The following is a 72089-nucleotide window of genomic DNA, read 5'->3' as shown; positions in this document are numbered from 1 at the left end:
TTAAAACTAGAAAAAATATACCTGAAATATAGACATCTCCTGATCTGGTAAGAGGAGGAAATGGAGACTGGAAATGGAAAGCAAGTAGGAACTCTGTAACTTTGCCGGTACTCCAAGCCCCATCACAGCTCTTCCTACAGGCAGAGGAATCAAAGGGGACACCTGACATCCAAGTGTCCCTGAAGCTGTTGATAGGAGGCCAGAGTCAGTGGAGAACTAGGCCAACGAAGGCTAATCAGTGTCACAGATGAGTACAATACCGCAGTGCCAGTGGGTTCCCACCAAGATCTGGGCTCCCAGGGAATTAGGCAACCCTACAGCCTAGGACACTGTTTGTTTGGGGGAGGAGAAGTATCGAAAAGATCCTATAAGCATCCCAAACCCTCTCCTTGCAGCAGGCATAAACTGTTGCATGTGGAAGCAGAACCAAGTGTGTTTGCCATCCTGGGCTCACTCCTGGGTGCTCTGTGGACACAGAGCTCTGCTCTGGGCTGCACTGTCCAGCCAGCCTTGCCATGCACAAGAGTGGGAAAAGGAAAAAGAAAGCACTGATATGGCCAGCTAGAAAGTGGAAGTAAACTTTTGCCCAAGAGGTTAGGAATAACCTCAGCTTCAGCAGCTGGTTATCCAGCACTGGGAGGAACAGGAGCAAACAATGAGACTACACCATACAAATCCCTGCCAGTCTTTGCTCATTCTCAGGGTCAGCAAGGAAAGGGCTTCACCAGTCCCTGCTGCTGGCTCTGCTTCAGAGCTATTCACACTGCCATGGGTACCCTTTGGCCTAGGTGTGGGGACAAGAGCAGGGTCCTTTGCTGGGTACCCTGATACCAGGCACTTCACATCAGCCTTCCCACTGGTTGATGGTGCAGAGAAGCCAGGAGGCAAAATGGATATGGGGGCAGAGCAGCCCTCACATAGTAATTTTCCCTAAAGGGCAAGGTTGGGCGAATAGTGCTGTGGGAAGAAACTGCACTCTTACTGCCTCTAGCGCCAGTTGTTTCACCCTACCTTTATATTTTCAGCGCTGTCCCTTTCCTGGGTGATGGATTTATGTGTCTTCATCCTGTTTCACTGTATCAGGACAACTGCACTGACTTCAACAGATTCACTCCTTATTCATACTGCTATAATCCAGAGGAGAGGCATGTCTCCATGTTATTGTTCCTGGGAATGAATGCTAAAGGCCTCTTCTGAGCTGTGCAACAGCTACAGGGAAATTTGTGGTGGCAATTGTCCCATTACTGCTCTTTGTCCATATGACTCAACTTGATCCTGCTGTTACCCACTACTAATGTAATTCCTAAGAAATATACTTTTTTGGCTTTAGTCTGCCAGTTTTAGCTCCACCTCCTTCCTATGTGCAAGTTTTCCTCTAATTCCTGTTGGTGCTGCCCTGCCTGGCACAGTTGAACCATTTCCCCTTTCTCACACAAGCAAATCCTTGCAGCCCTGTGAAGTGGGTATCAAATACCCACTGGTCATACTGTAGCGAGAAACTCTGTTCAGAGGCCCCCAACTGAACAAGAGCTGTAGCACAGCTCCAAGTCTAGCTAATGTATGTGATTCTTTTTTGGCCCTTTTCCTCCCCTGGAGGAAGAGCAAAACCTGGAGTTAAATATGGCTGTGGTCACTGTGGCTGCGTGGCACAGAAGTTAATGGAATGCCATGGTGTCAGTCCAGTCCAGTCCCCGTGATGGCACTTTTCAGGACTACAGCTGCCTTTACCTTTTTCTCCCACCCTCAGGGACAGTCCAGCTACCCCTGTTGCCTTCCAAGCACAGCAGCAGTTCTGCTTTCACCTTACCCACAGATTTGCTCACACATGTGCATACACGAGTGTTATCGACACCAGCACTCATGTTCTGTCTTTCCCTCTCTCTCTTCATCTTCAAATGTCAGTCTCACGGAGGCACTGAGGCTGACTCACTCCAAGGTTACATGCTTTGGCCTCCTCATGACCTACACGGCTGAGCAATCCTCCTAGGCCAACTCTATCCCAGAGCTTGGCTACAGGCAGAAATTACGTGTCAGGCGAGAAAGCACAACTCCTTTGTCATTGACAGGGAGGCTGCTGGGTCTCATTTGACTTAATGTTGTTGGTGAGACAGGCTGATGCCACAAAACACAGTAGTGGGAAGAACTCAGAGATCAAGGAAATGCCAGCCTGCAATTTCAGGTCTTCTATAAGGAGAGAATGACCATTTGCCTCTATTTGGATCCCAGTTCAGGCTTGAAATTTTAACCCTGAAAACCCAGCAGGGCAGCTGAATCCAAGATCTGGAATTCGGTTTCTCCCTAGTCTTCTCAGATGAGTGCTTCAGGATTTTTCCATGAGACCCCACACTGCCCAAAGATGACCATTACAGCCTCATCCCATATAGCTGTAGGTGCTCTTATTGTGTCGTAATGACCCCCTCTCGACCTGGTCACCTTAGAAAGACCTTTTCTAAAGCAAAATGTATTTTCAAGGCAAAATAGGCTAAGAAAAAAAAAATCATTCTGTGTAGCAGCCTATTAGCAGCTTAGAAAAATCTGGCCCATCTAGACTTCTGCCATTTCTACATCAAGTTCCACAATACTTTGGCCCCACAGATGTCACTAGGAACTTTGCTCTTGATTTCTGTGGGGCCAAGGTTTATTTTAAGGGCATTTCATCTCATCAAAAAACTAAATTACTTCATACAGTCTGTGCACATAGGCCTTACCTACCCATTCAGGGAAATGCTATCTCTGTGGGATGACCATGGGCTGACAAGACATCCACATGCATACAAAATCACCATGTCAAGGCCCTAATTTTTCTGAAAATTTTTGCCTCCAAGAACTGTGCAAATTAAGCAGTTCACCTTCCCTTCCCTCTACTGGAAAATAGGCTGAATCAAGAACAGAATTACAAACAGGACTTGACATAATTTTTCAGGACAATTAGGGCCACAGCATGGGATAGGAGCTGTGCCTAACATCCACTTGAGAAGTTTGCCACTGCCCTACAAACAAGAAATGGCTGAAGCACTTGAAGTATGCAAAGGCCAAACAAAAAATGAACTGTCTCACAAGACAGCTCTTTAACTCTTACGCCAAACCTCTTTCCTTTGAGCCAGTCTGATGCCAAGATGATATTGCCATACCTTTGGCAGGAAGTCACACCCAAAGAAAGGAGGGGAGAAGTGAAGCAGTGAAGCTACACATTACAGCATAACCATATTTATGCAGGTTAAGTGCAAGCTCCTTTCCCTTCCTACTCTCAACAAATCCTGCTACCTCTGCAATAGAGTTCTCTTTGCAAACAAACAACAGGGGCGAGGTTTAGACAAGGGGAAAACCAAATTGCCTTCCTGCATATGAAATGCAGAATGCAAAACGCATCAGCCTGAAGAGTCCAGCAATCCATTAACACACGCTTAACATGAGCCACATTTTCCATGTTTCTAAAACACAACCCAAGTAGCTAACATCTCTTACGTGGCGGGAATCCAGAGAAAGAGGCAAGCCAAAGGAAGACTGGGCAGTCCTCCAGCAGAGTGGTTTAGCTTCAAAAGCTGAAGTGCACTTAAAACTTTAAGGGGGAACAAGAGGCCAACTTTAGACACTGTTTCACCAACCATACACGGATTTCCAACCTGATGAGAAGTTCCTCTTTCCAGGTTAATGCTCCACCATTAGACCATATAGTTTAATACACATGAATTACACCATTTAAGCAATTGGGACAAGTTTCATCATTCCATCAGTTAGCATAGCTGACATTGGCCATTTCCAGTAGACTCTGCTCTGCATACAGGCCAAATTTTCCCCCAACAAAGTAATACCTCTACTTATTTAGCAGCAGTCCAGGGCAGAAAGTAGGGAGGATTGCTTTTGCAAATGAAGAGTGCTTGGGAAATTCTGCGTGAGGCAGAATGTTACTAGCATCTAGTAAGAAGTGGTACAGACATGTATGGATGAGTAATCACATGTTTAGAATAAGGCTGTGACAGCCTCTACTCTTGCAGAAAATAGCGTAGCAGGGAGCTCATTTTTGTCCCACCTGAAAGCTACCATTTCCACCAGTACCAGAGTATCTAACATAAAGCTACTTTGTATTGGCTGAATCCCTTGATAATCTCCCATCCATGTTGTTACTCCAATCACTGATGCTGTTCTTGGGTAGAGCTAATTGAAACATGGTGCAAAGTCAGATCAGCTGGTAGCCAGCTTATCAGCATGGGGCTGCTCTTTCTTATACCTGTTTTGCCTTGCCTTATTCATACAGATAACTGGTCACATAAATCAAGTGAAAAGAAAATCAGATCTCTAAAATCAAGAGTTTTTCCTCTGAGCACACTCAGATGAAAGACACAGTTTCAGAGATCTTGCGGTTCTTTTAGGAGAGAGAGAGGAGTTGAAGTCATTTTAGGGAAAATATGTACAGCCAAGTAATCTCAGCCTTAGGGATCTGCAGTGTGCATGTTGCATTCAGCAGGGGAAAGGGGGAAAGGGCTACAAACCTGCTTATATTAACCCAGTGCATAGAGAAGAGCTACCCACAACACAAAAACACTGTCATGACACATAACTTCTCTGCTGACAGCCCTAGTGAAGGGAGCAAGAACTGATTCAGTTTGGAGACTGAACTCCTACCTCTATCCAGGAGTGAATGTGAAGGAGTAGAAACATGGGAAAAGAGTAGAGGAGTGGAAAAGAAAAAAAAATATTCTCTTACTGAAATTGGCAGACAGCTTCCCTAGTGTCCTTGCATTGGCAAAGAGCCTCCCCTCCTCCTTAGCAGCTGCCCCTTGTTTCAATGTACTAAAAACAAGACAACGAATCTATCCAGAAAAGGCATTTAGATAGTGCCTAAAATGCAAAGAGTGCCCACATCAATAGAAATCAGAATTTTGAATTGGCTCTTCTTACTTCACAGAATACATCGCCCAGAGCTTTTTTGAAATAATCACATGCAGAAGTTATGTTATTTTTGGGGAACAGTAAAAAAAAACCTCCAACCCAAAGAACCCACTCATCAAACTCTAAACACTTCCCTTTATCCAGCTGCACCACACATAGATGATTGTCTTCTTGGGGGCACTGCAGGGCAAACACTGAAGATTTCATCCAGGAAGCATTTGGGGGTGGTTTTTTTTCAGTGTGGGAATAACAGAAAGAAAATCTGTATTAGAAATCTCTGTTGAAATACAGGCTGGGAAAAGATGGCCCTCAGCCCCACATAGTACTGCAAACAGCCATATGACAGATACTGGGTCCAGAAGGGCCCAGGGAACTGTTCTCCAAATCTATGCACACTGCAGGCTCCACAACATTTCAGAATGACCTATTTATAATACTAAGCCTATAACACAAAGTTAAATGCCAGCACTATGATGGGCTACAGGAAAAAAGCAGGAGAGATGAGAATTACTGCCAGTGTCCAAGGTCCCTGAAATAGCTGGGAGTTTGCTATGGAAAGTTCTAGCTGTTAGCATGTAAAAGAGAAGCAACACTAGCAGCATGTGAGTGCTGTATGATGTAAACATACATGAAAGGAGTGGTTGGGAATCAGATCCAGATTCACAGATTTGGAAAACAAACCCTGCTTTTAGGTGCAAGACCTGCTGAAAGAGAGGATAAGACAGTGGCAAAATGGTAGAAGGAAAAGAAGAAAGGAGAGAGATTAGGCATAAGGGAAGGGAATGGCTACAAACAGTGGGTGAAATTGTGGTGACCTGTTTTCTTTAATTGCCGGTTATGCTATAAACTCAGAGCATGACCTTGATGACAAGTAAACCTTTACCATGCTTTTCCTCAGTTTCCCACGTCTGTAAATTAGATGCAACATTTCTGTACCTCATAGATATAAATGCCTCAGGATCCTTAAATGGATAGTGCTAGAAAGCTATAAAATATTGCAGTGTAAAAAAGCATCAGATAGGCATAAAAGAAAAAAGCCAGCTCAGAAAATAATCACTGATATCCATGCAAAAATGTCATTTTGGGTGCCATAAAGAGCTAAGCCATTTATATTCTTAAGAGGAGGCATAGCTGAGAAAAATGGTGCTCTATCCTTACTACCACTATGGCTCCCAGCAGGGCTTTCTGCTGAAAGAACGGTGTAACCAAATAAATGCTGATGTGATGGTGACAGTGATTGATGAAGGAAGCTCAGGATCCCATTGTGTTCAGCACTGTGAACCCTTAATGACCCTTACTCAAGAGTCCCATATTTAGACTGTAAGCAAGAGACAGCAACGGACAGAGTAAGCTGGTAAGAGATGTACACACTGCCATGAAACTGCTTTTTCTAATTGTGTTTCATCTTGGTGAAATCCTAAGAGATCCCATCATCCCAGCCTTATGTTTATGGGAATCTGGATCTGTCCATTGTGTATGAAGGCAGCCAGCAATTCTCTGCTGTGGAGGGCAGAGGCTGTATCAGGCAATTCATAGAGCAATAACTATATGCAAATTACTTTCTCTGCAGTGGATGACAGCAAAGAAGGAATTTTTGGCAACATCCTCTCCAGGTTTTTCACTGTTCCCCAGGGAATGTCTGTCTAAGTGAAGGGCACTTAAAAGGTACATTATTTCCTTATTCCTGCAGCTTGGGCATTATTTTGCCTGCAGCTCTGCAGGGATCTTAGCATGCAGCTTTGGACTTTCCCAGTCAGCTCACTGGAGTACTGAAGCAAAGCAACGAAGGCAATGCAGCAAAAATGCTGATTGTACTACAGTCCAGGAGAAGTGCTATTCATATTCAACTCACGGCAAAGCCTGTTACAACGTCATAAATCCTCCGCAGCAGCAAGAGCAGGACAAGGGAGAAAAGCCTGCTGTCTCTGCTTTTCTTCCACAGCCTATTCTCAGTGCTGTGCGTCATGCTCTCCTTCATTGCCCTCCTTCACTTCTGCACAGTTCAGGCAGACTCTGAGATCCAGGTTTGCAGAGTTATGAGTTAGCAAAGGCCTTTTCCACCGTGACCCAAAGGCCACAAAAGCCAGAGAGTTTCTTGCTGTCAATCCACATTTGTGCTCTGAGTAAATCTGACATAAGAAATATGGAGCCCCCATGGTGCCAATATTAACAGCACTTTAAGTAGGAAAAAAGAGACAAGGCTCTTGGAAGAAATAAAAGCAGCTGTAAATGTCAAATTCATTTAATGTCAGGAAATTATGTATCTAGAGAGAAAGGCTCATAGTAGTTCTAACTGCTGGGTAAGAATTTTTTGTTTTCTGTTGAGTAGTTGGAAGATTTTTTCCTCATCTTCTTTCACATTAGGACAAGATAGAGACTCTTGTGAGTTTTCCTGTGAAAAGGCAGAGAGCAAGAAGCAAGAAACAAACTGTTAATAGCTGGGGAATATGGGTGTTTGCTTGGGGTTGCAAGATACCAATTGTCAAATCCATAGTAAGAGACAGTAACTTAAAACTGAGCTTACAGTATCAAGCCAGAAAGACAAAAAATGAGCAGAAGGCCAAACAGGAACATGAAGAAGCAAAGTAATTTGCTGAAGGATATAGAACTGCCTAGTGGCAGAGCCAGCTTGAGCTGTGACTAAACCCAGAGTGTCAGGGTTTATTAACCCAGGACTCCAGGATTTACTAAACCAGCACCTGCTGCTGAACTGCTGCTGTTCTGAAGCTTAGGTTCAAATAGACAAAAATAGTTTTGGAAGAAGGATATAAAAAGCATTTCAAGCAATTAGCACAGTTCTTTTATTGGGCGCAAGGTTGCCAGGGCATCTGGAGAGTTGTAGCACTACTGGGCTAGGGGCAGTGATAGCTCCCCAGGCAACTGGTCTAACCTATTGCTGACAAAAAAGAACATTGATGCACTCTTTTTAGCTGCTGGGGTTTGCATCCTTCATAAAAATAACCAGGTGAGAGCTGGCAAATGTGCCTAATATAGGCTCAGAAACAGTCTTTGACTTTCACTGCATGTGCAGCATGCATCTGTGCTGCTAAATATTCTAAGGTCACAGAGGCAGGACATGCCTCCTAAAGTGAGAAATACACTGTTTTCAGTATAACATTTTGAAAGGGATAGTTATAAAGACAGCTGCAGAGCAGAAAAGCACACAAGTAGCAGCTTTGATTCTGTTACCGAGTTCCTTTTGGTCACAAAGACTGTCACATTGCCATGCACTGTAACTTAGACTTTCTGTTTGCAGGTGGAAAAATGAAGGGTTGTGCATTCTCCACCCTTGGAGGTTTCCAAGACTGCTTAAAGCTGTGAGCAACCTGGTCAGATCTTCAGCCAACCCTGATTTGAACAAGAGGTGGAACTGGAACCAGAAACCTCCAGAGGTGCCTTTCAACCTGAACTATGCTGTGCCTATTGCAACATGAGGAAGGTGAGGCATTGCTGCCCATGGTTAGTAGAACAGTGACTTCTGGCCCTTATTGCCTTCAGCTGGTGCCAAGTATTTGATGGCTACTGAAGACAAACCCTTTCATTTTCCATGCTTCATCAGAAAGCATCACTGGGTACAGCTACAGAGGCAGCTTAAGGTAGTAGTGCAAGACTTATCCAGACACATTTCTAGTTAGCTTAAATCATGATCTCCAGAACCAATGGGTGCTGACACTTTGCACTGTGCTGTGTGGACATAAAATTTAGCCAGGCATTTAAGTAATGAGCAGAAATTTATCTTAATCATGTCATATTCCCTTGAAGGCAGTCACAAAATACAAGCACAAACTATTCCACTAGTGTCTGTCATCCCTGCGCCTGCTTTTTGAGTGCCTTTGCTTTATGAACAACCCAAACACATAACTTTGTTCCCAGGCATTTTTTAGAGTTCTGCTGACTCTTCTTCATTCTTTCCATGTCTATCTTTACATTTACTGGCAACTATTTTCATTTATCCACGTAAAGCAAATAATAACATCAAGGTTATGTACTTTCAAAGCTACTCTTCCACAGACCTACAAAGTTCTCTGATGATGAGCATTGGCTGTAAATATGCTAAAGGTGAGAAGAGAAACAGGGAGTCTGCTGCCCTAATAAAGCTGTTGGAGCTCTCAATGCAGTAAACTAACCTAGAGCATAGCACAAAGAAAAGGAAAGGATGCATTCTGTGGATGTAGTTGATGAGCCATCAGACTGATGTGATTAGAAGAGTTAAATGCAGTACTAGCTATGTAGGCATTTCCCTGCTTCTTGGTGAACACCATTACCGCTGGGATCTAGCACGGTGTCAGGCATAACCAACAAAATCCAGGGGTGCTCTTACAAAAATGGCCTGCCTTATGGATGGGCATAAGGCATGACAAACTTTGTGGTGCAAAGGCAAATCTGCATGTTTGAAAGCTCACAGCAGGCTCAGGAGCTTCATGGCTTGAGCATGTGAAGTCCAGATACTGAAATCATGTTTCAGGGGCTCTTGGTTACGCTGCTTGTGGTGATGAGGAGGAGCTGATCTGCCCCAGCCCCACAGAGAAGCTGAACTAAGAAACAGGAGTCTGTAGCAATACTGATCATTGTAGCTGCTTGCAACAGCCACGTGGGTAGTGGGGGAAGCACACCATGGATCAGAATGATGGCAGTGTTGAACTACTGCAAAAAAGGGTATGGCCTTATCCTAAAGGACTAGAAGTATACCAGGTTCTATGAACTTGGGAGTAAAAAAGGCCTGTACCTATATAGGAGGGTATAGAATAGGTCAAGCAAATATATTTTTTGTTTTAATGTGAACTCTATCAGAATGGCATCTGAGTCAAGGCAGTGTCAAACCTGTTTGTCACACGCACTGAAATAGTTCCTCACCCAGTTGAACTACAGCGCTATCAGGATCTTTGTTACCTGACTGTGCTCTATTTGTTTGAACAAACAGAATGACTACAGAGACTGGGTGTCGGATATTGTTGCACTCTCCATATTCCAATTTTTTGTTCAAAACTCCAGAGATTTCCCAGGGGAAGGCAACATTCCTTTGAGCTGTCACTGTGCTGTCACCTCCATGCAGCAGGTGAGCAGGAACTGCTCCTAATTAGCTGATCAGAGTAGCAACAAGGGCGACCTCCAGCCATGCCCTGCTTACAAGATAATGAAGGAAAATTTGTAAATGCCATGTAATGAGGCCTTGACAACAGTAGTTACCAGTCACACTTGGAGAAAGTCTATAGTCACGTTACATAGGCGAGGAACGTAGCACAAGGAAGCAGATCTGACCTAGCTTTCTTCCACCTGGCTGAGGAAGCAGATCTGACCTAGCTTTCATCCACCTGGCTGAGGTATCCACAGCAGCAAAGATGGTGGGTCTGAACCAACGGCCACATAAACGGGCAGGGAGGGACCCAGGTGGTTTTGTACTCTGCGGTACTTGCACAGAAGGAGAAGCCCCAGGTAGAGGGGAAGGAAGAGAGATGGGTGCAGAGCAGCAGGGCCTTTTCTGAGGCTAGGCAGACAGACCTCATTCGGCACAGCCACAGAAAGCCACATTTATCATCTAATCACATGGACTCTGGGACTGTTGGTTTGAGCAGTCTCATTAGCAGCTTCACTTCTCATAGCCAGCAAAGAGGGGTAGCATGTGGTGGGGAAGGAGGGTGAAGCAGAGCTGGGAGCACACAAGGAGAACAAAGCAGAGTGAGACAACAGAGCTGGATTACAACAGCAGGAGCATGGGATTGTCTCAGTTAGAGCACCAAGGAGCTACTTCTGGAGCAGGACAATCTGTCCTGCAGTGATGGGGTTAATTTTAAATTGCCAGAGAGCTTCTTGGACTTTTTCACTTCCACCTTCAATCTCTGGGGCTGGCAGTTGCTAATTACAATAATGCAAGGTGACAGTCACATGTGGAGTGGTGGATGACTGAGCAGGGCTGAAAATCCAGGTTGGATCACAATGAATTATAGTGACAGGACGCAGAAGCCCCTTCCCCAAAGTTTCTCTTCTTCCCTCCCTCTCTCTTCCCCATACCATCTGCAGCACCACAAAAGCAAAAAAAAAAAAAAAAAAAAAAAAGAGAAATGATTCTCATGGCTAGAATGCAGATAGATAGAGGGCACCAGGAGCTGGGTTTCAATGACTAGGCTGTCACTCCAGTTATCCAAATTCACAAACCATATGGCCAAAAGGGACCAACTAAGCATCTCTTAATTTCCTACAAAACATGGGCTGCCAGATAGCACCTGGCTTTAGTGACTGATAAAGCAAGATCCTTCTGAACTCTTAAGATTTTATTTTGACACAAAGAATCCTGCACAAAGAAAGTACAAAACTGGTATAAAACACAATGAGCTCTGAGTGTTCCTACCCAGCATTCGCTTTTCACTGGGCTGAATAATTGTGCAAATACAGGGTCCTTTGTACGCAAAACTGAGACACCCCTCAGTCACATTCTCACCCCTTCTCCCCCTTACCTAGCTCAGAGAAAACTAGTTTTGGCTGAGTCCCATTCCCATGACCAGCAAGTGAATTACAGCTACTGCCATTCTCACATCAAAGATCAATTCAGCCCTGACCTCAGACTTACCCCGTGGGTCTGTGCAGAGTTATTATGAGTGATTAGTTCAGATTTTCCTCTCCAGCATTTCACAGCGATGTTAAGATCTGTAGGTCACAGTCTATGCTAGAGAAAGCCATGTGAGAACTTTCTAATGGTACCAAAATTCTCTGAAGGAGAAACCTGTTCACCACCCACAACAGCTGGTTTCCATGACAAGGATCACAGCTGGCTGACCTCTTAATGCTGTTCAGCTGGACGGCTACAGTCACATCCCTGGAAAAGGGTGGCCCATAAGCCTCAGGTCAGTAAATAGTCCATAGATTTTGAAAATGCTACAGCTGGCTGCTGTAGCCTTTTCTAAAAGGTTTTCCATGGATTAAACTGAAAGAGAAGGTTACTGAGCCATACATGCAAACAAGCTTTTTGTGAGACTTTCAAAACAGACAAAATATGACTTGCACCTCTTTTGTATCTCTTCTCAGATTTGAAGAATACCTCAAAAATACCTTGATTGCTTTTTTTAACTTCTGCATTAGAACTTAATGTTTTTCCTACCCATTTTTTTCACTACAGACATTCTCAATGCTTCAAGAATCAGCTGAAGCTACACATTTTGAGGCCAAACTTAAAACAAGTTGAGAGGGGAAAAAGGTCATTTTTCATAGGTCTATTCAACACTCCTTATGTATTAGGTTTCGTACTGATTTCACTTAAATGTCCAATGAGCCCACTGGAGAAGAAACCTCTTTCTGAAGGAGTCATATAAAGTTTTAGATCATTTCTTCCTCTGATCATCTGGTGATGACTGCTCTTTCAAGAAAGCTCTCCAGCTATATCAAGTAGGAACCACCAACCTCTAGACAGCCCAGAGACTGCCAAGCTTGAATGCAGCCCAAAGACTAAAGATAAAGCTATTATATTAAAAAAAAAAAAAAAGAGGAGGAGATCCTCGATGAAAATGAGGTTTCAGTTACTCAGCTCATGTATAAAAATGTCCTGGTAAAATGCTGCCTACTAAATCTGTGAGGAGGTTCAGCACTGACTCAGCCTGAAGCATCTGGCTCTCTCCTGAATCAATGCCACCTGAATTTCCTGTAGCCTTGAGGTTTTTTTCTTTTCTTTTGGCAGCTTCACCTTCAAACACTGCACCCTGCCTGTCTAGGCTTTATACAAGACTGTAGCTAGAGACCTCTTACAGATTTTAAGCATACATGCTAAAAGATATAGTGATGACAACAACAACAGCTACAGCAATAATAAAAGACCTTTTTAGCAAAGAGTACTAGGAAAAAACACCTGGCTTTTAGCAGTGACATGTAATTGGAAAAATACCTTGCCCTGTCCTGACATTTGAAACTATAATGGCAAACACTCATCAAATTGGCTTTTCCTCGTTGTAATGATCCTGGAAGAGTCATTGCAATTGCAACAGCTCTGTAAATTGCAACAAGTTTAGGGAATGAATTTATTAGCACAAATGGTAAGAGTTACTAGTACAGGGCAACTTTTACAGCCTGATGTACAGTGGGGAGGAGCAGTTATATCACTGCTCTGACAAAAGCCTGTATTACTATGATTAAACCATACAGGAGGTGAAAGAGCAGGGAACATCCAACTTCTTCACTACTAAGTGAAAAAAAAGTGAAAAAGCATCATTTTCTGTTCGTATGCTGTGCATGACTTCTTACTACATGTACATAATAGTCAAGTTACACAGCTCCTCATGCCTAGATTTGAGGAATGGCTGTATCAGAACTGGTTAAATATCCCTGAGTAAATCTAGTTGAAATTATTTCTGGGAAAAGATCTGTGGAAGTTGGTAATGACAGCAATAGGCTCCTGGGTTATTTAAGGGCAGAACGTTCTGTGTAGACATTGTAGGATGTCTGCACAAACCCTGCAGTTGATAAGGACATCTCCCCTTGCACAGTTTAGCTCTTTTCCACTCCCTAGGGAAAGGTTTATCACAAAGGTTTGTGACTCTCACTTTTGTACTCAGTTTTTCAGGGTAATCTGATCTAGGAATGGTGATCAATCTATGAAACAGTTGTTCACTGATTCCTTGAAACCTATGTTCTCAAAATAATAGATTTCAGAGTTGCAGATGGAAAAGATTTATCACGGCATCTAGCTGGTTTGTCAGACTAGGAACATTTGTTTCAGTTGTTCCTTTATTAGTGCTTCAGTGCATGGTCCTTACCCTTTCCTCAGAGACTTCATGACTTAAATTTTGCATTTCCTGTTTGCTTCTATTACTTAACCCACGGTTTGATACACATGCAGGCAGGAAGGTATTACAAAAGTAATCCAAAGCCTTATGATAACCTTGGAAAAACAGCACTGCAGGCAGTACCTTTTTTCTCCACAGCAATATTCCAGGTGCTATTATATCAGAATTTTCTACAGTTACTTCCAAAGAGAAAATAGCTCTGCAATACCCTCTAATATCACAGGATCTTAAGTAGTAGCTTCCCTTTTACAAAGAAAGAGCTACACAAATTAGAAGCTGAACCAGTGTCTCTGTAAGGAAGTAGCAGGGAAAAGGTGTTGGGAAAAGGTGTGCTTTCCCAGGGCTGGAGTCTGATGCTGACAGTCTAGATGCTGGAGTTTAAAATCTGTTTCTAGCCCTAAGGTACTGGTGAACTATGGGCAGGTCACTGGACCTACCATATAAAATAAAGGGGTTTTATCCTCTTCTGCTTTCCAAGAAGGTGACTGAACTTCATCAAAGTACTTTGAGAACATAAAGGGAAAGGTGCTGGAAAAAATATTACCAGTAGGAAGCCTTGACAAATGAACTCCAGCCTTCACCATATACAATCCAAAAGAAGGTAATGACTTTGAGCTAAAAAATTTACAAAGATATATCTTTTTCCCTTATGAAGCACAGCTTTCTAGCAGCTTCATCCTTCTCCACATTACCAAGACTTCTGAAACCTCATTTCAAAAGACTTAATAAAAGCACCCATCCTCACACTTCTATAAAAACTGACAATGCAGGAAGCTTATATATAAAAAAAAAAAAAAAAAGTCATGCTGCAAAGATGGCATGTAAAAGTAATCAGTAATTGAATTCGGTTTACAGTTCCCAGATCATGCAGCCTCCCTGACTCATCCAAGCCACTCTGCCTTATCAGAACTACCAGAACCACCCTGAGACAGTGTGTAATAAAATACAGAAAATGTGTTCAAAATGTGTGACCTCACTGATGCAATGAGCTGACATGAAAAACACTTTGTTCTCACTGTGAAATACCATGATATGGTTACATTAGCTTGGAAGCATATGTATATTGCTGCTGCTACTGTCACCGCTTCTGTCATACCTACTTTGTGTACAGAAGACCTCATGGCACAGGGGATATACACTCAGCCTCCTTCACCAGCACAAAAAGCAAAGCTTCACTTCTGGCTATAGTCCTGAGTAATATGGGATGGAAACTCTCTTGTGCATCCTAAAGGTTGAAGTGCTGTGAGGTAACACTTTTATATGTCCCCTCTTCCCTTACAGTGGGGTCAAAAACTAGGTTGCCCATGAGTGAGACCATTTCAGACACAGGAACTTCGGCAGCATGGCTACTCCAGTAAGACCAGATGACACTATTTTCATGCAACCCTGTTCTGTAGAGTTGTACCTGCCCCTGACCATGTCTGAACCCTTGCTATTCTCATTGCAGCTCCAGTGTCTCTGTGTTTGCCAAATAATAAAGCTTCTCTGTTCTTTCTCCTATTCTAGTACAGAGCTTGGGTGCTAAAATAAAACCCATTAAGCTGGCTACTGTTATTCATTCAAAAAGTACTACTGCATCTGTGATTTTAGTTCAAAGCACTGCAATCTCTCTGCATTTCATGGCTGTAACAAGGCATGGCAAGAGAATACTGCAGCATTTCTCCTAATGGCTCCACAGCAGTAATAACAGCTGCAGCACTAAGTAACGCTGCATTTAGTATCTGCAGCAGGAGAGAAACACAGAATAATTCAGGCTGGAAAGGGCATTCCTCTTAAGGCCTCTAGTCCAAACTGTGCTCAAGGCAGAGCTAACTTTAAAGTTAAGCCGGGGCGGGGGGGGGAAGGTAACAAGAACAATCACTTTCATCTGCCATCACTGGGCAAGGCTGAAACTAAATACTTGTGTGCATTAAATGCAGCATTCCTAAGAACTGATTGGGAATAAAATTACCAGCCAATATATATTCCACAGCAAGGAACTGATAATGAAAGTTTGGTCTCAGCACCTCGTATTTACTACTTCATTCACACTTTCTGCTTTTCCAAAGGTTGGATGTGGAAGGCATGCAGCTGACATTTTTAAAGTTAAATTAAAGGTTAAGAAATTTCAGAGAGGGACTGATTTTTAAATACCGTTGAGTTTTCTCCTCATGCAAACCCTAGCTGAAGAAGCCTAAAGTCACCAAGCTGCAGACTAGTTTGCAGCTCTTCTAGCCACTGGATTTTAAACTGCTATGTGTGATTCACTGGCCAGAACAGAATAAGGCATAGTGGTTAACATGCCAGTGAGTCAATGGAAACACAGCCAGCTCTCAGCACTGGCAACATAAGTGGAATTATCTGGGTTGGAGCAATGGTGTGAAATGTTAGCTAAACAAGTTGCATGTAGCTTCAGCTTTTCTCCATGAATCGAGCAGCTGTGAACTGCAGAGCTGAACGAGCATTACTCAGAAACAAAATTCATGTATGCACACTATTCTCTTTTTTTAACCCCTACAGGAATTTTCAAATCACAGTTCCTCCCACTCACAAATACCATCCTTCTCCAAGATGACTAAAAATCATTATGTCCCTCCTGTAAGAAATTCTGCTCTCTTCTGGTTTTATTCAGTATCAGAATGAAGCATAAAATGTAATATTAAAAGTTCCCAGAAAGCACTGGATCCAGAAACACAGAACTGTAGATGTTTAGGCAGTCCTCATGTCTGCACTGCCGTGACTGCAACAGGGAGTTTTAGTTCCACATCTCTTATGTTCATGATCTTCCCTGCACAGCTTTTTCCCCCAGCCAAACCACTTATTGATCACAGTACAGCATGGAAGTGCCACCCTATCCACTAACTGGGATCAGGCAGGGTAGACTATGTAGCAAGTGACAACAGACACCTCAAAGCTTCACACGCATGTCAAAGGTAGGCGAAGGAAGACTGTGCCCTACTCTCCATAGAGCCCTCCTCCCCCTACTCATACCCTCTTGCTGCTGGTTTTGTGTGGGTTATGTGAGGTAAGGATCATATATATATGATAATGTGCTGCTTCCTGCTAAAACATCTACCAGAATGCCTCTCAGACATATACAGCACTGTGCAGCGCTTTCAGATGTGACTACATGTGTAAGGAAGTGAGAGGGAAAAATACCATGCACTAGTGAGTGAGCTGAAAAACTCATGCGAGATCGTGCAGTTCAAGTCTGCATCCTGGTGCCCATCTGTTTTTTTAACCTCCTCTCTCTTTAGACTTGGCTACCTGTGTCCCCTAGTGTTCCCTAAGATCTAGAGGAGGGCAGCTCCAAGGTAAGGGCTGTTCTGTGCTGTCTCCATAGCCCTCCTCCCCCGGCGTCTGGGGCTGCTACAGCTGGAGGTGAGGCACTGAGCTAAACCAGCCACTCTGAGCTGCCAGGTTCATGTGGATCTGCACCAGCTGTGAGCACGGGCAACTGAGATATGGCTGCACTATGCTCCTGGCAAAGAGCTCAACCCCTCCTTACAGTTTTGTTAAACAAGGCTCTGCTACAAAAAAAAGCCAATAGCTAAAGGCACAAAAGCACCTGGTTGATGAGGCTGAAGGCACCTTTTGAGGTCTGGGGCTTGTTAGTAAAAGCACCTGCCTCCTGGGATGCTTATGCTCCTGCAAAGCAGTGACCAGGCATGACGGGTTTGGAGATCCCTAGAGATGCGCAAGTCCACTATTACCCATCACAGATCTTCTTTCTGATAGCATCAGCAACAGAATAAAAGCTCATACACTTTTCTAAAAAACTTCTTTTTTTTTCCATGGCGCAAATAGGGAAAAGAGGTAGTGAAGAGAATGGAGGAGAAACTTTCAGCAAGAAACAGTCTCTGGGTCCTTTGTGGTGATTTCACTGATGAAGGGAAAGGATCTGAATCTGGAGCTGTTCTCAGGGTCACACATTTCACTAGTAACACAGCATAGGCAACATAGGCATATGTGTAGACTATGTTGGACAGACATTGAACTGTCTCACCTATTAAACATGCTCAAGTCTCACTGTTTTCCATGGGTCAAGTACACAGTTAAGTAAAGCACACTGTTCCACTCTCCTGAATAGGGTAGGTTCCTGATAAAGAAATTACCTGAGGATGTGGCATATAAACACATTTCCAAGTGGCAAGTCACATTCTGAAATTGCAGCACAGTAGCTCCTCAGCAGGAGCCCCATGTTTCTAGCTCATGATAAATGCGAGGTAGCTTAAAGGGCCTTGCTCAAAGATTTCGATAGGCTATGGTGACACATGGAGCTTATCTCCTTGTAACTTGCTTATGTGCTTTACCCTCACATTAAAACATTTGCCAAGTCCACAGTTTTACAGTGCCACATACAGTCATAGCAAAATCAGTTCTGTATGGAAGAAGCCAATGCCCTGCTTCTCAGCGTGGGGTGTTTCCATGCAAAGTCAGTCTCAGTCATTCAGACTCCACCTTCCCTCCAACCAAACCAAACCAAAACGTCTAAAGGATTTTTTACAACAGGAGTGGTGAACTTCCCCACCTTGCCCAATTCCATTCTTTCTAGGGACTGGCAGAATCACGTCACACATATTTAGGGAAAAGAAGGTGGGGACACACACACGACCACATTTTGTTGCATGTTATTAATGATGGAAAATGATAACTTCAAATCTAGCTTTAATTTTAAATAGTTTTCAAACTTGACTGTTGTCTTGAGGATGAAAGTGGGACGTCTGTGACAGTTATAATATAATGCACATCTTGCTCTATACAGTAGCTCTGCAGCAAGGGTTCATAGATGGTTTGTGGTCGTGGGAAGACCCTGCTTTTATGGCCTGCAGACTTACTGTACTTGCGGAATTCCACCTTAAAAGTAATTGGACGAGTCTGCAACTCAGAGGTTTGCTAAGCAATGACACATTGCACTTGGATTGGAAGCATAACATCTGGAAGCCAAATGTTAGAGGAGATATAAAAGGGCCAGCCCAACAAACCAGCAGGGCATTTCTAAGCCAGGAACATCCTCAGGATGGACCTCGTCCTTCTCTGTGCGTTCCTGCCTCTGGTGACCGTGGCATGGGGCCAGTACAGTGACTATTACTATGGTCCCTACAACTATGGAGATAACGATGAATGGGTCAATGTGTACCGGCAGGGTTTCAACTTCCAGTGCCCACATGGGCAGGTGATCGTGGCTGTCAGGAGTGTTTTCAACAAGAAGGAAGGCTCCGACAGACTGTGGAACTACGCCTGCATGCCAGCAGCACAGAGCCTTGGTGAGCCGACAGAGTGCTGGTGGGAAGAGATCAACAGGGCGGGAACCGAATGGTAGGATACCCCCAACCATCCCTGGAGGGCACAGCCCTGCTACCCCCTGTGGAATGAGGGTGCTAATACTGTGGTCAGAGCAATGCAAATGCATATTAATGCCATCATAACCAGCAGCTTTACTGCCCTGAACGACTGCCTTAGACTCATTAATCATGATGCATGTGTGTGAGATGATCAGCATCACATTTGCCTTCTCTATAGCAACTTCTTGCTGGAGGGTCTCAGTGTGCTTTAGAAATGCTGTGTTGCTTGGTCACTCACCTCAGCTGCAAAGTGGTTCTGTCTTGCTATTTTTTCACAGCTGAGGAAAATGAGGCATGAACCTTCAGTGAGGAGAGGATAAAGTCCCTCTTGAAAGGCCACACACTGAATCAGTGACTAAACTGGGGAACAAACTATAGAACTTACCCCATCCTCCTGTTCTTATCACTAGAAAAAAAAAAAATCGTCTCTGTATTGCACTGGGTTTTCTCTTTGTGATTTTGTTGCTAAGCTTTTTGGCTTAGGCACAGTCAAAGGCTGTTTTCTAGTCATGCTGGTATTACAGGAGCCAAAAATGCACACTAACAAGCAATGATGGTCGCATATATATGCGTGATCATGATAGCAGAGGATCACGTTAATTCCCTAATACAGTCAGTTTTGGTTAACTAAACATTACATTTTCCATCAACCTTAGAGGCAAAGGTGATCACATTTTATGGCCACAATAATTTCTGGAAAGATAGTTCACGTTTAAGCAGCATGTACCCAGTATTTAATTATCTTCTGTTTTTTTGAAGAAATGTGAAACACAGTTTTGGAAACCCTTGAGTTTGAAATATTCTTTGGACAAAATGAAATGAATGCAAGAATACTTCGAAATACTTTAAATGGTTTTGTTCCAGAAATTGCAATGTAATTTTTGTAGATTTCATGCTATATGGGAACAGGTTAGCAATGAAATGTGAAGCTTCTGCTTTTTAAATGATTCAAAATTTTGTTCTGAATTATTCATACTCTTTCATTTACCACGTGACACATTCATATGGCTGATGCAATGCTAAGGAAAAAAAAGATTGACCCTATACTTAATTTTGGAATAAGAATCGAAAAGAAAGGGGGAGGGCTGCAAAACAGGCAGAAAGACACTCTGATAATCCTGGATGACTTCTTCATTTTTCATACATTGATGCAATTTCTACTTATTGCACAGTAATTTTAAATTAGACCTTTCTATTGTTCAAAATAAAATTATTATTCTCTTTCTAAAAATCCCTGTCAGCAATTGCTCAAGTTCACTTCTCACAAACAGGATACTGTGTAAATCTATACAGAATGTTTTCTTCTGCTGTTTAACCATGGGGCTGTATTCATCACCATGCTCCGTATGCTTAGCATGACTATATCCACAATGTACTATCTGAATATTATTTCCTTCACCTCTTAAAGATATCTTTCCATTTTGTTGTCTTTCTTGCCTACATTTTTTTCTTCTGCTAACCCTATCTTTTCCCCAAATGTATTTCTTTTCCAGCCCCTCTTTAATATGTTTAACTGTTTCATTCTCTTTCCTAGCTTTAGGAGTTATTTTAGTTACTTCTTCCCTAGCTCACCTTTCCAGTCCATCTTTCTGTCTTTTACATCTATCTGTCTTCTCTGCACAGATCTCCTTCTTACTTCCTTCTATCTGTTTCTGGGGGAGGAATACACCAAAGAGATAAGGGAACACATACCCCTTTGCAAAGGTGAACTTGTGCTCCTAATTACTTAGGCTATTTCTGTAAATCTTAGCTAGCTGTGCCTGGTTATGTTCTGCAGTTTTCTGCACCCAGGGCTGTGCTGGTTGCATCTACAGTGCTTCACGGACAGAAGCTTGCTGTAAGCCAGCACATCCCTTGCTGTGTCCAGACACTGCTGCCCAAGAACCCAGCTGGCTCATCCCAGACTGGAGTGAAAGTGTGGGCCAGCAGGCAGCCAGCCTGGAGTGTCTGAGTGCCAGCTCAAACCTCAGATTAACGTGACAGCATGGATGTAGCCTGTGGGGCCTTTGACAGTCCCAGACCTTCTCTCTTGGCAATTTTGCTTCTCATAGCTGCATCTATTTTCTCTCTCTCTCTTCCATGCCCAGCTCAGTGTAATTTGGAGCCATCCCCAGTTCTAAAGCGACTCACTTAGTAATCAAGTGGCCACAAATATGAGTCACATTCTGTACCATTAGTTCCTGTTTGGCCACCTCTGTTTCCCCACTGATCTGACAAACCAATCTGTTGGTGAGCAATACATCACCCTCACGTCAGCTGACACAGTGCTCTGCTGAACTCATTAGTCCATTCCCCATCCTGGCAGGATGAACTGCCATATATTCCTTCTTCAGCTCTGCCTCACAAGGTATTTCGTCTCACTTTGCACATCACATCCAGAGAGATTCAATGACTTATACCACCAATAACTACAAAACTGACAAGATTTTCCCCAAAATTTAAGGTACATTTCCTCTGCTGTAATTGAGGCTTTTTATTCTTTGTCCTGCCTTCACTAAGTACTGAGAACAAGCACACCACATCCTTTGTAAAATCTCTTTAACTTATTAATAGGTAGCAGCTATGTCTTTCCCTCACTCACAGACCTTCACCCATGCTTTTGCTTTCAGGCAGAACATGTCTCCATTCTTCTCCTTTGGAAGTTTCATATTCCAACATTCCTAAGCAAGCACTGATGATACCTACAGCTCTCCTCTGAATTCCTTCCAGTTTCTCAGACGTGTCCCAGAAACTCTAGTCTGGCAGAAACACCAAAAAATGACCTCTGACAAATTATGTTTATGGCATTATACAAATTACCATTCCTGACCGTTGTGCAGCTGCACAACAGAGAGAAACCCAAGAAATATTTCCTTAGAAAAGACAAAACAATGAAAGCTTTAGAGAGAAAATGAAGTGCCAACATAAAGCAGAGAGAAGAAAGAGTCTCCAACTAAATCAATTTTTTTGGCCATTAGCACAGGAGGGGAATGGCAGAAATGGATGTGGGGAGCATAGCGATAGGAGAGTTGGGGGACTGGAGCACAGGAGGAAACCACTGTTTAGGTAAGTTTACTTCCTACACTAACTCTAGGTGTTATATGGACTTCCAGGAACAAACATATAAGACTGCATCTTACAGATATGAAAAAATGTATTCCACACAAAGAAGGCAACTACCCAGATCCACATTAGGCGTCTAATCACGATGCCTACTTTATCACCTCTGCCCCCTTCCAGGGTCAATGGAGAGAAATGGGTACTCTGAAAACTGCTCTCTGGGGCAACCTCTCTCTCTCCAGAAGCAGACTCATGAAGACCAATCATCTCTGATAGTTGCCTAAAATTACCTACTGACATTTCAGAATACATCTAACTATAGGTACTCCACTTAATAAATGCATCCCTGAAGTTAAGGATATATGTACATACACTTCTGAAGGCAGCATGTTCTTTTGCGTTTTGCTGAATGGACGTGAGAAACATGTGAACATGCTACAAGACTCACAGGGAAAATTTTGGCAATAGATTGGATCACCTGATCAAGGATGTCTTCTCAGCTTCATTAATCTGTGAATACATTTAAAGTTAAGGAAGTGTACAAAAGCTTTGTTGAATCTGTCCCAACACCTTACTTCTGCAATGGCTACCTGTTAACCAAGATGCTATTCAATACTGGGAGCAGAATCTGTTCTCGGCTAATTTGGAAACGCTCAAGTCTGAAGTAGGGAAAAGCGTTCAGGACATCCCGTGATTCCACACAATCCTTCTAAATGTTTGTATCCTGTGACATCCCATGGAATCCTGCCTTTTCAGACAGAATAAAGCTTATGCTCTTTGCTCTATTTGTACTGGAGGAAGCTTGACCTTGGGTAAATATTTCAGCACCTAAGAAAAGGTAAGTTCTGAGTGGTTGTGGGTGAGGCTTTCTTCACTTCTTTGCTGAATACTACAAAGTTCTCTCTACAGTCTCTTTGAACAAATTACTCAAGAAAAAACTATTTTTCTTGCCTGAAAGTAATCATACCAAAGGACGGGAATCACACAACCAACCAACCAAAAGTTTGCAAGTAAAAGACAAGCAACTCTTCCTTCCAAGAGAAAGCATTTGTTTTACACCACATGATGCAGATGGAACCATGCCACATCCCCAATGCACTCCTGGTTACCCTTAAGGCACAGAGGAGAAACGTTTCCAGCCAAGTGGTATTTAATGCATGTTTACTGCTTCTTTTCCCTGTTTAGACTTCTGAGAAAGTGTTTGGATGGGACTTGGAGAAAACAAATACCTAGATTCCCCCTCCCTAGTCCCATTCTCACTCTCCTTTGCCTTCTCTTTAAGTGCACAAACACACATGCAGATCCTTCAAGTAGGAATAAAGCCCTATTTCCTACAAACTAGTGCAAAGACAGACTCATGGGCAACGGAAATGTCTGCAGGAGCCTTCTGTTCAGGCACTGGCAGCAAACCCGGGTACATCTGTGAGGAGCTGGTTTTGTTCTCAATGTCTGACCAATCCCAAGTCTCAAATCTGAGACTGTGTTACCCAAACACAATAATCAAGCTGCCCTTTCACAATGTTCCCATTTGTGCTATCTACGCAAACAAGTTAATTTTCTTCCAAACCCTAGATTTATATTAAAGCAATAGTGTTGTGAGCTTTTAGCACAGCTGCAATGGACCGAGTCCAGTGGGAGCATTTGAGGAGGATTCTTTCTGTAGATAGGAAACCTCATCAGCGACTGTCAAAAAGAAATCAACAGGGTGAATAGGGCTTTGCCTTCCCTCTGGGTGGGGAGCAGAAAGAAAGAAAGTCATCACTGACCCCTAAATGAAAGAAAGAGCTGAACATGGCAGTAAGGTTGCCTTTGGCATGTGGAAGTCATGATAAGACATCTCACCATCCCATAATATAGTGAAGACTCCTCATAGGAGTGACCATCGGAGACTTAGCATGGCCTAATCAAACACGGAAAAGTTGTTCCCTTTGAGTGCCAGAGTTTCAAGTGGCCTGAGCCTGCTCTCAGCCACTTATGTCTTCCCACTCATCTGTAACAGCCTGATGGTTAAATCAGCTTTCATCATGCCACTAACCAAATTATGGAAAAGGAAGGCACTCTACAAAAAAATAACTCAGAATAGCAGGACTGGGCCTCCCCTCCACAACTGTATGAGAAGGAAATTAAGTTTTGGATAGTGAAAGGAACAGACTTTGGTAAAATAACACTCCAGGAGAACAGTCTATCTAATGTCTTATTTAAAAACGTCTCTCACACTCTAACTGTGGTCTTACTGGCTGCACAAGGTTAGGCCACTTCTCTCCATATGCAATCCAGGGAAGACTGCAGATGAAAGCATGCAGAATTATTTCTATGTCAGTTTGCCTTATCTGATATATCTCCATAATATACAGATCCATTCTGCTGCGACAGGCTCTAGAGAGATAGCTTTAAAGTAATTAATGATGCAAGTTTTACAGAAGCCATCTGCTCTACAGCAAAACAGTGGGATTTTTTTGAAGTACATAGAATGACACTGTCAGGTTACCCCGTTGTAAGGAACAAATTGCCCTTAATGCAGCATGACCCAGTGACTACTGAGCAATGTATCAGACTCTGCATGTTTCCAGAGAGCTTCAGGGAGTGCTAGCCAACCAGTGCAGCGGGGGCTCAACAAAGAGTCTAACAGATGCACTTATGGCATCTTGACTTGGGCTTCCCTGAGGGGATTTGTAATGAACAGGCTTCCTCTTTGGGTTGTCACCCTCAGGACAACATGCCGCTTAGGCTAACTCCTGAGGTATCTGAGGGACAGGGGGCCTTAGAGAGAGGTGTACACCACAGCACCAGCATTAGGTGGGGCACAACACTCTGGGGCTTTGTCGAGCAAAGAGTAAAAATAAGATGAGGGCATAATTATGAAGTGCCACCACAATTGGTGCCAATGCCCAAAACTATTATACTGTTGCAAGCAGTGTTTGTCTTCAGGCTGGCAGACAACTCTGTTGAGTCAATGAGGTACACGCTTGGCCACTGAGGCTATTATCAATGTTTGCAAATAATGTGGCACAATTTACGTGCATCTGTAGGGTGAAACAGTTTGTGTATGGACCCAAAATTCACATATGTGTTTTGAGTGGATTTGTTTCAAACCAGCTCTAGTTTGATCTCACAGATAAAAGCTCATTGATGAACAAGGAAAGCAGTCCTGATCTGAACTAAACTGGTAACATGGATGTACACTATGGGTGCTTGCCATGACAGAACTCAGCTGTGCAACACTCATTAACCAGTTCAGAAGATTTGGTGAAGGAGGGGCTCTTCACAGCAATTGCAGCAGGCCAGGAAAGTCTCAGCTACCATATCCCTATTATTACACCAAACTCCTCCCAAAATAAGGCTGCGTTGTTTACTTACTTTCTATGAAACACTGCAGTTATTTCCAACAGATGTAAACAAGGGAAGGGAAGGGCAGCTGCCCATTCAACAGCACCTGACCTTCACCACCACCAATCTTCCCACTCCCACACCTACCAGCCAGCTCACCTCCTCTTCTCCCAGTACCAGATGCAAAAGGCAACTCTTCATGCATTGCAACTTAAGCCAACAGAAAAACAAAACAACCTATGCAACTTAAGCCAACAGAAAAAACAAAACAACCTATCCATTGCCAAGTTTAATCCCACACAGTCCCAGCCAGTTTCTCATACTCTTCTGCATTCAACTTCTAAGCAGTATCTTCCTCTCTTCTTTGCAATGTCAGGATTTTATGAGTGAGGAGAACCCAGTGACATGAACTCTGAATACTGAATTATCCTCTATAACAGATGTGCCACAGAGTGGGTCTAGTGAAAAAGGCTTTATTTTTTTTTTTTTACTTGACTATAAATCAAAAGTCCTGAATCACTAGTTTCTCTTCACCATACTGGTTTGCAGGATTTGCTGTGACAGGACTAGCAAATTTAACAGAGAAGGAAGAAATCCTCACATATTAAAGTTGTTTTCAGACTAGCGCATAGAGCAACTGACTAAAAAGGTGTGTGGGGAGGGGTTGTTTGTTTCCTGTGAAGAATTATTTTCTGCTTGTAGGAAAGATGCCAGCTGGGAAAAAGGAAAGAAAAGAAAAGATTTTATAAGCTCACAAATAAATACTCCAATTTCTGGGAGCATCTCTTCATCCAGGAATATCTAGATTTGACTTGAAATAAGAAAAGTCGGTGGGGTGGGGGGGGGTGGGGGACCTTACATTATGTCAAAGCTAAAGAAAAAGTACTTCAGCGTTCCCAGTATCTTTCTTTCACTGAACCCAATATTGAGCTTGAATAACACATCGCAGGACTTTGTGTGTATAAGACAGAAGTAGAGAGGGAGAAGTTATAATGAGCTTAAAATTATATTTCAGATTTTATTGGGAATGTTTTAAAATATATTGGAAATTTAATTATAAGACATGACTTATGTCCAGTTACACTCCCCATCCAGGAAACTAATTTTTAAGGTAACACCAAAAATATTTTTTTAAAATAAACTTTTCATGAGAGGATAGGATCAGGATCAAAAATAACCAAATTTTCCTAAAGTTTGCTGTCCAAATAACACTCTCATGTTTACATGCGTGTATAAGTTAGCTAGACTTTTTTCAATCCACTATAAAGAGAAGGGTCCATCAGTGACATTTCTATCAAAATGAATCCTTCCATCAAAATCAGACTGTATTAGTAGAGGTGTTCAAGAAAATAAAAACTGTTGTAGGGCAGAGAGAGGGGGAAAGAGGGCATGTCTTCCCAGACTGAATGTGAGCAAGTGGGGAGAGAAAAAGAAGGAATAACATCCTGCAAAGACAGGTATGGGCAGGAATATCAAATGCTGATTGATGGGGACAAGAAATTGCAGAGCAATGCCAAGTCACTGGGAGGAAGTGCAAAGGAAAAAGAGGACCAAAATGCTCCTGGTATCACACCTATGCAAAACACCTAGAAAACCTCACAGGGGCGCAAGTCTTGAGCAGTGAAAATGCATGTAACTGGGAAGGGGGAGAGGCAGAAGATGAAGAGATACAAATTTGGTTCTGTTACACAGATTAATGCTCATCCTGCAACAGGTACAACCATTCCCTATATTTCTGTGTATCAACCTTTCTTCCACCAGGATAACACCAATCATCTGCAGCTAACCAATATGTTTACACAGAGTCTTAGCCATATGTTCCCATGGCCTATGTGCCAAAAAACAGAGCAACTTCCTATCAAAGTCCTGCTGAAATCCTCTGAGTGAGAGCCAAACTGCCTTACTTGGTGTGATACCATAGCAACTCAGAGTCCCCATCATTGCTTAACTCTGAAGGTCCTCAAAGGAGTCTCAGAAAGCACAGCAAGTATGTGCGGCCCCAGCAATGTGGGACATGCAGGGATACAAACAAATGTAAATACTCGTCTGAACAACAGAACACAGTGGAAGGGACATATAGAAGAGACCCCTGGTTCAAAGCCAGAAGCTGAAAGTTAGACTGAGGAATTAATCCCTGCACTGGTCAAAACCAATCAGTTTTTCAGTTTATGCATACAAACACTTGAGCCCCAGGCTTTGCGAGCACTAACACCTGTATGCGCAAGTGAACGACTTTCCAAACACCAAACTCTGCTAGATGATGTGTTTTCCCTTCTCCAGGCTCATTAAAATAAACTATCGGGTCACTGAATTAAACTAGGGGAATTTTTTTGGTATTTGTTAATCATAAAGTTCTTTTGAATGTGTCTTTTGGATATATTAAGGTATTTGATTTTACAGTATCGCAAGGAAGGTTTGCTATGGCTCTAGGCTGCCACTTTTCCTTGATGAAGGAAAAAGAAAGTAAAGAAAAGGAAAGGAAATACAAGAAATTGAATCCCTGTAATTTTCTCCAATAAAGAAACAATAAGCCTAGGAGGGGCTTGAGAGAATGAGCACTCAAATGCTGAGTTAATGAGTTGTCTCTTTTCATGCTCTCCTTGTCTTTAGTCTCCAAGCAAGCTTATTCAAACTGATTATCACTTGAATTACTTCGGGTGTCACTGTCCAGTTGCTTGCAGGGTGTGCAGAAAGAAAAGCACATATCTGCATACTTAGACACCATGTCTATTTTACTTGAAGGCAATACTTATGTGTATGACATAATTCTTGAGTGCACAGAAATCATGAAGCAGCACATTTTTCTTTTGAAAATCCAGTCATAAAATTTATGTGAGTCTTAAATTTTATAACATTTAAGTCTCAGTTCTCTTCGTGTGATTGTTAGCAAATCACAATTTCATCACAAGCCTATAATGTTTTGAATTAAGTGTGCCTTCTCCTGCAGACAGATAATTGAGAAATAAATAAAATAAAATAAATTGTTGAACTTCTCTCATAGAAGAGTTTCTAAGGCTTCTTTTGTGTAGAGAAGCAGTTGAAAAAATGACTCCAGTGAACCCCAAATGATCAAATACCAACAAAGACAAAATAACAAAGTATTAATGGACTATTTTGGAGTCAGTCTCATGACTTGTGAACAGTTGAGAAGGTCAACACCAGAACAATCTTCTTGCCTGATCAGCATGCAGGAATGATTAAATACTTTAGAACAGTTTAAAGTGCAACATAAATGTTAAGACATCCTTAGTTAACTAGCGCTGCTTTCTTATACAAAATGGTGCATACAGTGCTTCTCAATGCAAAGCCAAACCCTTAGCTTCCACCCTGAATCAAGATTTTTAACGCTGTTTTCAGAAATGTTTGAAACTATCAAGGAATCTAATGTTTTCCTTATGTGCTCTCTTCTTTCTCCTCTTTATTAGGTATCAAACCTGCTCAAACAATGGGCTGGTGGCTGGTTTCCAGAGTCAGTATTTTCCATCTGTGCTTGACCGTGAATGGCAATTTTACTGCTGCCGCTATAGCCGGAGATGCCCGTATTCATGCTGGTGAGTTCAAGCAGCAACCAAACCCATTAGCCTTTTTTCCCCAGCAGTCCTATAAATGTTTTTTAGCTTCTTGGCCTGTTAAAGGCCTTGTCTGAGAAAAAATTAACTGTGATTTTTGGGTCTAACCAAGTTATTTCCAGTCTGGTAACAGGATTCGTGAGGATCCATGGCTAAGGGAAGAGAATGAGGGCACAGTGATGCTGATGAGTGCAATGCAGTAGCTAGTCCTAAATGAACAGGTCTGGGTACTAGCAGCAGCCTAGCTGTGCTGGCAACCGTGACAGAAGTCTCCAAAGTGGAACAGCACTTGAAAAGTGGTGATACAGCCCCCACTGTAAATCCAGCACATTTACAGGAGTAGGAGCATTCCTGCACCTCACAATTGTGCCACAATGACTTACAGGAGTGAACTCACTGTCCATTACCTCAGAAAAAATATCCTCTGGTTGACAACTTGGGATTTTTGTATTAGTAATGCACACAACTTGCTCCCTATCTCAAGGCTGTTTGAAGACCAAAGACAAAATGAGTTACTGATCATAGTCCAAACCTAAAAAAAAAAGGTGGCCTCACTCCAACACAGTATCACAACTGGTGGTGGCAACCTCACAGAGGCTGTGGAAAAATTAACTACACATTCCGAGCTTCCCTGTGTTCCCAGGTTTCTCTAAATTGAGACAGAAGCACAGAAGCAGAGTGTGTTAAGAAAGCTCGTACTGCTCCTTGTTCATTCTGCATAAAAGAATTCATGATGTTATGCTCCAGGGCTATAATACAACTATTATCACTGATACAAAGAATCACAACTGCACTTTAGGGAAAAAAAAAAAAGAAAAAAAGGAGGGGGAAATCTGTGCTTGAATCTCTGTTTCCAGAACTCAGCTTTGAAGTAAACTTCCCATTGAGATGCATACAAACTATTTACATGCCCTTTGATCTTACTGGTCTGGCTGGCTACTGACCAAACACAACAGCAGTGCCTTGCTTTGCATCCTTCAGTCTCCTTGCAGCCAGGAGGAAAAGAAATTTTTTTATTATTTTTAAAGATTTTAAACTACAGGAACTCTGTAACAAAGCCTTTGATCATTTTTCTGCCCCTTTCCAGCCTACACTGCCTACAGATGTTCTCTACCTGGGGGTTTATTTACATACCTGCCCAGGCTCTTCATTCTGAGGGAAACTCACTCTAACTTTTAAGCAGTTCTTCCAATCTCTCTTACAGCCCTCTCATATCGCATGTATTTTCAGAGAGACAGCAGAAATCTCTGACCTCTTTTGTTGTTATTGGCAATTCTGCCTCTCTCAGACGTCGTCTTGACAACTGGGAACAGCTTTGTCTCTGCCTTGCAAATTGGCATTCAGAGTAATGCAAACCCTAATGTAAATGTTTGGGGGTACTGATGTCTCATGTTTTCACCTCAGCTGCACAGGACTCCTATGCTGTCCTTGTATTTCCAACAGTGACAACACTCCATTTTTATGCTTGAAAAAGAATGCCTTATACAGTTCAGCTGCTATTGTTTTTCCATGGAGAAAAAGCAGCATTTCAAAGGCAGATGAAGTGTTTCTCCCTCTAAGCAGGGTAGAAATCCCATGTGCTCATGTTCTTCTGGGAGGGGAGAGCTGTAAAAACCCCTAAGAAGACCTGTCACCTTGTAAAAAGCCTCTGGTGCACAGTTTGTGATTATGGGTTCATTATAAAATCATTTTGTACCCTGTATTACCAGGCTCAGTCAGTCCATCTGGAGCCTACTTTGTTCTGTTCAAGCTACTGGCCTATCTTGGTACTTCCATATCCACTCTCAGCCTGGACAGCCTGTCATACCATTTCTTCTACTTGAGAGCCTTGTTTGAGTTACTCTCTTGAAGTGCCTCCTTACAATATATTTCTACCAATTCCTTCCAAGGTCTCATTCTGACTTTGGAGTCAGCAAGGTAGGTACAAGCTCTTTCTACACACAGTTATCCAAATTAGGATGTTATGGTCTGGATGGACAGACAACTAGATGGCTAAAAAACTCGTGGTATAACAGGCTCAGAGGGTAGTGGTTAAAGGGTAGATACCTTGCCTGGCTGCCCATTACAAGCACAGTGCTGTTACTAATGGTCTGCCCTGGGACCCATCCCACTTAATATCTTTATCAATGACCTTGAGGAGGTAACAGAGCACGCTTTCGCCAAGTTTGCGTATGACACCAGACTGGGGGGAACAGCTGATGTGCTTGAGGACAGGACTGCTGTTCAGAGGGATATAAAGAAAACTATTACTTCTATGAGGACAGTGAGATATTAGAGCAGGTTGCCCAGTGAAGATGTGCAGGATCCACCATCAGAGGTTTTCAAGACTTGACTGAATAAAGCCCAGAGCAGCCTGATCTGACCTCATGGTTGACCCTGCTTTGAGCAGGGGGCTGTACCAGAGGCCTGTTGAGGTCCTTTCCTGCCAGAGTTATCCTGTGATTCCAAATAGGCGGACTGTTCTGCTGGAGGGCCTACACCAAGCAGCTAAAATCTCCTCTCCAAAACAGTGGTCTCCTGCCTATTGTCTGCTGGGGATGCTTTCTTTTCTGTTTTACTCCCTCTACCCTGCCTTGACAGTGTCTGGGAGAGTGCTAGTTGTTATGCTAACATACAAGCAACATGAACTACAGTGTGGTAGCATGAAACCCCATGCTTCAGACCCACTTCTACTACCACAGATGTGACTTGTCTGAATTGTGAAACTTCAGTGTATAGCAACTAAACTTCCCATTCCCTAAGTCCAGGAGATCTCACTGACAACTTCACTCCCATTCGCATTTCCAAGTTATTGTCACAAAATAGTTTTCACACATCACACTTCTACTCTGTATCTTGCACTCTGGTTTAAGATACATTTGACAGAGACAATGTGTTTTCCAAACAATCTGCAAAGCAGTTTTGGGCTACCACAGGTAGGACCTCAAAATGTATATGCTTGTAAGACACAACAAAACTGTGTGTGCATATACAGTATCATTATTTATTACAGCTTCTGCCCCAACCTATAATGGTATTTATTCTGTTCCAGAAACTAGCTGTCAGTAAACTAGTGGAAAAATGGCTATTAACATGTTGCTGACTCCTTTTTCTTCATTGAAGCAGCTTAATTTCATGCAAAGGCATCTATTTGTATAAGACTATGTGGAAAAGTAATACCAGGAAAATATGCAATGGTTGTGATGCCTCCTGGATCATGTACGAACATAGGAAGATCCATATTCAAAGACAATCCAGACTGCAGAATTTCTCAGCAGCCCTGAATTTTAATGTGCAATTAGTCCTTCATTATGAAGCTAAACATGGGCATAAAGGCATTTTTGAGAAAACCGACAGTACTGAGGCATAACAAAACTATGTTTTAAATTAGCTCTCACCTTGGGTATTTGATCCTGGTATTCGATCCCTTTTTCTTCCAGTTGTCTCCATAGAGGACTCTATGGCCAATATAAAAGCAGTAAGACAGGTGATCCTTAAGCACCAATTCTCTTGACTTCTTCAGGACTACATTCCTTCTGAAATGAGCTGGTCTTCCCTACAATGAATAAAGACAGGTTGTCTCTATGTATATGAGCCACTCAAATGGTTTATTAGAATTTGACCAAATTTTTACAGCTGGAACATCCCTGTGTTTTTTGAGTCCTGCTAATGCTTATTGAAATACTAATTTATGACACCATCATGCTGACTGAAACCCACACTTAAACACTTTGCTTAACTTAAGAACATGGTTAAAGCCAAATACATGCTTAACGACTTTGCTTGGTAGCATCTACATCCTTATTCTTAAGAACCCAGCAGTTCTGTTTCATAGCTCGTCTTCTCATCGTTAATGCTCAGTTTACCTGTACAGTAAGGCCGTATTGAAAATAAACAAACTAGTCTTTTCTAGTCTCATAGTTTTGCACTTGCTATTTTAATTTTTACAAGTACTTTGTTTCCTTCCTTACCATTCCAAGTCTTGTCATGGATTCTGACGTTTTTACCACACTGGAAATAATTAACATTCCTCACAGGAAGCAGAAAAGCTCCCGTTATTTACCTGGCTAGGGAATGCTACCACAGTAAAATAAACTGCGTGCTGATTCAGATCATAAAGGAAACAAATCCACTGCAGATGCAGAGACAGTGTTACTTAAGTGGTCCCATTAGAGCTCAGATTTTTCTCTTTACCAGGAAATTGAAAGCTCAACTCCATACTCTCAAAAGAAAACATGTCACAGAACAGCCCCAAGTCTGCACAGACTGTTTATGACTGTTTCCCCTCTCCAAACAGCCAGCAGTCCAAGTGCCAGAAGGCCTGTCTGGAGCTGTGGCTGCTCTCTGTCATGGTGACATTATCCAGGCAACAATTACATTTTCCAAGAGTTATGGAGCTTAAAGAACTTATTTGTTTTCTTGGTTCAACCTGCTACCATATTGAAACCGATGAGATCCTGTGCAGGTTTTGCAGAGATTACCAACAGCAGAGATACAAATCCAGCAGGAGGTGAACTTAGAAAAGATGTGGTGGAAACATGCTCTTCTGGGCAACACAATCCCCGCCCCCCCCCGCCCCCCCCCCTTAATTTTTTTTATGTATTTAACTGATATTTTTTTTTTATATCCCAGAAAATACAACCTTACAGTTCAATCTCCAGGACTATCTTCCAGAGACATCTTAGGAGAAATAACATTAGCCAGCTTTCCAATGTTAAGCAAATGTATTTCAGACATTTTTCTTGAGGAATAGGCATAAGGTGCCCTGGGCTCTCTGCTGCTACTTGTGTCAGTATTGCACTAGCTCATGTAGGCCTTCAAGAAGAACCATGGTCCCCACAGCTGGGTTCATGGCTCCTCAGCCCTGTGAGAGTTTGTGGCTTTCACTACAACAGAGTGGAAACAGAAGGGCAGTGACGTGTCTAGGTGAATCTATGATCTTGGAGCTTGGAGCCTGAACTCAATCCCAAAATGCATGTGACATGGCCACATGAGAAAACTGCTCATCTCTAGAGCAATTCCAGGACATCTCTAGTTCCCTGGCAGCCCAGCAATCTGGGTTCTGTACTGGAAGCATTGGCAGGAATCTCTTTAGACAGTTTACTAAGACCTTTCAGCTTTTCAGCATAATATGCTTCCAGCTGGAGAAAGAACTGAAATTGATTAAAGAGACTTAACATTCCCATGTTGACCGAATATAACATGCAGGCTCATGGCTCTTGAAAAAATATTGTCCTTTAGGAGAGCCATATTCTTGAAGCATTTGTAAACAACTTCTGAAACAGTAAGGCTATTCAGGGGACACTCCTTGTCCTCAAAGGTCAGAAAGTTAATGTCAAAGCTTATGTTTTCCTCTTGAAATGGAACAGCTCCTTTTGTCTGTGGAATTGTTAGAGGAAGAGTTCAGCAGCAAATTGGAAAATGAAGGTTAAAGAGGAGCCATTCATCTTGTTAGCACTGTAGTTGCACAAGAAGTGGAAAGTGTAAGGCGCTCCAATGTACTTACTAGCAGGGAATAAGTATATTCAACAGTTGGAGTAGGAAACCTTGAGCTCTACCACTGACTGTCTTTGATATTTTAAAAGACTCATTTCTTTTGTCTGCTTGATATCCGGAGGCTAGACATACCCATGGTTCCCATTTACTTCTCTAAGGGGCAGGCTGTACAATACTAATAAGGCCATTGGTGTGACTTGCTCTTCTTATCAGTAGAAAACAGACTTATGATAACTATATCTGAAGTCAATCACTGAAGAGTGCTAGGGATCACCGTAGATTAGTACAAAACATTCTTCTGAGTACTAAACGAGTAACTCTGTGTTTTCTATTAGTCTCTAACATAGTAATTCTTCACAATGGAAAATAAACAACATTACTAGCTTCAGGTTAAAATAATAACAATGGTAACTCTGTTAAATATTTAACACCTTTTTTCAATACACTTCATACCCTGAGCAAGGCTTATAGGATTATGGTAAAGTACGTTAGAAACATGTGGGGATGGGTGGGGTGCTGAAACCAGTCAGAAGACAAACCATCCCACACCAACTCTGTACCAGTTGAAAACCCTATTGTGAAAAAACTTTTTTCTGTCAGGTTTTCCTGCTCTCCCACACACATGCCAAACCACCTACATCCTTCTCACAAATTTCTCTTTCCCAGTCTTTAATGTAGAATTACCTGCTTTCTCCTCTCTTGACAATGCCACTAGTGCTCCAAGTGTCTTATGTCCAAACATCATACACCAGATACTAACCTGAAGTGGATTTGCAAAGCCAAATCAGAGTTCCTCTGTTTCCTATATTAATTCTTGCAAATAGCTTATATGGATTGAAAAGACTACCACTTGCTAAAGGTCTCACACTACTACTTTCTCTCCTACGAGCCCTTCCCCAAATTTAACACCTTTGTGCATATCTGGGTTTAGTAAGCAATCCCACCAAATATACCCTGATAGCCCCTACACAGACTGTCTGCCTCCTTGAGATTTGTTTGGCATTAAATTACTCAGTGCCTAGGTCTCACAACCAGTGTAACACAGGACTTCTCACAGCTGCTTTGCATCTAGGGCCTTCCCTCATGTACCCCCTCAGGCACCACAAGCACAACAGCTTGGTCCTAGAGGCCTTAGATCATCCCAAGTGGCAGCAGCAACTTTGTCACTCAGCAAACCCAAGCTTCTCACTGCTCCCCTATCCCTGTTTTCTTTGCCAAGAGGTCAATGCCAGAAGTGCTTACAGGGCCCTCATGCAGGTTACTGTGAGTGGCTCTTCCCAAAGGGGTCTTGTCCTTGGGCTTGGACTCCTTAGGAGTCCAGACTCCTGTGGGCAGGCAAACCCTTACCAACTAGGGCAAAAAGTGTCTTTCACTTGTTTCATGACTCCTCTCAGGTATAAACCATACATTGCCACAAATGGTTTACAAATGCTACCACATTTGTAAATAAATTACCTGTCTGTAGGGTCCTCGTAGGTGGTTCACAGTTGATATGCATTATAGAGTAAAATAGTATTTTCAGTTAAGCACTTGATAATGTTTACACACCAAGCTACCACAAATGCTGAGGGAACCACTGTCCTGTGCTGCGCAGACCACTTTAAGAAGACCCTTAATGGCTGAGTTAAATGACCTTTCTCCCCTTCATGAAGAGAAAACCATGTACTGAATATCCCTATGCATTAAACGCTACAGCATCTCTCAGTGCAGATACATTTTGTGCAACTTACCCCCAGGATTCCAGAAATGGGGATAATAGAGAAGGGCTGGGTCACACCACAGAGCTCTGCTATATGGACAACCAATTGCATTTTCCTCTAAAGGATACAGCGCAATCCAGACGACCTTGAGATGCATGGGCTTAATGGAACAGTTTCATAACTGAATAAGGCAAACATCAAAGAGAACTGAATTAGACACACAGATCACACAGACCCAAGTGAACTTGAACATTGCTGTCATAGGACTACTTAAAATTTTTTTCTCCTGAACAAAAGGAATAAGTAGGCATCTGTCTATGTAACAAGACAATCCAGAGCAGCTCAAGTCCCCAAATACTTTACTTTTGGTAATTGCATATTTTTGATTTTTGAATATTTCTTAGCAGAGAAGCCTTAAGAAGCTCAATAGTAATGTGGAGAAGTTAGTAGAGAAGGAGGAGGAGATGCCAGCAGGCAGAAAGAAAAGAGAGGGAAGCTAAGTGAAGGCTCCCTACTGCATTCACTTCAGAATAACACTGCCTGCTTCTGCGAAAGACCCTTCACAGTAATTCACAAGCTTGTCATCGGATTCACTTTTCAGCTGAAGAAAAGGCTCATGAAACAAGGTCAAAGGACTGACTCTCAGTTCTGTCTCTGAGTAGAACTGAAAGCAGCTTTTTAACCTTGTGTTTTGTACAGTCTTGTCTGCCCAGTACATAGTGTTGGTCAAGATTACAGAACATTTTCCTTGCTGAATGCCAAACAGATGTTATGAAACACATTTGGTGGAACATATATAAACATGTCTTAGTGTTTTCTCATAATAATAGCTAAAAAAAGCCCCCAAACTTGGGGTTGATGGGTGAATACAAAATGAAATCCTGGTCCACAGCTGGTCTTCATGCCAGATTTTAAAAACCTGCTATGACCCAGGAACATTCAAAGATGTGTCTATCAGTCAACTCAGGCTGCAACTTGGTAAACTAAATATGGGCACTCTCATCTGACAGAGGGAGCAGACACACCATTAAACTTTCTTATCCTCCAAAACATTCTGCCTGTTGGGAACGGTACCTACCACGAGCTAACTCACAAATTGTGTCTTTGAGATATCTGCTGAGACTGTGCTAGTTGGTCTGGGCTAAAACTGTCCCAGGGGCTGTTCTAATAATTTACATGTCTAAGCAATCAAGTTACAGTGCCCGGAAACATTTTCTGGCATTGTGTAATTTACTAGCATAGATGTAGCCCCAGTTTCTCTTGGCCTGTGGCTATGGATCCAGAAATATTCTCAAGATTCAGATCCATCACTTCAATGATGGGAGATTCCTGTGTGCAAAAAAGTCCTCGTCAAGGCCTTGATTTCTGTGTAAAGAAAATGGACAAAATACAGACCAGGTAGCAGAGGTCAGGCTTTGTGAAGTATAGTCTAGCTCCCATTACAGCTCTGGGCATGGAGTGCAGGGCCCTGAAAGCAGCTCTTTAAAACTGGAGGGCTTTCAGCAAGCTGGCTATACCGTGGGACCAGCTTATGCTCAGGTTAAGGTTCTTTTCTTGGGCCATAAAAGTGTGTTACAGATTCAAGTCATAGGTTGTCAAAGTAAAAAAGTATTCAAATCAGAGTTGTAAACTTTCTGACACTGACAAATAAATATATATTTAGAAGCACAAGGGGAGATCTAAAAGCAGAAATGATAATGTCAGCCTTCAATCAAAAAAATAAACTAGGTTTGCCATGGTTCAACAGAAACACATTTAGGTGATGAACTTTAGTCTATGGAAAATCACCAGCTAACTGGTGAGATGTCATGAGAAACAGCTTTTTGTAATATTTGCATTTATTTTCTTCGTCTGGGTCAGAGACAGTTCCCTTTAAATCCATAGTGGTCTCATTCTGGACTTTTCATGGGAGCTGGACTGAAAACTGTGGCTCTAATTTTCCCACTTGCAGAGCATACGTTTGACTCCATATATTTATCCATCCAAACAATTGCCAGTGTAGGTGGTTTCTTCTCTTTCTCCTTGTCCACATCAGCTGTCTGCATGACCTGTGAAATACTGCTGTTCATTTCTTTTCAAAGGCATAGCACTGCAAGAGCTCTGCAAACCCGTGGATCCTTGGTCAGCTCCCATGTGAAATGAGTGCCAGGTTTCCATTCCTGACCTCTAACATAATGTTGACATAAAGTACTGGTCAAGGTCCCAGTCCCTTCCTGCATCTGTTCATTATCTGTAAAACCAAGTACAGTATTACTTGCCTGTTTCCCAGGAAAGCAGTAACTATAATTCTAATCAGATTAATAAGTGCGGAAGCACTTTGAGCTCCTTAGATAAAATACTCTGCACAAATATTGTCCAGGCCCATATTTTTACATTATTAACTAGGCAGAAATTAGAAACAACAAAGGAATGGATTAATGGCTACATTCATTTAATATCATTAATAAATGGATAAATGCTTGTAGTTATTTGACTTGGTAACATTTACAGCACTCTACAGCAGCAAACCAACCAGACTCACAAGAGGATGGAGCAAATCCTTGCAATAAAGACAAAAGTAGTAGACAAGCTTTACATTATTGTTCAGGCTGCTTTTACTCCAGAGCTGCAGATGCATACACATATAATACTCCAACTTGCTCTTAACATTTTTAAACTTACTGAAATTTACTCAAATAGCTACATGACTTAGTTGCGTAGAAGCAAAAGGCAGTGTCATAGGTGAGACTATGTCTTGTGGTGCTGCTAAGAAACAAGAATTTCCAAAGAAGGAAAAATCTATTTGAGTTGCATTCAGTCAACTGAACTTTTCTTTAAGATGGTAAATTATATTATTTTCTTTTTCCTTAATGCAAAGGTTAACAACAGAACATCCAGGACACTATGGAGAAGATATGGACATGATGATGTACAGCTACGATCATTACATACGTGGGGCAACCACAACTTTCTCTGCTGTGCACAGGTTTGCTTTTCATCTATTTCATTTTTTTTTTAAAAAAAAAAAAAAAGGTCTTCTTTTTCTATTTCCCCCAGACACTGCATGGCTACTCTACATCAGGCTAGTACTTCTGCAGACCAAAGTTCACAGTGCATGTGGCTGATTGTCCAGGGTGGTGTATCAGGAACAGGGCATTTTCATGCACAAGGGGATAATTTGCCATGTCTGAGTAGTAAAAAATATAGCAATGGTAGGCTTGGCTAAATCTGAGCTCCACAAAGGGTAACAGATTTTTAGTATTGTTTCTCACCTATCTGTAATTGGACCATCATTCACCTAACTCAATAAAACCAGCCTGAACACCCTGTCATTTCAAGGGATGAGAGAGTTATTTTGGCCCACTTTTCTTTGCAAAGAAGCACAGGGAATCTGCCAGCATTCAAAGATAAGCCCATACAAACTGCAGTGTGAATGCTGTAAATTGCCCAAGCCATTGCAACACAATTCTAACAGATCTGAAGCAACATCAGGAACTGATCCCTTTCCAAAAATGAGTTAACTACTTTTTCCTGATCAGTCCTGGTCATTACTTGACATTTGCTAATACTCTTGAGTGAGGACCTATGGCTAGTGAAGTTGTAGTCATGCAGACTCATAATTGCTCGGCTCAGTTAAAAAGAAGTGTCTCTCCCTCTTTACTAGGAGAGTGTAAGCAGTCACTGAAACCTGACTCTGGGAGAGGGATCTTGATTCTTTCCTCTCAAGCTGACCTCTAATACATCATGAGCTATTTCTTTGCTGATGCTTATTATATAACAGACACCTCAGTCCAGTATATTAAAGCATTTGTTATCAAACACAGCACAGACAGCAAGGCAAGGTGTGCTGCACCGTATTGCTGCCAAGACTGGCTGCAGGAGAAGAGGGGAGAGAAAAGAGAAGTGGGAGTTTAAACACACTAACATTTCAAGCTGTCTCTAATAACACCCAAAGAAGCCGAGGTGCTTTTGTGACTGTGATGCTCTCAGCTTGCCCGAGTTCACTAGGGATCTCTCAGCCAAAAGATTACCTAAAGTAAGGTGGCTCTTCCAGAAATAGTAACACATTGCCAGACTGCTGCAGGTCCATAACTGTAATTTTCTGGCTACAATCCATTAGCCTGTTTATTACTAAATGGAAACCATGTCTGCAAATTGTTCCTAGAAGCGGAAGAGTAACTTTCACAGTTAATTGACTCAAAGGTATCTATCCCTTTAGATAAAGAATTTCCAAGGTTGCAAGGGACATCCTTGTTGTGGTTTGCTGTTGGTTTGTTTTTTTTCTCTTAAATATTACCCACTGCTATTCTTAATACTTCTTCCTCATGGTTGTGGCAGAGTAGGGGAGGTAACACAGACAGTGCACTCCCCTGTTCCCAGCTTCAATCAAATGTGGACCAGAGTAGTCAGGAATCACAAGGATGAGCCCGGAAAACAGAGCAGTTGAGGTAACAAATTGCCTCTGAGCAGATTTCTGTGACTGCTAAAGGCTTAACACAGCTTTCAGAAGGGGATGGCGGTGGAGGGACTGGCCAGGAGCAGAGGCAGCATCATGGGGATGTACAGCAGGAGTACAGGCCTTCAAGGTTATGGAATCACAGTACCTGGGAAGGAAAGAATACACAAACACCTTTGTCCTACCACTGCTGTGACAGCAGCGATGAACCTGCAATAGTAGCAGGTGGAAAGCATGGAGAAATTTTTTCATGAATTGCAGTCTAGGAAACTTTTCTGTGCCAATGAACTTTCTGGCCCCCAGCTTCCAGAATGACTAAAACCAATTTCTGTTACCTAGCATATGAAGCGGAAAAAATTCCTGCTACACCAATTCATAATTCAGATTCACGCTGTAACTCTCCTGAGTGATATACTCACAACAGTCAGCAAAGTTTGTTATCCTAAACGGTTCTTTGCAGCTAAGTGAGGCAGAATAGGAGCAGAAAAAGTTATCCTGAGTCTTAGTCTACCAGGAGCTTGGACACCTGCAACTTGTCTGTGTAAACATGCTGTAGATTTTGAGACTTCTTTTCATTTTCAAGCATATTAAACTTGTGTCCATACTATTTAGCCCATGATGAGCAATGTCCTTGAGCTAACGAGAGGCACGAAAAAAGCCTCTGAAGGTATTTCAGTTTAAGCTTTTCTAATCACTTCAAACAGTTAGGTATTTTTAGAGGTTTTGAATAAACTTACAGAAATCATATCCTCCCTTCCTACTCCCTAAAATATTGCATCACTGAGGTCACTGCAATACACAGATACTTGAGAGAGTATGTGATGCCTCTGGCAAAAAGCTGTAGAAAGTTTAGAAAAGTGGTATCCCCACCTTCTTTTCTGTAATCACTTTGTGAGTCTCCATGCCTGTGTATCAGGAACGAATGAAGGAGTTGCCGTGCATCATCAGAAGTTTTAAGTGCTTATTTGTGGACAACAGACTTTGGAGATAGTTAATATTTACATATTTATAACAATACTCTTGAGTCCAGAGAGCACCACTGGAACATTCACAGCCCAACCTGCAGCAAGTAGCCTGGACAGGGAGGTGGGGATTACCAGACGTGCTCAGTAGTTGCCACAGCTTGCCCTTTGCTGCACATACAGACTGTCATTAGCTATTTTTTTTCACAAAACTGTTCTCTGCTCTGAATAGCTGGTAATTTCTAAAATGCTCAGAAATCATCACTGAAAGATAGATCAACACCCAGATACCCCAGCAGTAAGTACATCTGAAATACTGGACAAGTTGGATATCTACTGAGCTTAGCTGAGCAAAATAATAGATGCCTAATAAGTTTCATATAACCAAAGAAAGAGGATTTTTCCAAAATCAGTATGAATAGGAATTCACAGAATCTTTTAACTGAACTGGAAACAGATTATTCCGCAATATTTGGAGATAAAAGATATTTTGCCTATTGCTTCAAAAATTCAAATCTGACAGCACACGACAGCTGGAGAGTAAAAGTGACAATTCAATATTGACTACAAGGAAAATGCATGAAATTAGCAATTTGTGGGGGACCTATAAACTGGTATTAAGGATCTGCAAAGGCAAGTTCATACATATTCTGGAGTATGCCACATAAGGCAATTCCTGACAGGATCTGCACCCGCACTGGAAAACCGGTAAGGGATCTACAAATGGAAACAGGCTGATAACTACTGAATTAAACACACAGCACCAATGATACAAAGTAATTGCCTGCATCCTGAAAAGTTGGACATATATGTTTAACTTCAAACTCAAGTAATGCAAAAAACAACAAAAAAGATAAATTAAGACATTAAATGCATAAATCTATTGGCCATCAACCATCTGCATAAATACTAAAGTGTCTGCAAGTTCAAGCTTAAATTACAACTTCAGAAATTATTCTGTTCGAGTACTCTAAAGCTTGTTATTAATTCAGGTAACAAAAATACACTTACTTTCACGAACTTGACTTTTAACTTTACAATACCCTATTTTAGAAAAATTACTTGAACTCAGCTTTTGATCTAAAAGTCTTTCTGACAATGGGTGTTAGTTTAGCAGACCTTAATTTTGACCCATATAGTCTTGTTAATCTACATGTGAGGCATCTTTTTTTTGTCTCTCTGGGTAGCTTAGTGACCAAAAGGGTAATAGCTTTCTTTGAAGAGCGTGCACATAATCCAAACGAGGACTTCCCAAAATAAATCTAGAAATTAATCTTGCATTTTATTAACCTTTGATAACAGTTTTATGAGGAAATTACAATTTAAAAACATCTAAGAAAGGCATAAAGAAAACCAAACCTAAACATTCTATAACTAAACGCTGACTCGCTGATGAGTATAAGGCAGACTCAGTTCCAAATGACACTTAGCATAAACTGATGAAGTAGCATAGTAAATTCCCAATTTAAAAAACTCAGTTCGTGAAAGCTGAAATGAGACACTTTACACCTCCACAGAGCTAAGAGTCAAATTAATCTTATTCCAAGACAGATTCACCCAGTCAATGAAACCACGCAAGAGCAGTTAATACCAAAATCTGGGCTCAGCACATCCCTGAGAGGCAGCAGGTTCTGCACAACTTTCCTCACTGTTTGGAGCTGGCCACCAGAAAACCAGGATGGAGCAGGGCTCTGTAAAGCAAGCTCCTATTGAATCACTCAGCAGCATTACCTGTTCCATGCCTTAGGTTTAGGAGATCACTATTAGCAGAATCCAAACTTCCAGAAGCCTCTCAGAGTACTACCCATTACCAATTTATATGACAGCTGCCATCTCCAAGGACTGTACTTTAGATCTAACTCCTGTTAGCAGGTAATAAGCAGCCTAAATTGAACATTTGCTCCACAGCAGGACAGCATTTGATCCTCTGAAATCATGCTTTTTCTCAAGTGAAAAGTTAATGCACAATAAGCTAAGGTGGAAATTTGCAGCCTGCTGCAGCTATTGGACACTAAATCAACAGCTTCCACTGTTGAATCCTGCTGCTCCAGTTACACTTCCTACTAACAATAGTTAAGAGGTATCGTATCACTCTCCTGAGAGAGAATACAGACATCCAATTAGTCATAAACTAGGAAGAGCATAAACTCTCCTTACACTCGCAAACATTACCCTGCCTCACATGTGACTTGTGCAGATCAAGGATGAGAAGTGAATTTAATTTGTCTCACTATTGATCACTTCACATGTATATTAAATGAGATCAGCTAGAAGACCTAGTAGTGGAAAGGAAAAAAAAAAACCCAACAAAAGAGTGATTTTTGCTGTGTGGACAGCTCCCCACTTCAGAATGGCTTGAAAATCACCCACGTATTTTACTGTGTACACCTCCATGAGCAATATATCACAGGACAATAACTTTTGACAGAACCACGCCTTTCCTCTTGGTCACTGATTTAAAGTTGATTCAGGCCTGATCACCATCAAGTCATTGTTTTCTGGAGGATGCTCAGAAACCTAATTATTCAGAGAGCTGATTTTCTTAACTTGTAAGGGAGTGATTTAATGTCCTTCCAGCCCATAAAAGCACAAAGCACCCAGAGGAAAGTCAGCTAATGGCAAACGGATATTTTTGTTGACACAATACCTAGTGTAAAGTTATTCTTACTTATATAGTCTTATCCTCTTCAGTCCTGTCTCACTAATATCTCTCTCTTGTCTCTCTCTCATGCAGGGATCGTCAGTGGAAATTCATTGTCTGCAGGATGACAGAGTATGATTGCCCATTTCAAAATGTTTAACAAGATTGAGTGTACCCCGCTAGGAAAATGTGGGGATGGACAGGGTGGGATGAGGGTCAATAATTACAGGAGAAGGGCAAGTAGGCTCACAAAAAAAAAAGCACCAACACTCATCAGCTGTCTGCTGAAGATATAATTCTTTCCCTCTGGAGCTAATAAATAAATTGCCAACCCACGTGCTTGCAACAGCAGTTTTGGAGGATTCCTTCAAGCTGCACTGGCAGTTGTATCCCCCAAATAAAATTGCTTATGACATACACATTTATGATACACAAATCTATGGCATATGCACAGTTACATTTTTTATATATATGTATAGCCATTCTGAACACATACAACTTTCTTTCACATAGCAACTTTGTATAAATTGCTTCCCAGCACAATCACTCCAAATGAGGTGGAAACATACTATAAGCTTTCCAACATCCACTAGACTTTTTCTTCTTGTATTTGGAACCAACCTAGTGACTCCTACCAGCTTCTCAGTGTTTAGCAGCTGAAAATGTGCTGAAAGCAGCATCAGGAGGTCTCTGATGTACTGCATTTCGTCTCACCTGTTACGGCCCCCAGCATAACTCCATTGCAACAAAGGTCTGCCTGCACAGGGCAATGAATTCCAGGTATTTAGAACAATGGAAGACATCAATGTCTGATTAAAATGAGGGTAGATCCATCAATAAAAACAGAAGCCTAACCCAGCCTCACTGAGGATCTGTTACATTGTCTTAAAAGTCTAATGATACAGCTAGCCAGGAGCTCTACTCTGGACAAACCCAGGAGTAGGTCAGGCCACTCACACTCCCAGTAAATATTACACTGCACTTGTCATCAGGATTCTACTTTTCAGGTGGATTTGGTTTCCACTATGGATGCCTATACAATATCCATCTGCCCTTAGGAATATATACTTGGCTTACAACAGACAAATAAAACTAATGACTTAGGTGACCTCTGTTCCTCCAACTTACAGATCTCATTCCCTGTAAAGGATACACTGACCACGTTTCAAGACTGCACAGCACTTGTGCAGCTGTAATCCAACAAGAAAGACTATTGATCTCTTCCAGGAAGATCTGAGATAGGATTTCTTGTCTTGAACAAAACAGAATTTAGGGCTGTTTCTCAGCTGATGAAGTCAATGGTAAATTTAGCAGTGGCTTTGATGGTGCTAGCTCAAGGGCCATGGTGACCCCGTGTACCAATTTAAGGTTGCAAAGCTTCATAGGAAACAGTGGTGTCGGCCAGTCAGTTTCCACATTCCAAGCATTTTTAACATATTTACTAGCATACCCTCAAGCGTGAACATTAAAACTACACTTGTCCAATAAAGAATAATAAGTTTTGCATTGCTGTAGCCTTGTTCTTTCTTGGTTTTACTCATACCAGCCTGTTAATTTGCCCACTGTCATTCTCAGAGATCATGATGGTGATTAGGGAGTTTCTGTGAGAGCCAGTTGCTGAGACATGTAAGTAACAGTGGGAAAGAGAAATCAAGAGGCCTAGGGATGCTGGAGAAGCTTGTTAGCTGACACTGGTAGACAGGCAAAGGGAGCCAAGGGAGCTCCAAACAGGACAGCACCAGAGGAGAAGGCACTCACACCAGGGAGCTGATGGGAAAGGCCAGGCCCTATAATGAGGTGTACAAGGATCATCTCTCAGAACCTGCTTTAGATGGACACCCATCTCCCACACAACTTTATCTGGAATAACTAGGCTGCTCTCAATTCTGTGTGTACACCATGGGCCAATGGAGGCCTCTGAGGGGACCATGCAAGATCAGTCTAAGCTGATTTAGAGCCACAGTGCCACAGAAAGGAGCAGTTCTGCTCTCTTTCTTGTCCACTGGAGTTGCAGTGTCATATTGCCCCATATGCCACCTTTTTCCCCCACCCCTGTCCCAGTCGCTTCCTTCCACCCATGCTCTATTCCCAGCTCCACCCTAGCAGTGCATCTGTGTAGGATACATTTCACAGGACTCCTCTTCAGAAAGTTAAGTAATTCGCAGATGAGGAAAGGCGTGGGTGGGAAACAGAATGTATCTTGGGGGAAGGCAGAAATGGGATGTGGACCAAAAAAAAAAACCCAAAAAGCAGAACTGAGGCAGAGAAAGAGTAGCTTCTGTGAAGTCCTAGGACAGCTAGTTAGCAAAGGTAGGAACTGAACTTGGTTTTTTTCTAAGTTGCAGCATCCATTTCTAATGTTTAGGTAATCTTTGTGTGTGGGAAGACATGGCTCCAAAGCTGATAAGGTTCCAAACCAAATTCCTCATCACAGAGCAAGGAAATGTTGAGCCTGTCTTACAAAAGTTCAGTGGATTCAAAACCTGATCAAACTTGCTTTGACTTTCCTAAAGCCATTCTGGAAAAGAGAGCCTCTCAGCCTGCTTAGGACACCTTACTGAACCTGAACGTTTCACTCATGCTAACACAAACCAGGTGCCATTGCAGGGAAATGAACAAGAGTTATGGCTATTCAGACCAAGAGCAACTGAGCACAGATGCCCAGTACGGGGAGCCCACAAGCACTTCTTCATTCTCATGTGTACTGCGACACAGAAGCATCCCATCTACACTTGTACTATTCGGAATAAAAGTCACCCCTGATCTGAGAGCCAACACAGAGCCTATGCTCTGTTCATGACATCCCGCCAGGTTGGTCCCAACTCCTTGGCCAATTTGTTGCCGCTAAGGGTCGCATCCCAAAGGAATCCCCAATCTCTTGCCACTCAGTCACACTAAACATCAATTGGGGGTCCTTTAAGTGTCCTTTTTCCTCCACCCATCTGCATAGCTCTTGGAGCTTCTTTGTGCTCACGCTAGCCTCTCGCTTAGCAAGAACCTCAGATAAAATATGCATTACTGAAGTCCCATATAGGCCTAACATTTTGAATAAACCCTCAGTTTTTGATAAACAAATCATCAGGAAATAAAGCCTTATTTATTTAATAAATAACAACTGTACAGCTTCAATCCAAACATCTGAGAGAAAAGCACTCTCACAAATGCTGAGCATTGCCCCAGTCATGCTACAAGGGCTGCAGATGGCATGCTGTCAGCTTTGTCAGTAATTTTTTTAAATAAACTAGGGCAGGATAGTCTGCATTCACAAAGGGAAATGCAGCAAACCTCAAAAAACAAGGAAAACCTTTTGAGCTTGTCTAACTCTAAATATAAAAGTTGAAGAGGAAAAAGTGGGGTGGGATGGCTGAGGAAGAGAAATACCAACACTAGCTCCCTTTGTGGATATCCTTTAACCTAAAACTCAGTGAAAGCTGGCGCTAAGCCAAACCCACATCCTCTAATTGATCTGCTCCTCTTGAAGAGATGTTTGGGTAAGAAAGAAGTCTAAGTAATTGGGGAAGGCATAGAGAATTCTATCAACCCCAAACAGAGAACTTTACTATTCTTCCTCCCAAATCTCAAGATTAACTTAAAAACCATGGGGCTTTTGTAGAAAATAAGAGCGCTCTATTTTTTTCATATATTTTGATTACTCAGTTTGCAGAGTATATAAGCACTTCCAACATTTTTCACTTTCATTATTCTTTAAGTGCTTCAAACAGTACTTTTCAATTACTTTTCAACAATGCTAAGCCTAGAAATGTGTTTTTTAAGAGAAGGCTGAGATTCTTGTTAATCACTTAACAATGAGATCTGGGATTAGTTTTACAGGACAACAAATACTATGAGACTCATGATAAATATATCAGACTTAGCAACACAGCACTGATAAAAAAATGAAATGGCAAACCCATGGCCATGTTGAAATACGGCATATTTCCTGTAAAATCAAGAGAGACCTTTCAACCTCTTCCAGTCCAGCATTCAGGGTTTTGTAATATGAGATAAGCCTGGCAGAGAGTCATGGCATCACCTAAGCAGAGAGATGCCAACACAGCTGAAGGGAAAACAGTCTGTGGATGAAGCAGAAGACCTGGCAGAAGATCATTTGGCTCTTAGGAAAACTTAGTTGACCCTTGACTCACAGCCACTGAAACCTTTTCTGTTTTTAAACTTTATTTCAAGCCATGTTTATTGCACCAGCAACATATCGCTGTACTGGCCTGCATCTTTAAGGCTACAGTACTGTTTGCAGAGAGTATGAACATCACTAGTAGTGGCACTTTGTACCAGAGTTGTTGTCATGAACTGTAGGCAGGAGGAGTTCTGCTAATAACACATTATCAAACCTGAAATATTGCTTGTGCCTAGATTTACTTTTCAAGGCACAGTACTTACACAGGGGACTGCTAACTTATTCCTCATTATTTCACAATACTGGGGTGTGTGTGTAACTGATGCTCTGCTTAGTAACCTGGACCTATGCATCGAGAAGTTTAGAAAAGGCAGCAGAGCTGCCCACATGCTGAAAATGAAAGACATGCACAAGTGCCTGTGGGTCAGAGTCAGCAGGCTTGGCTCTGCCTTTCTGAGCTCCATACCTTAACAGCATCGATTTCAGTCTTATCCAGCTTGTGAACTTTGGCCAAAATCAATGGAGCTCAGTCTTAAGCAAGAGTCAAGTATCTAAATACTTTATAGGATCTTAGCTTTGCTGGTGCATCTTTACAAGAAAGATGGGAAAAAATGGACCTTGAGTTAGAGGGAATCAATCGAAGAGTGTGCCAAGATACACAGAGATGGACAAGGCACTGCATATCCTGTTCGTACTTTCTCAGACTAAGTCCTGAATTGGTCAGCACTTGGACTAGATGATTGTTTTAAGTCCCTTCCAACTGAAATGGTCTAGTCTATTGTATCTGAAAAATCTAGATGACTTAACCTCTTGAAGACCAGGACACAATCTGCCTTAGGTTTCTTTAAATCATTTAAGAAGAATAAAGATAAGTTTTGCTGAGATTAGCTTTAAAGCCATGTCAATTGGATGAACCCCAGTATGTAAAAAAACCAGACACAGCTACATTTTTGCAGGATGTGAACTTTTTACATGCACGATCAAATTCTACAAGCCTTGCCTGAACCAGACAAGTCACCACACCACAGAACTTGGTCCTAAAAAGATCAGCCCGAATTATGGAAAACACAGAAGATTACACAGGTACACAAGAGATGGTTCTCATGGAAAACTGAGGGAAATTACAAGAACTGAAGCAGAAACAGTAAAAGACAGACATGAAGCCACCTGAAGAATATGCCATTATGTAATTTCTTAAAATAAATGCATGCTCCTCTATCTTAGGAGATGAGATGACTAGGATAATTTAATACCAGCAAAATTTCAAGAATTTGGAGAAAGCTCCCCAAATAACTTTGTAAAGAAAAAAAGGCAGCACAGTATATCAAATACCATCCTTGAAAAGCAGAGGATTTGCCAAGTGAAGCAGAACCAACTGATAATGTTGATATAATTCTTTTAATCTGTGTTGGGAGCTCTTAACCCTTAACCAGAGAAAAGAGATGAGAACAGAAGGAATAAGCTAATAATGAAGTGTGAGTAGAAGGAGGAGATGTGATCACAGATGAAGAAAGAGGCAAGAAAAAAATAAGTTCTCAAAAAATTAAAGAAAATGTGGCCCCAGAACTGAACTTCTAGCTTTCCAAGGTTGTGTGAGGCTGCATACAAGGTTTTGCTTCAGCTAACATAAACACGTTGCTCAAGCTACCTTAAAGTTTAAAGTCATCAGCAAAAACACTATCATAATTACATGAGTCATCCAAAAATAAGTGCTTTTGTCTTTCACTGAAATCTAAAAGATATCCAGGGTAAATGTGATTGCCATCCAGGCAAGCTCACAGGATTTTTGCTCCTCAATTACTTCTGTTTTCCTCTAGGAGGCAGGGAACTCGGCATTATGAAGCATCTAAGATGGCCTTTTTTGGGTTTTGCCTTGGTAGCCCCAAGCCAGGGTACTATAACCTGGGAGGCATGCAGCTAGCTTCTCCTCTGTCATTATTGTGGTCCAGCTTCCTCTAGTTTCACATGATTTTGCACTGAAGCTGGCTGTTCCCATGCTTTCACTCTCTCTCTCCTGCGTTCATGTTATTCTTACAGCTACTGAAAGACTTTGGGACAGCAATCTTCTCTGCCTGTCTGGCCTGTCAAGTCACATACAAACTAACCGCATGAAATGCCATAAAAATTATAAAGGACTACAGCTTAAAAGAGCATCATCATAGTATAATTTCAGGTATACATCCACACTGCCCAGAGTCCTGGTCCAAAGACCACTGGTAATGGTAGAAGCCTCTCCATCAATTTTTATAAGGTTTGCATTATTCCTTGTGTGAGGAAATAGAGCCATCTCACATGGAGAAAGCTCACATATCTTTCCCAGTCCTAAGCTAGCAGCAGGCAGGGGATCCTACTATAATAAATAAATGAATAAACTCTGATCATGATCTTACATGGAAAGATCCTTTCTTCCTTTATTTTTCATATTACTTATTCAGAGTGAGTTTGGCACTGGTGGAAAATTTGAGGTGGCCTTGGAGAACAGAGCGCTTCTCTGTCACATATCTCTGACCTCCCCTGGATGGACCTCTTCTGGTCTAGGAGAATAACTGAGTGTCTGTGGCTTACTCACCAACAGCTGTACTGCTGAAGCAAGCAACAAAGGGCATAAGTGATGCTAGTTGCTGTCACTCCTCTGCTAGAAACTAACTTGTAAGCATAAACTTAATTCAAGATCAGCAAATCTAATAGTTATTAAATTGTAAAAGGCTTGCACTTGTTACTGCTCATAGGCTGGACTGTAGCATCAAGAAGAGATTTTCTCAAGGACTTTATTTGCTGGATGTGCTGCACTGGGTTGGAAAGTCACCTGCGCCAATTTCTTGTACAGTACTGGGAGAGAACTAGATGAGACAAGACTGATGCAAACATCCTTTTCTATCACTTTGAAATGTTAAATCTGACCCTTTTTAGCAGCAGAGCCTGCAGTTTGCTCTTTTGCTGGTTCAACATTATCTGCTTTCCAGATGCCTCTGTCTGACACCTGCCTTTGCTGCATGTGGGAACTACGGCATCCACATCACAGACCCTGCACTTCACATTGCAGCACAGCAAACATTGAATTCACGGGCCAATAACCTGAGCTTTCCTTTGCAGTTACTCTCTGCATTACTTAACAATGCAGACAAGAGAAAAAGGGCTTTGAGTACTTAAGTGCTGCTCAGCAGACACAGTAAACACATAGATCACCAAGGCATTAATCTGAAATGGTGAGTGAGAGAGCATTGGTGCTCTGCATCCACTTCATACAGATACAGCACATTCTCAGGATTACTAGCAAGAAATATATGTGACGCCTTCAGGTCATTACTTTCCTCTGTTAAACTGAATCTGTCTCCTGGCCCAGCTAGTACAAATGGGCTGGGTTCCTCAGCAATAGTGGAACTTTTCCTGCTCAGTGTGAGCTGAGCACATGGCTGCACTGCTTGCTTAGTGCCACAGAATCTCACTGCCAGCATCTCCATCCAGCCTCTGTGTATGCCATGAGACACTCCACAACATAATTATTTTGACCTAGCTCCTGTCAAGCATTCCAAGATGCCCATTTCACTTTCTTTCCCCGCACACCATAATAACAATTGTAATGACTAAACAACAAAAATCAGTAACATCAAAAGTGAAATCACTGACACCATATGGAATTTCAGATACTTAAACACAATCCAGTGAGACTTCCATGTGTTGTTGAAAAACAAAATAACCTTAACACATTAGGAAGCACTATTCTGGCACCTTTGAACAAACCTTTCTCTAATACCAGGAGTTCTCTAAATTGATATTTGGGTTGGCTCTGCTTTATTCTATCTTCCTTACACTAGCAACTGTCTACACCCAGTGTTCAGCTTAAAAGGTTGACTGAGATTTCTCAGACTTAGCTTAATCTACTCAGGGATGTAGGATGGGATGGGATGGAATAGGATAGGATATTTTCAGTTGGGAGGGACCTACAAGGATCATCTAGTCCAACTGTCCGACCACTTCAGGGCTGATGAAAAGCTGAAGCATGCTATTAAGGGCATTGTCCAAATGCTCTGAAACACTGACAGGCGTGGGGCATCCACTACCTCTCTAGGAAGCCTGTTCCAGTGTCTGACCACTCTCTCAGAAGAGAAATGCTTCCTAATATCCAGTCTGAACCTCCCCTGGTGCAGCTTTGAACCATTCCCATGTGTCCTGTCACTGGATCCAACAGAGAGCACCTCCCTCTCCACTTCCCCTCCTCAGGAAGCTGTAGAGAGCAAGGAGGTCGCCCCTCAGCTTCTTTTTCTCCAAACTAGACAAGCAAGCCCAAATCCCCCAGCCGCTCCTCACAGGACATTCTTTCCAGCCTTTCCACCAGCTTCGTTGCCCTCCTCTGGTTGCAGTCAAGGACTTGCACACCCTTCTTAAATTGTGGGGCCCCAGACTGCACACAGTAATCAAGGTGAGTCTGCACCAATGCTGGATACAGCAGGACAATCACCTCTTTTGACTGCTGGTGATGTTTTAATGCTCCCTAGGATGTGGTTTCCCACCCTGGCTGCCAGGGCATGCTGCTGCTTCACGCTGAGCCTGCTGCCGGCCAGCACCCCCAGGTCCTTCTGCAGGGCTGCGCTCCAGCCACTCCTCTCCCAGTTTATACTTGTACCCAGTGTTACTCCACCTGAGGTGCAGAATCCAGCATTTGAACTTGGAAATTTCATCCCATTAGTCATAGCCCAGTGGTCCAAACTATCTAGATCCCTCTGCAAGGCTTCTTGTCCCTCAAGAAAGTCAACAGCACTGCCCAGTCTGGTATCGTCAGAAAACTTGCTAATTGTGCATTCAACTCCTGCATCCAGATTAGATCATTTATCAATATATTGAAGAGAACTGACCCTAGAGTTGAACCTTGAGGAACACCGATGGTGACCAGTTGTCAGCCAGAGGTAGCCCTATTCTCTACAACCCTCTGAGCTCTGCCCTTCAGCCAGTCCTTCACCCAGTGCACTGTGAACCCGCTCATTCCACAGTAGGACAATTTGTCCAGAAGGATGCTGTGAGGGACAGGATCAACAGCCTTAGTAAAATCCAGAAAAACTACATCCACCACCTCACCTTCACCCACTAGGTGGGTGACCTTATCATAGAAGGATATCAAATTACTTAAACAGTATACGTGTGCACTTGTTCTCCATTTGTTGTGCCTGCTGATCTCATTACTTGAGTTAGATGTAAACAACTCTGGTTCTGCAAAGTCAGATACATTCACTTGTAGCACAACACTCAAATTCTATATACGTATTCAATAAAACTAATAACATATTTCCATAATGTACTGTATGAATACCTGCAAAGATAATGAGCTGTTGTTACATCTTTCTGAGCTGAAAGTTTACAGCAGCAACGAATTAACTCTTTTGATCAAGCAAAAAGAAAGAAAAAGCAAGTGACTAATACATATTATTCTCCTGCCTGCTCTATTAAAAAATTGACTCAGCCTTCAGCCTGTTACTTGGAGGACCATGCCAAATAAACAAAGAGGGTAGTGATGTAGTGTGGGATGAGCAGAACTAAAGAAAAATCAAGATATAAATGCCTTCAGAGACAAGCACCCTGAGTGAAAAGGATGGACCATGGAAGACATGCCTCAGTTCCAATGCTGGTTCTGAATTTTCCTTTGCCTCCTTCTGTCACAAAGGGTCTTAGCCATAATAGAGAGCAGACTGCAGTGCAGTGCTGACACACTGGAACATCTTGAAATGAACTTGCTAGAGCAGTGTAATTCCAGTTGGCCAGAGCCTGGCATTAAGAATTTTATCACGCTTCTCCTGTTGAGTTAATTAAAAACTATAAAAAATGGCTAGTGCTTCAGAGATAGCTGTCATCAGAAAACAGACTATTTTCTACTACTGAGTCTTCCTTTCTCCTGAGACCTGGATCTTCTGCATATAAAGCCTAATGCTGTTTGACACGCCTCGAGAGGAGGAAGGTAAATTAGCCCTCCGTGGCCCATTCAGACACGATTCTGTATGCCAGCTAGTTTGCTTAGCATTTGCTTGGGTGTTGCTAGGTGGTACTCTGTGCAGTGTACAACGCAGACAAACCCCCAGCGTTCTTCACTCCTTACCTGTAATGAGATACTGTACTTTCCTGATTTCTGCATGGACAATGAAAAAAACTGTTAGAAATTGAGATTGATAGGGGATGACAAAGGATTAGAAGGTGACATCTGCCGCATTATAAGCATCAGCTTGGTACAATGGACATGGTCCCCCACACCAAGCTCAGCCATAGATATGAATGCCAGAGCGAGGCACATACCTAAAATAGCATAAGCTTTGACAGGGAGAAGGACAGAAGAAATATATACCCTAAACCCATGTGCAGTCAACCTGACAGTAGGAAGATAGCTAATGTTTTCTTTAAATGTTACACTGATGAAGTGTGAAAACTTCAAGTAAAAACAAATTAAGAAGGAATATTCATCATGAGGCTTTGCTAGTGAAGCAGTCAATTATCTGAAATCTTAAAAACTGAAGAGTGCTTGTGTGGGCACAGGATAATGAACCTGAAGAGAATTCCAGCAAAAATAATTACAACTGCCTGTTTCTTTGGGGGCTGTCAGGTTGAAAGTGCAGGGCAGAAACACCAGTGTCATTTTCCAGGCTTCACCTGGGCAAAGGCCTTTCACTGATTCCTGCTAAGTCCCTTCAATTGAGGGAACAAATTCATTATTCTGTTTAGAGGACCATGCTCCAACAAGCTGTTCAAGCTGTGATTTGTGTCTTGAATGCTGTGCAAGGCAAAAAAGATGCCTGAGTCATGCCAGAGACTGTTTCACAGCTAAAAGAAAGAGAGGAAGGAATGGATGTAAGAAAGAAACCACCACAAAGTAAGGGAGCACTGGGGAATAAGCATCCACAGCAGGGCTGAGGTATGATTAGGCCCACGAAAAACCCTCTCTTATAAGTCACAGTTGACAGTCCCACTGTGAATAGTCTCCCTGGGAAGACTGCCCAGTGGCTAAAGTGCTAGCCAGGGACTTGAGAGGCTCCTGCTCAGCCATCCACTCTCCATGTGGGCAGAGTTAGGCTCCCATGCCACATTGTAGAACAAGGCTAAAGATCACCCTTGCAAGCTTTGAGCGGGCTGATACTCCTAAAAGCCCCACACAGAGATGCTAACACATTTTCAAAGCAATACTTTCATTATGCCCAGGCTGCTAATTAATCCAAACACATACCTCAGCTAACACGACTTGCCTGATTCCAAGATAGCTCGGTTAACACTAAGACTGCTTCGTTTCATGTGTAATGTAGACATATGAAACATGCCCTGTGTCTTTCTGCATCTCGTCTCTCTTTCCATAAATCAGAGATAGTAATCATCACTGGCATTGTGCACAAATAAATGCAATGACAACAATGAGGCTTTGAAATACTATGATGAAGAAAAGGCAGGGAGATACCTCTAAATACAACAGATCAGATGAATCACAGTGTGATAGTGCTGGCTCCACCCTCTGGCATTTTGTGCTTGCCTAGAGTACCAATGCCAAGAGCATCATGTCCAGTTCCTCAGGGCTCTGCTGCCCTGCAGGTCCCTCCAGAGCTAACAGCAGTGTGGCAGCTTCCCAGTCAGCACAGTTAGAACAATGCATCACGCAGCACCAAGTTCCCTGTTCAGATGATGATTTCAAACCCTTCAAATACAGTTACTTCATCTGGGAGTGACAGCGTGTAACAACTCACACAGCCAGCAACCAACACCCTGCCTATTCCACCTTTTGCTCCTAGGCCAGCTACCACACGTAGGTGTCATCAATGAGCCAGTCATGAATTTGACTTGGCTGTCTACACCTGTCAGGAATCACTTGCTGAAGAGATAAGGTGCACCAGTGGTCTAGGCAAGTGTCATCATCTTCAGCTATGCCAGTTACCTATTTTCTGGGCTAGGGTCTTTCAGGAGAAAGCTGTGGAACTACTCTGCTGCCCCTAAGTTACTAGGGCTGCACTTCTCATCCATGGGATACTGACTGTTAAAGTGCTGCAGGCAACACAGATGCTACGAAGGACACCTTTCCCAGCTACCACCACACATGTCCACTGCAGCAAGGAGAGAAAAGGTTCTTAAAGGATCAGAGTGAGACTTTGATTAAAATGCTTTACAGACACTGATTTAAGGAGCTTCCAGGCATATCCCCCTGACCAGGATCTACCAATTTCTTATTAGACTATAAGAAATATACTTTGTATTGAGGAAGAGTGCAAGCCGTGATCCATGTACGTTGCTATGTTATTACCAGCCCAAGCAGTTTTATGTACTTCATTTTACACTCTTCACAGGGTGTAAGAATAGATTTTTCTAACTCAGAAACACCATAATAAAAAAATTGTTATTTTCCTTTGTTCTTCTATCCTGTCTTACCTCACACCTCTCATTCCAGTAAGAGTGTCTGAAGCTGGCATATGCATGCTTTAAACAGTCAACAACATACCGTTTTTACTCAGAAGAGAAAAACCAAGTCCCTCCATCAGGGAAAGATGCTATGGTATGCAGTTGCTTAATTACAGTTTCTTACTAGTGCGGATTTGGTGGATGAAAAACTGTTTCTTACACACTTATATACAGTCCCTCCAACTATATGGCTCTTTCTATAAAGGAAGAGAGGTATCCCAGGTTGGGAAGCCTATCAGGAAGTGATGAACTTCACATGCATGTGTGTGTGTGTGTGTGGTTTTGCCCCATTAAGCACAGGGAGACTTCCACAGTTATGATACTGGGCAAGGTTAATCACCTTTTAACCTCCTCCAAGATCCAGGACTGTTTTGCCTATTGCCTCTACTCAGAAGAAAATAACTTCTTATGGAAGCCCACCACAGCATATACACCGTTACTATTCACTGAGCCCCCAAAGGAGGAGAGGGTAACTTGATCAACTCACATTTTCAACTATAAAAAGCAATTTGCTTTAACAAATGCTGTGTCTTTCATGCAGAGGAGAGGGGCTTCAGCAAAACAAGCAACACAGGCCAGAAGACAAAGCGACCTAATAGTTTCCAGCAAGTGGAAAATCTGAAGGCAAATTCTTACTCTAAATCAGGCAGCAGAGGGATTTTAAGTGGGTTCACCTACACCTTAGGTAAACCTAACCACTGCTGTCTTGTGCACAGCCTAAACCAGACTGCTAGCCCTGGGAATGGCAACAAAATTGGGTCCTGCAGGTGAAGGATGCCTGAGAACCTGTTGGGTTTTAAGGATGGAGCCAACTGAAAATGAGTAGCTCTGTTTGTGCCCAGCAGCATAAATTAGTCAGGATTTTCCTAGAAGATTCATACGCATATAGAAATCAGGTATATCTGACTGAAACAGCTGCTGGCTGGGGTTTGAGAGGAAGTGCCGAGGCACCTAACTAAGCACTTAGGCTTCTGTGTGGAACTGACTCTTGAAAAACATAATGCAATTCTATGTGCATCTCCTGTGGTAGCCCATACAAAAGAGGCCACACGCTGAGCTCCAGGATCTTGGTTCTGTTCATTTGAAGAATCTCACTCTGGAAAGCCCAAGCCAGTTACTGAAGGTCAAGGCTAGATGTAACTTGAAGATGTTGACATAAAGCTGCTTGATACAGTAGCCAAGAAAATGTGAACCCTTTTTAGCTCCGTGTTCTCAAAACTTGCCTCCATAGATAGCTAGTGACATATGGGCATAGTCACTGTTCTAGTTAGCACAGCTTTCACAGAGCTTAAAGAAACTCTGAGTGTGGAGCAGTGTGAACTAAGACCCACCTGCTGGAACTGGTATTAGCTAGTGGATTAGAGTAAATGCTTACAAACCAAGTCAAAACGTTCCACAGCTAATGACTTGACATTAAATAATATTCTTCTATGGAGGAGGCTGCTATGTTTTTGTAATGGAAGGTTTTTCCACTTTTAAACCACAGAATGGTTAAAAGGCGTAACGCGATAATGATAATAATAAAGGCATGAGGACATGGTAAAGGCACTGCATTTTTGTAAGGCCAAACTATAAAGATATTTATAACAGCCAGTACCCTCATAACCTCCAAAACATAACCACAAACAACCATGAAATGAATATGCTTAGGCGACTGCTGGGCTTAATCCAGTGCAAGTAGAAATCAATGGAGAGACGTCAGGGACACTGGACTGTGTCCAGAAGTGAGCAAATGAAAAGCACAGCACAGAGAGTGGTGATCCAGGCAGCCTTCATACAGTAGGCTAAGCACATCAAACACTGGCAGACATTGCACAGGAATTCTCAATGGAAAATCCTTGGTAAGGCAGAAATTGTCTCATTTTTAAGCTATTATGGGCATATTTCTCAACGCCAAAGCTAAGGTCCCAAAGCCATAACTAAGGCTTTCCATGGGGCTTAATGGAGTTTACCATGAGTGAGGTTTAGCATAGCATAATTGCCTTCTTTGCAAATCCTGTTAAATTGTTTCCATGCTCTCACCACTGTGTTTCCAGTAAGGACGGGTTAGCATAGACTAAAGGAAGCCAAAAAAAACCCACCTCAGTTGCTTAGCAGGAAAGCATACAGTTTCTTGCAAACAGCTTGGATGTTTTGAGTGTCTGAGTGCTGAAGGCCTGTGCTTCAAACAGGACCAGACAAGAGAAAACTTTCACAATTCTCTGTGTTTGTCACTGATTCCCAGTGGGTTATCTCTGCTTCTGAGATTTCTGTACTTCCATGGACATTTTCAGTTAGTGTTACATAAAGAAGATCCACCTCTGGATCTCCTGAAGAGGTCCAAAAGACTTCTGTCACTCTCCCTCTGCTCTGGTCCTTTGTGGCCTCTGGAAGTACTGCTGGTTTGTGACTAGCTGGGAGAAACTCCTCCCACACATCTACTTGCTTCTGATACTCTCTTGACACTCTCCTAGATTATAAAGACTATCTCAGCTGACCAGCCAACTCCCCAGGAATTCAACAGGCTTTAGATCTGTGTCCACATGGGGACAGAATACAAAGCTGTGCTAATTTAAGGGAGTCGTTATGATTCTGATGTATACATGTACAAAGCATAAGATTAGCTCTTGCTTGACTTAGGGAGGCAGTGTGAGGATGCATCACAGACACACGCATGCAGAGCAAGACCTCCTGCTCACTGTGACTCAGCATCAGAACACTGCTGCTTCCCTTGTTCTCTGCCTTCCCCTAATATACAAATAACACCCAGATAAACAAGACATGAGATACTCATTGCACAGGGGAAAACCCAAGCAACATGAAGGTCTGTTACAGGATGCTGATTTAATGGACACGTTAATGATAAGTACTACGTGTACAGAGTGAAGCAGCCCAGCAAAGTGCAGAAATGCTGTAGAGATACAAGACAATTTGATTGCCAAATAGGAAATGTGGCAAATATTTTAGCTATAACAGTTCTACATTGTCTGACATCAGCTTAATCTAAGCTATTAATTCTTTATTCTTTCCCTTTAACCTGATTTATAATGCTAATAAAATATTTACTATGTACTATAAAATATATACAACGCTGCCTTTAACTGTGTCCTTGCCAGAGAAAGCACACATAAAAACAATTTTTAAAAAATCAAGCAACTTATGAAACTTGGCTAAAAAATATTCAGCTGGCATCAAGTAATGCCTTTCCATACACATATATATTTCCCTCAAGAAAGTGCAACTACCTATTAAATATTCTTACTGACGATAACTACAGTAAAGCCCTGATAAACCTGGAGAAATGTCTTTCTTTTTAAATATTGGGTTGTGTTTTCCAGGTATAAGAGTATGCTGCACTTAAATAGAGAGGAAACTGCAAAAGATGTTAATACATGCCAGAATCTGTGGTGTGTACCAGCTGAGTGAATTGATAGTCTTGAACAACTAAGAGGTGCCCATCACAGATGGGGTGGGGTTTTTTGATGATGGAAAGTAGATGCAGGAGCCCTTCTTTTGCACAGATTCATTGGGGGAGAAAAGCAGTTGATTGTCAGCTGCTGTGCACACTCATCAGGGACTAAGTGCAGTCAGGGGCACCTTTCCCTGGTCTGCAGCCAGTGCTTACCTGGCTCCCAGGTAAGAAATCTGTAGTGGAGACAGTGAAGACACCCAGCTCCCTCCTTCAGGAAGCACCAAAGGAACACGGCCTTTGCTATAATGCATCACTCACAGATAAGAAACCAAGACATGGTAATTTGATCAGGGACCAAATAACAATTTGCACGAAGACCACAGCTCCTGGCACCAAGCCACGTGCTTTGGAGTCAACCACCCTCTCCACTCTTCTCAGAGCACAAGTATTTCCGGCACTCACTCAGCTGAGGTGGCACAGAAGTGAACTAACAAATGAGACAGAGGCGGCGGGGGGAAATACTCTAGTCTTCACCTGAAACATGTCAGAAAGTGCCCTCACTGAAGCACTTCCTCTTGAAGCTCCAAGCAGGCTCTAAGCCTTGATGCCCTGGCTTCAGTTTCACATGTTTTTTTCCATTAGAATAAGCCTGACAATGCAGGCAACAATGGCAAAGGGATTTGTTTACACTGTACACTGGCTCCCTGCTCACCTGTTACACGATTAGGTGGTTACATAAATGGCTCAAGATGTCACATTCCTCACCCGAGCACCGACCCTTGAAATAATCCAGGCAATGTGACTCCGAGTAGCTGGAGGGTCTATTTGTGAGAGGATTTGCTGAGCAGGGCTGCAGCATAGGGTGTTCTTTCCATTTTTATGAGCAGATTCATCAGTGGATCATCATTTGCAGACAGAGGAATTCAGACAGTGTTGATACAAAGAGTTTCCACGATCCTTTCCAAAACTGGCTCTACATCAATGGGATCGCAATAACGTTTCCCTCACTCTCTTTTTTTCTGGGGACCAGAATAAAAGGGCAATCAATCACAAGTTCACCAGCTTGCTTCCCTGTTTAAAAAAAAGTAGATGATAACCTTGCATAAGATTTTTTCTCCCAGCCCTCCCTCCACACTGATTATCTGACGCAGAGCCCACAGAAATCTGTGAAAACTTTAACACAGACTTCAAAGGGCTCTATAATCAGCCCTTTTTCATTTACCCCTTTGAAACAGGCCAAGCATTTTATACAGCACATTGTAGTCAATAAATCTGGTGCTATTTGCCTACAGACCTCAAAGCATTTCCCAGTCATTAACAGCTCATGATAACAGAAGCAAATATTATTCAATGGCTGATTCTATAGCTCCTGAAAATGACTCTTAAGTGAGGGGAAAGGATTTATCCAGGATCATGCTAAGTTAGTGCCATGACTACAACAGGAATCCTGCTCTCTCTGAGGCATGTTTCCTCCACATGCTGGATGTATTTGGAAAAGACTGTGAAGGGAAAACACAGTGAACACCATTCCTGTTTCTCATGTCACATTCCTGAGTGTGGTTCTCACACGTTGCCCTCTAACACACTATTGGAGCATGTTGTCCAGTTTTGAGAAAGAGCAAAGCACCTGAGCAAGGCTGACAGCAATGCCAGCAGGCCATCCGTCGATCCTCCAAGAGGCACTTGCCTCCCAGACATAGGGAGCATAATTGTCCAATAAATGACACACAAAAAAGGAGATGCATAATAGTAGCTATGAACAGAGTATAAAGCTGCACTGGTGCTGTCTTCACACAACAAGGAACAGCGTTTGTTTAGACATTATGTATTCCACAAACAGATGCCCTGTTACCCTGTGCACCATGGGCTGGCAGACCTTACAGAGTAGAACTCACCCATTTGGTTTTGGGCACCTGACCCCCAAACCAGGAAGTTTTTCTTCCTTTTTTTTCGGTCATTTTCAACAAACATCAAAAAATTAAAGAAATTATGACAAATGTAGACCAAAATGAAAGCTAATGTCAACCACTAGAAATCTTTATTTGGATCAAAAAAAAAAAATCTTTCCAAAAAACCCTGGTATCTCCCAACCAATTATAAAATTCTGGCCTGCAATTAACACTTTATTCTCTGTCTCTGCTAAAGGTGAGTTTATGCAAAAAGAAATCTCATTATTTATTAATATGCAATGTGCTCCAGTTTCTCATGAGATATTGGATCTAACTGATCTAGTATGTTATTTCCCAGAAAAGGCGTTGCAAAAGGGGAGGGCAGGTATTGGATTGTCTGTGGAGGATCTCTAAGAGAAGCTATGTGACATGATATCTTGCAGCTGTTTCAATGGATGGTCTCTCCTGCACTTTCAAAGACAAACAATACACCAAACAGTCAAACTGCTGCTAATGCTATTCCAGTTTACAGGAAGTCTGGGATTTAGGGAAAGGCAGCACATGGGTGATTTGAAAGTTGGCTACAACTCCTGAATTTAAATTTAAGTTACAAGCCCATCTAGCATTCAATGCAAAGCTCTGGGAAAGAACAGTTCTCATTCTGCAGAACCTAATAGACCCATGTATCTAAACTGTACCAAAGTCTCCACCCTTTTGCATTCATTCCCATGTGAATGCCACAAGTTCTCCAACAGAGGAACTACCTTTTCAATATTCTTGTCTTCCTTTTATTTACTTCTCCAATCTGTGACTAATTTCTCTTGGGTCTGCCAGGCGTGACTACAGTCCCTTTAGAAACAACCAGCATATAATTTTGCTTAGTACATTTGGTGGCATCATATTCAACTGCAAGGATGACTTATTTCCAAAATATAATATTTAACATTGATAATACTTGTTTCTTGGCAGGTTGCAAGAATAACACTTTAAAGTATGTAGAAAATAATATGTAAATTCAGTGTAAACTCCTGTATACTCAACTGCTTCACCTCATTACACATTTTCAGCCCATAAGGCTTTAAGAAGGAACAAATCAGCACTCCCTGATTTTTGCAGGCCTGAATAAAATAAATAAGCAAGATGTCATTAATTTAAAAGAAACCCACCACAGAAGTGAAAACTGTTAACGTTCCCAGGTTTCCTTAGCATTGAATGACAAAATCCAGCTCACAACTGAACCTGACCTCGCAGATCAGCAGATTGGTGACAATGACATTACAGCTATCTGGTTTAGTCATCAACAGCCAGAGCAGATCATGCAGCTAGCAACAGAATCATTTTCTTCTTATCATGTATCCTTTTAATCTAATCACCTACAGAGCAATTTACCTACTTATTTCAGATCAAAGTAGCTTTACTAAACAAAGCTGACACCTTACAAAGTAGCAGTTTCAGAAAACTTCCTTAAATGAAGCAATACGTGGCATAGATGAGCTTCAGACTTGGATTTTATAGACAAGTGTGCATTACCAGGGCCAATGTCAAGGCAGTCTTATCAAGAATATGTGTGGCATGCAAACACACACACTCCACATGCTGCCACCAGAATAATTTTCCTTCAAAAGAAAAAGAGAACAGGAAAAACAAGAACTATAGAATATAGAAATTATGAGCTACTTTGACCTTTTTTTTCTGCATCTTCAAGGATTTTTACTTCAGTTGCAAAAAGTAGCCAACAGAGAAGGTACCTGTACAGATATTTCATCAGCAGGGATCTCCCAGACAGTAGTACGTCAGTCACCTGGCAGTGAATATCACTGAGAGCCTCTCTTCTTCATTTCTTAGGTTGCCAAGAAAGCTATCTAGCTACAGGTGTTGATAATGAGGATAGAGAATGTGTAGCTTTCTGGTATTTTCTTATTTTGACATGTTAAAATCCCATAGTTTGACACTCCTGCATTTTGGGAGCCAAACTGGCAATCTAGTTTGTGAAAACACCTTCCCATAATGCTTGCTGAGGAAAGTGGGCTTCAGCCTAATCTCAGTGGGAAAGTTACTGTCTGGAAAAGTTGCCTTACAGTCACATGGCCTCTCCAAATCATATGGACTTTCAAAATACTTTACTTTATGGGATCCTGCCAGGGGAAGCCGTTCCTAGGCTAGCAGGCCAAGCGGGTCATTAAAGATAGCTAACAGCTTAGTCAGCCTCTAAACTTTGCTACTGGCCTACGCATCCTGTTACACTCTCTCAGCACACTGGAAGTAACTAGCTTATGACAATCAGTCACATCCTTCCATTGGAAGAAAATTAGGGAAGTAATTGGGTAAGAAATTATGATTTATATGACCCTCTCTGACGCAGGACAAAGAACTGTGTTTACATCATAACAACATCAGATCCTTTCAAGATAAACTAATCTACATTTCTGCCAAGCCATAATTCTCACTTGGGCTTTTCTCTCATTATTATAGGTAAAAAAAAAAAAAGGAAGAAGAAATAAACTATAAAAGTGTGTAGGTGTGTGTGGATACACAAGGGAATAGTCACCCAGTTTGTTCCCCACTCATAATAAATCTTTGCATAAAAAAATAGGTCAGAATGATTTTTGGGTTAAGAACTGATCTCATGAAACCAGGAACTGCTAACTTGTTAGCAAAATTACCCTTGGGCCAAAATTTTGGTGATACCTGTGTACTCATTTTTTCCCTTCTATCTCCTATTTTACTGTAAAAGTATCAACCTGCTTGATCATTTTATAAGGACAAAAAGGCAGCTATAGTAGAGATGAAGAAACAAAACAAAGATGGCATGAAAAATATATTACACAAAAATTAGTAACAGCTGCTATTACTATATAAACAAAAATCAAATTGAGGAAAAGCACTTGCAAAGATGAGGAGAGAACTGGGTAAACCTATCTGTGGCAATGAGCGATTCATGGGGTTTGTAATATGACTGATAACATTTCAGGTCCACATGACCAATCTGGTCCAATTTCATGGTGGTCAAAAGCTGGTACAATCTAATGTGATGCTCGGTGGCTGTAGAAATCAGCTGATTTAAATCTAATTCCTCTCAGTGGACAGAAGTCAGTACTGTACAGATGCTGCCCAGAAAGCTCAGAAGACCAAGAGTTATATGCCCAAGCAAAACCTTACCTGCTCACGTGTGCTCATCATCTAGCTTAAGGGGAAGCCCGACCAAACTAAACACAGCACAGCCACACCTGCCAACTTATGTATGTACTGAAACTGTAGTAACCTCCACTGTTAGGCAGTAAGAATACAACCAAAGAGAATGCATATAAAACATTCCTAATCAACTCAGAAGCCATTATTTCTGTCCCTGAGAAGAGATTCACTAAATATGGTACTTTCTCATTCAACATTTATTGCCTTTTATTAACTCCAGATGAAACATGAAGTCTCTAAAAATAAATAAATACTCCCTTCATTCTCCATATGCTGGCTTTGCAAACTCAAGCACACATTTACCAGCAAATTAAGCCTTCCTACCAGCACCAATCAGTGCAGGCTGCAGTCTTCTATTATCTGACAGTTACAGCTCCACAGCTCTGTCTTTAGATGAAGGTCATGTCATGGCTGTCCATAAATCTCTGAATCTGACAGGCTGAATCATCACAAGGTCAAAACCCAGTTCATATCCTGCTGATTGCATGGGAAGCAAGGAAGTAAAAGCTAGTTCTCTCTCTCATGAAAAAGTCCATCTGGAGAGTTAGAAGGAAGCATGATCTGTAAATATTTATACTGTTTGTCAAAACTACAATGCACACAGGACTCAGATTCATCTTACAAGCCAGTCTGCAAACTACAACAGCACTACATTCACTTGCCATAGAAGAATGGCTCCTTCACAGCCCTTCTCCACGCAGCCAAAACCCACTAAAGAAGCCAGTCAGAGAACAAGCCTTACTACCTAACAATGTAGGTAAGTAAGGGCTGTTTCAGGTCTGGGGAAGGCAGATATCTTCACCTAAAAATCACCAGCCCCGACAATTCCATCTAGGACCTTTTAACAATGTCTAGATTTATCCTAACATGTACAGTTCAGTTTCATAATTGTACCTCCCTGCACAATGAAACTGAATTGAAAGCAACCATGTCTTTCACTTCATATTTCAGTACCCATCCTGCCTCAAATGTGAGAGTGCCAAGGGAAAAAGGACAAAAGTGAAACATCTGGTTTGCATACAACACTCAATCAGCTACAGAAACCTCAGCCCATGGAAAACTAGAAGCACGGCAAAAAATGTCTTCTGTAGATATCAGGTTTGGAGAATTATATATTAGAATTTTAGAGGGGAATGGACGCAAAAGCAGCTGTTAACAAAGTACTGGCAAAGTGCTGCAAGATGCAGGTCAACCACAGCCTGTGGTTGTGGACTGCTGTTTATAGGATATTCCTCTTACAGTACTATGAAGCTACACAAACAGCAGTCAGGAAAAGCATAACATCATATGCACCACAGCATAAAAGTGAAGGCCCTTCCAAGTGGAAATTTGCAGCAAGGGTGGAAGAAAGCCCCTAATGTTCCTACAGTCTGTTGACTTACCACAAACATCCGCCATTCAGATTGATCTTCTACTGAGAAACTAATGTTAAAACGTGTTGCTGTAATTGATTTGCCTCAGAAATGTGGAGTAAAAAATAATGAAGTCTTCTAGTACTTAATGACAGTAAATCCATCTTGTGTCATTCAGTACCTTCTTTGCTTCTTGGACCTTTCATATCCCTCCTTATGATCCATTTTAAATTATTCTGATCAAAAGACACCTTCAAGAAGTTTTTATGGAATAAGCACAGGAGCACTGTGTGTGTATCATAGGTTTCCAAGCTTCCCAGCAAGCTCATGTTCTTAGGTTGGCTTTGCCCTCTCATCTATTTTTAGGTGCCTTCCTCTAGAAAAGCAGTGGACTGTGCCAGCTCTGTGCTCCACCAGAGCGGTGAGCACCATCCCTGTGGCAGGAGAGGGAAGCCCACAGCCTCCATACAGAGAGCTCAGCACCCGGTGCCTACCATTCTCTGCCTTCACTCAGATTTCTGTGTTCCCCTGGCTTTTCCATGTTTCTCCTTCACGAGCTGAAGCAGCAGTAACACATGCAGGTACTGCTGTGCCCTATCTGGAATGCAGCTGGCTTAACTTGCATCTTTTTGCCAGCTAGCCAGGGAGCATTTGCATTTTCAAGCCATCACCCGCAGTGACTTCACAGAAAGAACAAGTATTATCCAGCACTATTCAATAGCATTAATTATAACACAAATCTTGTTCTCAGGCTCATTTGCCTCCTCCCAGGCTTGTACTGGTGCCTGACTCACACTTCAGCACAAATTCCCACTCTCCTTCACTACTGAGGGCCAAATAGCAATTTGACAGGCACTGGGGATACCACCAGCAGGACAATCTTTCAAGCCTGTTGGCATGTCAACTGCTATTGATTTTCTTAGTGCCTCTAGCAACTTAGAAAGGACAACCTCTAGGGTTTTGTAGCAGGAATGTGGCTCACAGAGTGACTGCTAACCTGGCTGTCTTGCTGTGCTCTTGGAACCAACTCCGTAGATGGAGGACAACAAAGTGACACCAGGCACAGCTCCAGCACAAGAAGTGGCTGCAGAGGTTTGTCTCCCTGCTGCAGGCAGGCTGATGAATCACAGTTACCTGCAGAACCTACCACTCCGTGTCCCACAAGGGAAGCAACCTGCTTGGTTTCCTGGAAGCTTTCCTTTGTTTCTCTCTGAAACCATTAAGTCTGAACACTGTTTTTAAGATCAAATGAGAGAGCTAACTCTGTAGGGTAATACATAGTTCAAACTAACATCCAAATGCATCCAATGAGAAAAACAAAATTCTACTTGTCAGCTTGGCATTTTCTTGTGGCAGCAGCTTGTTTGCTGCTTTATGAGTTTCAGCTGTACACAGCTGTTAGTGACCAAGTGGTCCAGACCACTTAACAGCCACCACAAATCTTCATATACCTATTCCACAATTTTCATTTATTTTGTTCCCTGTCAGGTTCTTTTGGCCTAGCCATTATTGTAACACGAGTAATCCACCCCAGAGACTCAGTGGAGGTTGCACAGCTCAATATGAGATGGTTTTGCACTGGGGAATCATATAGATGATGGGAAAACATCCAAACCTCGCCTGCAAACTTAAGGGACATCTTCACAGTCATATTCCTTCTAGCCAATAGGATTTATATTTTTGCATTCATAATTAGACACTTCACCATTGCCAGAGTGGGTCAGGAATGAGTATTTCAACTTACCTTACAACAGAACTAGAACTTAAATATACATGTCTAAGTATGATCCAGACTGGTAATATGAGAAACTATGGCTGCAGGCAGGAGAATGAAAAACGCTCAAATCATCAACTCAGAACAACAACCACAGAATGCAAGAACAGCCTTTAAACAAGAAGGGTGATGCCGTATTTTGTTTTAAATTTGCTGAAAACATGGGGCCACAGCTAGAAAACTCAGACAGATGGATTTTCTTCTCTGACAAACCAAACTAGCCTACAGATCAATAATACAAAAGATAATTTTTCCAGCACCCTAAGCCATTATTTTTTTTCATTAACCTCACCCTTATATCTGCAATTGTTGCACCAATGGTAGTTCTTACTAGTTTGATCCTGTAGTATAGATTGTCAGCAGAGATTTTTACCAGATTATTTCTTCCTTGCCTTTGGTAACAGAATGTATTTCATCTTGTGCTTACATACAGAAAACATCCAAAAATTCTGATGGTTGCCTACAAAAAGTGATGGTTCTTCCTCTAGTGTCAATGTAACCCATATTCTTTCCAATTCCTTTCACTAAATTGCATGAATAAGGGGAGATTAAGACCTACTACTTTGACCTGGCAATAAGTGTAAGTTTTGCATTTAAGCCCTGTGCTGAATCAAAGTTTACAAATGTAGTTCTCCATCTATGGACAAGCAGACCTAAAGAAAGGAAAAGAAAGCAGGAAGGAAGAAGGCAAAGAGAAAGAAGAGGAAATATGAATAAGGACAAGGAAGGAAATAGAAAAAAACCAAGTAGCAATGAGAAAAGAAAAACAACTGTTTGGTTAATAATTTTGTTCTATTTGGTATGTATTCCAATCCATGCATTCTGCAACATGTACTCCATTTGTTTGATTGCTCACCTCTGTTAAAGGTGATGTTTCATTTCCATGACTAGTCTAACCCAATATTTATAAGAAGCATGAATAATCCATCACTGGGAAATCAAAGCTCTCTGGAAGAGAAGGATAATTCTTTAGAAAGGAAATCACAGTAGAGAAAAGTCATTCCAGATTCAGATCAATAAACACTTTAGATATCACTATTACAATACCCTGTATTGTTTATAGCTTTTATATGAGAACTGAAAAGTAGGGAGAAAATAATCTTTATAAATTCCTTTTAAAAAAAAAGTCAATTTAAACAATTCTGTGGCATGCATACTGTATGATGCCTATAAATATGGTGAAAATGTTTAAATAATACTTGTGACCACAGGTACACATTAGTAATAAATAAATAAACACAAAATGTGACATATCTGACCTTCCAGCATTAGCTTTTTTTAAAAAAATTAAGCATCCAAAATGCAAGTAAGAAAATGAAAGTTACTTAACCTATTGCTCTTAAGTAGGACATGCAGATGCTTTCACAAATGCCATGAGGCACCTCTATGCATCCTTAGGGGTCTAAGTGTGTTTAAAAACATGACAGACTTCACTTAAAAGAGGAGGTTCTGTAATTAGGTTGCTGGGAATATGAAGTTGCAAATGTATCAGTTTCTTTGTTCCTTTTTTATTTTGACACAGGCTTGTGATGTCTTGCTCTCAATAAATCACTTTTTTTTTAAAACAGGCTCTCCCTGTAATGTATCAAAGTGTCAGTGGCTGACTGCTAGGTGAAGATTAACTGTTGAGCTCATCTAGATTGTTACAATAAACTAGATAGAAACCTTGCGGCCCATCTGTAAGAGCTCATCAAAACAAAATTGCACAAGCACATTCTTTTTGGACAGCCTTTCTCTGGTAAACTTTTTGTCCTGGTTTCAGCTTGGATAGAGTTAATTTTCTTCTTAGTAGGTGGTGCAGTGCTGTGTTTTGGATTCAGTTTGAGAATAATGTTGACAACACACTGATGTTTTTAGTCGTTGCTAAGTAATGTTTATACTGAGTCAAGGACTTTTTGGTTTCTCAGGCCCTGCAGCAAAACGGCTGGAGAGGCACAAGAAATTGGGAGGGGACACAGCCAGGACAGCTGACCCAAACTAGCCAAATGGATATTCCATAGCATAGAACGTCATGCTCGGTATATAAACTGAGGGGAGCTGTCCAGGGCCTGCTGATCGCTGCTCGGGGAACAGCTGGGCACCGCTCAGCAGGTGGTGAGTAACTGTATTGTGTATCATTGGGGGTTTTTTTCCTTCCCTTTGGATTTTATTCCTCTCCCCTTCCCTCTCTTTTTTGTTATTATTATTATAATCATTAAAATTTTATTTTCTATCAATTATTAAATTGTTCTTATCTCAACCCTCGAGTTCTATGTTTTTTTCCCTGAATCTCCTCTCCATCCCACTGGGCAGGGATGTGGGGCATGAGTGAAAGCTGTGTGGTACTTAGTTGCCAGCTGGTGTTAAACCACGACACCTTTGTCCTCCATCTTTCAAATTTATCCTCCCATTACCTTCTCCCTTTGACCCAGATGATACCCTCTCTTCTTGCTTCACAAAAAGCTTGTTTTCTTAGCCTCTACCCAATTCTGTCACATTGTCATTTATCATGTTCAGCTGGCCCAAGCAGACTCTTTGGGTGTGACTGGGTTTCAATTTTTTTGACTTACTGAAATGCAGAATGCCATTCCAAAATCTAGACTCCACGGAATTACTCCATGGGTTCTATCTGGATCTGGGTGGGCTCTCAGCATCAGCAACCACTTCACTGAAGGAGCAAGGATTTTACATGCCACAAAGTGCTCAGACTGCAATCAGGAAGAAGTCTGCAGTGTCCTGCTGGTCCTCTGCTGTGTTGGACACATTCCCAGCCAGCCAGCCTGACCCCATAGGGTGATAATCTAATTCCCCTCACTCCCCATTTCCTTGCACTTCTCTCATTATCACAAATCCTGTCACTGCTTTGAAAAACACAGCACCTTGAGAAGAGCAGTTTTCCATGTGACTAACCCCCCAAAGCAACTTTTGAAGGAAGCCATCTAGATTGCTCAGAAGCCTGCATCTCTCCACAAGGACAGGAGCCCTGAAAAACTAAGTGTCATTCAAATCACTGAGAAAAAACTTTGGCACCTCTGGTATAGCAACAGCTGCAAGTTCCAAAACACAGAAAAAGATATGTTTAGATAGGTGTATTGCCCTTATGCGAGAAGGCATTAAACTGTCCTTCCTCTGAGGGCCCTGGCTGCCAAGCTGACTGAACACGTTCAGAAAACAGACTGAAACTGTGTCTTTCTCATTCTGTGTAATAGTCTTACCTATCATGCTGCAAATAGAATAAAGCGATATAACCACAGAGATGGCAAAGACCATTATTTCATTACTTTGGGTCGATCAGAAGGGAGTATTTGCTTGCACAGCCATGTCGGTACCAGACAAACACACAAGACAGTTTCCCACTCATTAGCCCTTACATCTCTATCCCTTTTCAGCCTCACAGACTCCCAGTTTCTACACTGGATGATCTTCAAGATGCTAACAGCTGGTTTAAGGTGGAAAATTGAGCCCCAGACACAGCCCAGCAGCAGTCTACACATTTAGATCGTAACATTTCCTCTCAAAACGCAACCTCTTAGGACCATGGAGAAGGCCTTCCCAATGGAACCCGCGGGGTGCAGTGCTGAGGGCTGCAGACCGCTGGGGTACCTCCTCCCGTCCTCCTGCCCTCACCTCAGGGCTCGCACGGCTGTTTCTCACACTTTTTCCCCTCACTCCTCACTGCAGAGCAGCATTTTGCCCTTGCTTGCACAGACTTTCCCTGAGGCGCCTCGCCGCACCCTGTGGCAGGGCGGCTGCATCCGGCTGGAACCGGCTGTGTCCAGTGCCTCACAGGGGCCACCCTGTGCTCCCGCTGCCAAACACTGGCACTGGCACC

At 42.1% G+C, this 72089-nt stretch overlaps 1 protein-coding gene across 1 annotated transcript; it reads left to right on the top strand.

Moving 5' to 3' along the window:
• Nucleotides 1-18638: 18638 nt before the first annotated feature.
• On the top strand, nucleotides 18639-45636 carry DPT (dermatopontin). The gene is made up of 4 exons (XM_056341859.1): nucleotides 18639-18956; nucleotides 28774-28899; nucleotides 38950-39057; nucleotides 44224-45636. Exons 1-4 carry the CDS (start codon nucleotides 18658-18660, stop codon nucleotides 44288-44290), a joined length of 600 nt encoding a protein of 199 aa, XP_056197834.1. The 5' UTR covers nucleotides 18639-18657; the 3' UTR covers nucleotides 44291-45636.
• The last annotated feature ends 26453 nt before the right edge of the window (nucleotides 45637-72089 follow it).

This window comes from Falco biarmicus, chromosome 5 (assembly GCF_023638135.1).
Source record: "Falco biarmicus isolate bFalBia1 chromosome 5, bFalBia1.pri, whole genome shotgun sequence".
Classification (NCBI taxonomy): Eukaryota; Metazoa; Chordata; class Aves; order Falconiformes; family Falconidae; genus Falco; species Falco biarmicus.
Note: the sequence above shows the minus strand (reverse complement) of the source record. Positions and strands in the feature narration are given on the sequence as shown.

Bases quoted from the DNA above. Each gene is read 5' to 3' on its own strand.
- DPT (XM_056341859.1), top strand. From the start codon at position 18,658: ATGGACCTCGTCCTTCTCTGTGCGTTCCTGCCTCTGGTGACCGTGGCA. The intron at 18,957-28,773 runs GTAGGATACCCC...CCTCTTTATTAG, and splicing joins AACAGGGCGGGAACCGAATG to GTATCAAACCTGCTCAAACA. The intron at 39,058-44,223 runs GTTTGCTTTTCA...TCTCTCATGCAG, and splicing joins ACTTTCTCTGCTGTGCACAG to GGATCGTCAGTGGAAATTCA.